Source organism: Lactuca saligna, chromosome 7 (assembly GCF_052625555.1).
Source record: "Lactuca saligna cultivar CGN05327 chromosome 7, ASM5262555v1, whole genome shotgun sequence".
Taxonomy (NCBI): Eukaryota; Viridiplantae; Streptophyta; class Magnoliopsida; order Asterales; family Asteraceae; genus Lactuca; species Lactuca saligna.
In genome coordinates, this window is record NC_136423.1 from 182,239,325 (window position 1) to 182,311,413 (window position 72,089).

Consider the following 72,089-nt stretch of genomic DNA (forward strand, 5'->3'; position numbering starts at 1 on the left):
AGCTTACTATACTCCCACTGGCTTTGACATATACACAAGATTCGTCTTTGCTTCGTACAAATCCAAACTCTTTGACTTTCTCATCGAAGCAAAGATTCCATATGCAAGACGCTTGCTTAAGTCCATAAATGGACTTCTCAAGCTTACACACTCTATTTGGATGCTTCGGATTCACAAACCCCTCTGGCTGAGCCATGTAAACATCCTCAGCCAACTTTCCATTAAGGAAGGCGGTCTTGACATCCATTTGCCAAATCTCATAATCATGAAATGCGGCAATTGCTAGCATCACTCTAATAGATTTAATCTTCACAACTTGTGAGAAGGTCTCATCATAGTCAACTCCTGGAGTTTGAGTAAAGCCCTTCGCAACCAATCGCACTTTATACGTGTGTACGTTCCCATCCATGTCGGTCTTCTTCTTGAAGATCCACTTGCACCCAACGGTCTTACGTCCGGGCACATAGTCAACCAAATTCCAAACTTGGTTATCGCACATGGATTGGATCTCGCTATCCATTGCCTCTTTCCATTTTGCAGACTTCGGGCCTGCCATGGCTTCCTTATAGCTATTAGGTTCATCAAGATTTACTAGTGTACCATCACTAATATACGTGTCCCCTTTTGTAGTAATATGAAAATCATAAAACTGGGGATGAACTCTAACTCTATCGGAACGTCTAAGAGGTAAGGATTCGTCAATCGGTTCAACCGGAGTTTCCTCCTCGGGTTGAATGCCAGCGGTAGAGGTTCCTTCATCTATCGACTCTCGAATCTCTTCAAGTTCGATTTGCCTCCCACTGTCTCCTTGGCTTATGAGTTCTCGCTCTCGGAAAACTCCTCTCCTCGCAACAAAGACAACATTGTCTTTCGGTCTATAGAAGAGATATCCAAAGGATGTCTGCGGGTAGCCGATGAAAATACATCGCTCACTTCGAGGTTCAAGCTTGTCGTGAGTATCTCGTCTTACGAAAGCCTCGCAACCCCAAACCTTGATATGTGCCAACGAGGGAGCTTTCCCCGTCCACATCTCGTGAGGTGTTTTGGCAACCTTCTTAGTAGGGACTCGGTTAAGGATATGGGCGGCAGTCTCTAAGGCATACCCCCAAAAGAAGATAGGTAGTGAAGCACGACTCATCATAGAGCGAACCATATCCAATAAGGTTCGATTATGCCTTTCTGCCACACCATTCAACTGCGGTGTCCTAGGAGGCGTCAATTGCGAAACTATTCCACACTCCTTGAGATAATCGTGGAATTCAACACTTAGGTACTCTCCTCCTCGATCGGATCGAAGCATCTTGATTTTCCTGCCCAATTGATTCTCCACTTCATTCTTGAACTCTTTGAACTTTTCAAAGGTTTCTGACTTTTGCTTGATTAAATAGATATACCCATGTCTACTATAATCATCGGTAAAAGTCACATAGAAGCGGTTCCCATCCTTCGTGGTTGATCTAAAGGGTCCACATACATCGGTATGTATTAGGTCCAATAGCCCCTCACCCCTTTCACAAGTATTCGTGAAGGGTGGCTTAGTCATCTTTCCAAGTAAACAAGACTCGCATGTGTCATCTTCCCTAAGGTCGAATGACTCCAACACTCCATCCTTTTGGAGTTGAGCTATGCGTTTCTTGTTGACATGGAGTTGAGCTATGCGTTTCTTGTTGACATGTCCAAGATGGCAATGCCACAAGGATGCTTTATCCAAACTAGTGGAAGAATCAATATTCAAAACATCATTTCCTAAGTTATCAACAATCATAACAGTTTCATATATTCCATTACATGGTATAGCTTCAAAGTAAAAGACACTATTTAGATAAGCCATAATAGAACCATTCTCATTATTAAAAGAAAATCTAAATCCTTGTCTATATAAACCATGAAACGAAATGATGTTTCTAGCCATTTCTGGCATATAGCAACAATTGTTCAAATCTAAACCCAAATTATTCCTAAGCACTAAAGAATACACTCCAATCTTGGTAACAGGCGACGATCTTCTGTTCCCCATGATTAGATTGATCCTTCCTTGCTCCACATCCCTACTTCTTCTTAGTCCCTGCACATTTGAACAAATGTGATAACCACAACCGGTGTCAAGAACCCAAGAAATAGCATGATTAGAATCGTTAGATTTAATTGTGTATATACCTGCGAAAGATGGCTTGATCTTTCCTTCTTTGATTGCTTGCAGGTATTCTGGGCAGCTTCTCTTCCAATGTCCTATCTTGTGGCAGTGGTGGCACTCTGCCTCCTTCGGGTTAGGATAGGGCTTAGAGGGATCAACTTTGGTTCCACTAGAAGAGGCACCATCTCGGGCTTTAACCTTGCGATAGTTCTTTGATGAAGCCTTCCTCTTCTTTCCCTTTCCTTGACCAATTGCCAAGACAGGAGCAGCAGACGGATTGGGAGTAGGTGCAACAGACTTGTCTTTGAAGTTGCTCTCAGCGACTCTCAAAAGACCTTGGAGTTTGCTTAGGGTGACCTCATCTTTGTTCATGTGGTAGGTCATCCTAAATTGGTTGTACATCTGAGGCAAAGAGTGAAGCACCATGTCGATCGCTAAGTCTTCCCCAAAGTCAACATTTAACTTGCTACCAGTTGAGTTTTCATACAATAATAATTCTCACACTAGTATAAAGGTTGTTCCATTCGACGCCTTGTATGGGCGCAAATGCCATTCTTTAATATGTTGGGCAGAAGTTGGAGATACTCGATTAGCTATAAGGCACGCTAGAGATATTCTACACACTGGCCCTGAGATCATTCATGAAAAATGGAGAAGTGTGTCTCTAATGAGAATGTTGTCTTTCCTCTTGATGTGATCCATGTCAAAACTAAACCTCACATCGTGAAGGAACCAATGGAGATCATGGATCGGGAACTCAAACGCCTCAAACAAAGTCGCATACCTATAGTAAAATTCAGATGGAACTCTCATAGAGGACCAGAGTTTACTTGTGAACGTGAGGACCAGATGAAAGAAAAGTATCCATAATTTTTCATTGATGTTCCCCCAACTACTGGAACGGAATAAGAGTAGATTAAAGTATCCTAGAACTTAATAATTTCGGGATAAATTTCCCTTAATGAGGAGGTAATGTAACATCCCGAAATTTAGGTCAAAGACTATGAACGACCAAGTTCACAGTAAATCTCTTGGTAATTTGACTCATTGAGTTTTAGTGCATCTTATGTGAAATAAATGAATTCATTTCAAGTATTATAAGGTACCAGATGGTATTTTACTTCCAAATATGTAATTTGGCAAACAACTCAAACTACAACCTTAGGAATGTGTCTGAAAAACTGAAATTCCGTATTAAGTAGTTGTGAGTAATAAAAAGATTCTAGTCTCATAGTACATGTTTTCTTGTTTTCAAAATATAAAGAACATCCAAAACAGAGTTTGTATGCAAAATATACGACCGTTTTAATAATCCAAATCAGTATAATACTAATTTCTTAAAACTACTAAAATTGTTTCTATCCGTTGAGGAACTTGCACGCCTCAGATGGAAATTCCAAGAAAGCTTTTGGACTCAAGTCATAGTTTAATATTTAATTTCATACTTGAAATATTTTTAGTAAGAATATTTATAGAAATTGAAAAAATTAGACGTTTTGAATAAGTAAATCGTGAAACCTTAAACTATTGATGTTGATATGATTTCAATTATTGGCAATATTTTCTAGAAATAATATATTATTATCCAATCTAATTATTGTGAATCTTAATGAAGAGATAGCTCAAATTTTCTAAAATCATGTACATCTATTTACATATATATGTGTGGGGAATGTATTTTTCAAAAATCTATTATGTATTTGCTATATTTTTTATAAACCCATATTTATATGACAAATAGTCAATCATGCAATCACAATGCATATATGTTATATAATAAAAATTATATAACAACATTAAATATATAAATATTTATACATGTCATGTAATATTTCCATATCCTAATTAATAGTATATACAACAAATTGGACATTGATTATGTGAAGCCTTTATATATCTCACAAACATACATAATAAACTCTTAATATGAGCATTTTGTACGTGTTATTGTCATAAAACATCTCAAACAAATACACACAATATTATTAAATCTATAAGTGTATATAAAATATCCAAATTCAACCAAATCAATCTTACAAATCAATACATAAAATATACACATAATAAGCCTTTGCTTCAATTTTACCCAAAAAAAAAAAAAAAGAACACATAATACATAAAAATCAATCAAAAATCAAATCAATTGTGAGATAAAAACTAACAGCTAAGTTAGAGATTTCTTCCGCCTTGTGCTTCTTCTGTTTGTCCTTCGATTGCAACCATTCCATTTACTGATCATTCACTCAAAATGGATCTCAATGGTGCAACCAAATTATAGAGAAATCTGAGAAAATTTTACCCTAAGACTATCTTCAATCAATCACGGCTTCACCTCATCTCTCTTCTTTCTTCTTCTTCTTCTTCTTAATTTCCAGCCTAGAACACACCACTGAAGTGGGTGTTTTTGTGTCCAGTGCAAACACAAGAGCAACATCACCATCATTCATTCTTCATTCCATTCCATGTCAAAAATCAAACCCAAACATACACCAAAACTCCATTGATTTCTGTCAGAGAGAGAGAGAGAGAGAGAGAGAGAGAGAGAGAGAGAAAAGAAAAACCGGAAGCAACAGGACCCTCCATCTCCAACTCAATTTCGCACCACACAGCCAGACAGAAGCACAACCGATAGACAATCTCGGACTCCCCAGCGGACCTCCAGGAGTCCCATCGCACCTCGCTACCACATCCGAATCAAGCGGCCAAGAGACTGCTTGAGGAGCCCGTCGCTGCACCCACCGAGACCACAATCAACCTCGCGTCATCTTCTCTCGTTCATTCGGCCTAGTCGAGCCCGAAGACGCCACCCACTTCGCGAATCGACCGACGAAACATCGCCTCCTGCGAGCTTCTTCTCCCTCCGGTCCTAACCGTGACCTGCGACGAGCAAGAGTCTGGATGTGGCGCCGCCGCTTCGTGCTTTTCTTCTCACCTTCTTCGTTCATCCGCCTTCAATCACTTGCCGCCTTTGTTCTATCTGCATTCGTTCATTCCGATTTTTCCTTTACTCGATCAGCAAGTGACGAAGATGGGGGCTTAAAAGCCCTAATTTCATTTAGCTTGTGAAATGACCAAACTAACCTCCTTATTAAATCATTAAATCATGTATTCTCCAAACGTTGAATCCATTTATTCAAAGTAGCCCTTCCCATAGAGATCCTTAACAAAATTAATCCAATTCCCAAGCTTAAATTTCATTTAAACCATCTTAGTCCCTCCCTTGAATTATTATAACCAAAGATGTCCTACTTTGGTTAATTAAATTTCATATATATATATATATATATATATATATATATATATATATATATATATATATATATATATATATATATATATATATATATATATATATATATATATATATATATATATCATGTTGTCTTAACTTAAGTCTTGAAAAATATCATATTTCTTCATGACTCGTAAAAGATTAAAGCTTGACTTAGCCACCAATATGAGCAACATATAAATGCCCGAAAAAAAAATTCTCTGAATTTTTGCATAAGGCACGTCTAAGCGCCTCAAACCATCGGCATCCCTCCTCCTAGCATAGAGTTTAAGATAGGTTTGATTACACCAATACAAAATAAATTAGTATCGCCCCCTTTCCAAACAAGAAGCTATTATTCTATAGATGTTTGGCTTTCATCATTATTCAATGTTTTTTATCCTTTTCTAAATGTCCGAATGTGTTGCTATATTTTAGTTTACAAGGTTTGTATTAGGCTTTATTTGACGCGTTAGCTGAAAAACTGACTTTTTTTATGAGCTAGATTATCAATAAGTTATCTCAAGCAAGCTTATCCATAAGCTATTTTTGTAGTCTCACCAAATAAGCTTAAAAAATAAACTAACTTATACGGGCCTTAGTGTTATTTATATTTTTGTAACTGGTTTGGTGTTTGATTAAAACATTTAAGAGCAAGCCAACTAGTTTGGGTGACCAATATCACCTCACATAGCTTAACAAAAATCATGTTGCCTTTTCGGGTCGACTTAGAAAGAAAAATCAAAGAAAAACAAAACCCTTTCACAAGAATGCTTAGGCAAATTTTGAAGTTCGGTATTTCACATATAATGTGTTAGAGGCTAGTTAATTCATCATCTGAGCATTCTTAACGAGCGAAAAGCAAAAGTTTATGATTGTCTGTTAAGTAATGTTTTCCTAGTAATTTATTTTGTGATATTCATTTGTAGAACTTGAATATAGGATCTTTAGGTAATCTTGACTAAAACTAATATATGATTAAAACGAGTTTAATTGAAACAAAAATGTTGGATGAAACCTAGACCTGACAAACGTGTCGTGTCGTGTCAGATTTGTGCCGTGTCAAGACATTAAACGGGTGGAGAGTGCTTGACCCTAACTCGACCCGTTTAATTTTTATGCCGTGTCGTGTCAACCCGTTTATTTTCGTGTCGATTTCAGGTTAAAGTTTAAACCTTATAAATATGTTGTGTCATGTCGGGTTGAAACATTTTAAAGGTTGAAAAGTAAAAATCATGGAGGAAAAACAATCAAAAAGTTAAATGCTAGAATTGGGAGGTGGAACGGAAAAAAAATTATAGTAATAGTAAATTTATAATGCAAAATGGAAAGAGTTAGAGTTAGGAAGAAAATAAGATAGGTAGTGAGGAGAAGTAAAATTAAGTCACACTGAAATTTTGAATTTTACTTTTAGTTTTTGAATTTGGGCCACTACAAATATATAATATTGAAAATATTTATAAAAATATGAATGAGTCATCTTCGACTTGAAAGTCTTAACCCTAACCCTACCCATTTAATTATTGTGTCATGTCGTGTCAACCCGTATACATAAACAGGTTGAAATCTCTAACCCTAACCCGCTAACTTCGTGTTGGGTTCGTGTCGGATTGTCATGTTGTGTCAAATTTTCACGGTCTAATGAAACCGAAAAGTTAAATATGAAGAGAAAGTTGAAAATGTTTTGTCTTTTCCATCCTAGGTGGAAAATTTTTGATTTTAAGGTTTCTTGAAATCTATTGAGGTTGAAATATTGTTGGGTTCATAATCTTGTTCAAAAACAAAGAAAGAGAAAATGGAAGTCTTATTCGGTTCTAATTATTTATATTCACTGGAGAAGTAGTAAAGTTTGTTCACGATTTGTTCAGTCGTTTGTCCATGTAATCTAGTTCTAAATATTTTTTATGCTATTTATATTGCAAATTATGATTTTTTTTTAATTCATGCATGGCATAAGATGTGCATTGATTTTTATATTATAACATAAACATATTATGTATTGAGATTGTCGATTTTGTTTAGGCGGGGTATATGTTGCTTATATTTATCTGTATGTTTGATATTATTATTATTATTATTATTATTATTATTATTATGTGGTTTGTTTTAAAGTATATTTAATAACATTTATAATACATTGAACTCCATAAATGTCAATGATTTGACACATCATTATTCTATACTAGATGTAACCTCGCACGTTGCGCAAGAATACATTTAAGTGGTTAAAATAATTATGAGAAAAAAATAGAAATATGTTGAAATTTACGTTTTTAGTCACGTTTTGGGCATTTACCGAATTTTCAAATAATATAAAAGTCCATCGACTTATATTTTGATACTATCTAATATAGTTCATACTCTATAAACTTTACTTTTACTTTTATAATATCCAATATATATTATAAGTTTTTATATAACATTAATATAATATATTTTTCTTATCTCCGATAATATTTGTAGGATAAAATAAGAAATAAGTTGTTTTGAATAAGCTATTAATAAACAATATTGAACTAATAAACTTTGTATTACACTATTTATATTACACCAAAACATCCAAGGTTTCATATATTAACTTTCAAATATTAAACATTGAAATTAAGAATGAAGTCATACAAAATATATCATTATACATAAACTTCATCAAGAGTTTTAAAATAAGCCAATTAGTAAATATGATATTTAATTTTAATTACATATTTTGCAACGCGTACGTTTGACTTTATGTTGGTGCGCCGAGAATCATTTTCCTTAATTTGTACCTAAAAAATTAAGGTGAATAGGAATATAGAATACATATTACTAAATATTAATATAAAAAATTAAAAAGGATATATATATCTCCTACCACCGGCTAAAGACAACATACCTCTCTAGTGGTATCGATTCCTATATGAAATTGAAGTAGTCATTCTATGTACACATTGTTTTCTAATTACATAAACAAATATGAGTAACCAAGCATAAAAATGTTATCTTTATGTAGAAAAAATATTTTAGTTAACTAACAAATTAAATAATATAAGCTTAAGAGTTATGATTTTCAAAACATTATTTTTTTTACTAATCAATCAATTAAGTAACACATGTTGAAATTTTTACAATCATTATTAAAAAGCATTTGAAATCTTTTGCCAGTGTGTACGGATCATGCCGGCGCCTTCCCGCGATCATCGCTCGTACCTGAAACTCATAACACATAACATTGTAAGCATAAATGCTTAGTGAGTGTCACAACCCGAAACCGATGGCGGAAACGTTCCGGGGCGGAGGACGTCATGTGTAGTATCACAACCAATGTACATAGTAAGCATAGTAAAAACAAAACATTACATTACATATGATTAATTACATTTTGTTTGAAAGTAAAGTAATACATGTTTATCTATACAATAGTGTGAACAAAAGTAAAGACATATTTTCTAAAATGCTCCGTCTTCTCCAAAAGATCGCGGGTACCTGTCTAATGTGGACTTGAGAATACAAGCAGTTTAAAAATCAGCATAAAGCTGGTGAGTTCATAAGTTGTTTGTTTATGTAAAAAAAGATCATGTTTCCTTTGTTTTTCTGAAAAGTTGTTATCCAAGAAAATCATATTTTCTTATAAAGGCGGTTTAGTTAAACTTCTGAATTTCCATTCGGTACAACAGTAGATAGTTTAATACGTAAAACTATAGATTGAAAACCCCTGGGAATACCATCCAGGACAACAGTAGGTAGTTTTAATATATAAAACTATAGATTTAAGGAAGATATAGAATCCGTGAATAAACTTATATATTTTAATACGTATTGTGAGTCGGATAATCATGCTAATATGACACGAGACCTCCTTGACGTTCTTCAGGCGTCGGACGATATCCAGAATTTGTCACCCCAGGTGTGTCCGCCTAATTGTAGCTAGTAGTTAAGGTGTGGGATTGTCAGTCCCGAATAGAGCTATTCACAAATTTCACGCTCTCCCTCCAGTAGACTCTGGTTATACTTCCGGGGAGGATTTACTGATAACCCGAAGGGTTTAATGAAGACAAATCTCACAAGCTAGTATTAAATTATTCACAGTATACTCGGTCGTTATCACACATCATAATCGTTTTGAAACATAATACAGTAAAAACGATTAAATACAAAGAAATTATTTGGCATAATACTCTAAATTAAACAGAGATAAACTGAATCAGACATAGTTTATCTATTAACTTTGCATGAAATCTGTGACCTTAAAACAAGAACCGAAGATCCCAAATTATTCCCATAATAATTTGATTGTTTTGATTGTTTCTTACATTGTAATTGAAATCCATGTGGTTATATTCGATAAAACATCCCTTATGCTCCGCATACTACATAAGGGGTAAAGATATATAAAAGTTTTCCAGATATTTATAGAATTTCATCAGTTTTAAGTTTTGAAAACATTTATAATTTTCTTGTATTCCCCCCTGAAAACATTGAAAAACACGGAAAAGGCGTAGGGGTATGAACTCACCAGTCGAGAAACGTGTCGGTTTGGATGCTAAACGTCAGTTCGAGGCTTGATTATACACAAGGTTTCTATGTAATATGAAAAGATACATAAATTGTATCTAATTAACCCTTGATTTACTAATTAGCATGAATTAACACTTCGAGGAGCGAAAACACTTCAATTCAAGTGTTTGGAGTGACCCGGGTAGCATCTAAGGGTGTGTACGACTTGGATATGGAGTTTGATCTTCAAGAATAAAATCCTAAAGGATATTACAGCCAAAATGACCAACTCCCCATGAGTTTACGGCCGTAAACTCATGGTGGGGTGTTCTTGGTTGCTAAATAGCCTTATAACACTTGTGAGGTAATGCTAGGCTTGGTTTTAAGGCATTGGAATGAAATTTGAACATCATAGGGACCATTTGAGGAGTTTACGGCAGTAAACTAGCAGTTTATGACCGTAAACTCTTATGTACCAAGTCTTAATGTGTTTTCGTGGTTCTAGATTAATCACATGTGATTCCAACTCATTTTACAAGTCATAGGATGAAGTTAAGGCACCATTTGACCCATTTATAGGAGTTTACGGCCCAAGAACCTTTCCTTGGGGGGTTTATGGCCGTGAAATCCTAAGGGAGTGGTTTTTATCAAATTTAAGGTCCCTAACACATTTGTGGTTGCTTCTAGACATTATTTCAAGGCTTAGGATGTGTTTAAGGGGCATCTTAACACCTTGAAGGGTGTTTACGGCCTATGAATTGGTGTTTACGGTCCAAGCATGTGCTTAGGCTGTAAACTCATGTGTACCCCTTAAATGATGAGCTTTTAGTGTTCCAAGTCCAGTAATGTAAGCCCCTAAGTCATATGTAAGCTTCAATTGTGGTTTGGAAGGGTTTTAAGGCTCAAAAACCCCATCTATGTGAGTTTGCGGCCCAAGGGTGTTCCAGCACCGTAAACTCATGTTTATGGTCCTATTTCATAATTTAAACACAAATTTGAAGGCTAAAGAAGTTAATCTATGAGTTAGGATGGATATCTTGTCGGAATAGTGTCTAAGGCTGCAACTATATTAGGCAAGTACTTGACCCGGTTGTGCATGGTCCTTTTGGGTTGCCTTCACCAAAGCAACTTGACTAGAGAAATAAATAGAGAAAGAGGTTATTATGATTTATTAATATGTTATAAGAATAATATATTAAAGGAGAAATCGTATTTTTTTAATTAATATTGGTCAATAATTAATTATGAATTAATTTTGTGATCAAGTGTAATTAATTAGACTAGAGGGGCTGAATTGTAATTATGTGATAGTTGCAAAATAGGGCAATGGGTATCCTTGTTAAAGGATGGAAGAATTCAAGGATAACGATATCCTTAAAATCGTCCAAGGTCCAAGAGATAAGGATTTTCAAGGCTTATCTTGTGGTTGCTTGGTGGGCAAGTAACTGGATAAGGATAAGGAGTGAAACCCTAATCCCAACCCTATATAAAGACCCCTAAGGCCTTAGGATTTCGTCTACTTGATCCCTAGAGCATCTAAGGAGGATTTCTACCTCCTCCCTTCTCTCTCTATAGCCTCTCCAATTGCTTGTGGTGTTTGTGAGCCATTAGAGGCACTACATTTGTGGTGCTTGCTTTCAAGACTAAGGGTTTGAAGATTTAAGTTGTTATTGCAATATAACAACAAGAGGTATGTGATCTAACCTTATATATGAATTTTGAAAATAGCAGGCTACATTAGGGTTTTATCCATGTGATCATAATGTTGTGTATCTAATAGTGAAACATAGATCCAAATTAGGGTTGCATGCACACATAGGATTGTTTGTAGAAATTTCATCAGTGGTATCAGAGCCTTTGGTTAACTTGTTTTCAATTAGTATTATTCAATTGTATGAACTTGACAAATTAGGGTTTATAACCAATAAACCCTAGGAGGCCATAGATTTCGAGATTTGGGTTTCCTAACCCTAATTTGCGAAAATCTTGAAAGGGTTTTTGAATCCTTTCCTTTTAATCCAAGATTTCGAAATCTAGGGTTTGCAAACCCTTAGATTTCGAGATTTGCCTCCTTCCCCAAGATAAGATCCTAAATTTTAGGGATTTTGATAATCCGATATCTTGTAATTATCTTTTAATGGTTAAATATGGTAATTAAAGATTTTGAATTATCCCATCCCATTATTTTCGAAATTTAGAGGGATAAAAGGGATTAGGATAAGTTAATTGTTTAAATGGTAATTATCCTCATGATTTAGATAATCCCTTATGATTTAATAATTTAAATTAATAGTTTAATTTGTGATAATTATTAAATCAAGAGTTTTAATATTTAAAATTTTAATTTAAATGGTATTAAATTTAGAAAATTTTAAATTGGAGATTAAAAACCTAGTATTTTTGAAATGTTTAAAATACACCCTATACTATTATATTATTACAAGTTTTATATATATATATATATATATATATATATATATATATATATATATAATTATATATATATATATATATATATATATATATATATAATATGCTAGTCTTACCGTTAGTAGGCCTCATTCACGAAGCCGGTCTATAAGGTGGGTATAAGGTTGCTGCCTATAAAATGGCTCTTAATGGGTGTACACTCACACCCACCGCTTGCTTGATCGGTGGAGGGTCGTTAGCCGAACACGTAGGATAGGGCAACCTCATCCTCTCATTAAAAGTATAATATGAAATACAAATTAACTACATGTTTTTCAAAATTTTCCCAATCCTAGTTACTTTAGGAAAAGTGAATTGATGCAATCCCATGAAACTACACTTTGCATCTTGCTAAGAAGTTAGTGGAGCGTGTGTGGTTTACCGGCACACTAATTGGTTATAAGCAAAGGTGGCAAAGGGTGATTCATTGTTTATCATAGTTTGATGGAGCGTGTGTGGTTTACCGGCACATCGAATAGGTGATTGTTATAATTAATGCACCATGTGAATTTGCATGGTAATTCACACCCACTTTGTGATCCTCGGTATCCCAGTCACAAACGAGATGGGCATATCGAGATTTAAACATGCCATTGAAAGGTTTCAATGAATCTCATCCAAACCTGGGAATTCTCAATGCATTTAGAACTTAAAGTTATGTTTTCATGATGGAGAATTAGTGAATCGTCATTCACTTACCTTTAAATTGTTTTCATGTTGGATTACGGCATCCTTTTTCTAATGTGTAAATATTGTTGTTGGATCCTAGCCTAAATTTTTCTTATTGGGTGATAATTAGGGATTCATATTCTAATCTATCTTTGTCCTTTCTAATTGTAGATGTCGAACGCGAACAACGCTGCTGCTAGTTCATTCACATTGATGAGCCTTTGTCAAAAAGTGACTTTCGATGGGATGAACTTTAGCGAATGGATAAGATACATTCGCACAATTGCTCGCTACGAGGACAAGGAGTATGTCCTCGATGAGAAGCTCGAAAAAATCAACCCTGAAATCGCAACTCCGGCTGAAATGACTGCTTTTGAAACTCACGAGCGTGATGCAACGAAGGTACATTGCATCATGATAGCCACTATGAACTCCGAATTCCAAAATTCCTATGAGGACATGTACCCGTACGAGATGCACCAAGACTTGTTGGAGAGATACCACCAAAACACGAGACAAGAGCGTTATGAGATTTTCACTAACATGATTTCCGCTAAGATAGGTCATGGAGAGTCTCTTACCGTGCACATGCAAAAGATGCGAAGGCATGTCGACCGTCTTCGCAAGTTGAATGTTGACTTTGGGGAAGACTTGGCGATCGACATGGTGCTTCACTCTTTGCCTCCAAGTTACAATCAATTTAGGATGACCTACCACATGAACAAAGAAGAGGTCACCCTAAGCAAGCTCCAAGGTCTGTTGAGGGTCGCTGAAAGAAACTTCAAGGACAAGTCTGTTGCACCAACTCCCAATCGATCCGCTGCTCATGTATTGGCTATTGGACAAGGAAGGGGAAAGAATAAGAAGGCTTCGTCTAAGAACCATCACAAGGTTAAGCCCCGACATGGTGCCTCTTCTAGTGGGACCAAAGTTAACATCATTCCAATAAGTAGATCAATCAGTATAACGAATTTGAATCACTGATAAATCTTATTTCTAGGTTCATAATAATGATATTAGATTTAAATATAAGTTATATTTAAAGTATGGTAGGCTTATTTCACTTACAGCGGGTTTTATTACAAACCGGGCTCTGCTGGAGCAGAGCTTCTGAGCCGAAAATCTCTTTTTCTCGGAGCCTTCGTGCGCTCTGGGGATTTTTTTTAGCGCTAGGTAAGTTTCCTAGGCTTTAGGGTGGTTTAGGGAGTCTAGAGAGAAGTTAGAGAGAGAATGAAAGGCTTATGGTGTGAAGAAAATATGAAGAGTTCATTTTTTGTTTATAAGGGTTTTATTGTCACACCCCCAAACCAAGGATGGCGGAAACGTCCGGGGGTGGAGGACTTCATGTAGAGTATCACAACAATGAGTATAATAGTGCTCAAAGTAATACAACCAACACAAATATAATTGAAAACGTTACATCAAAGCACATGTTTACATGATTCACATCAATTACATTATAATACAAAATGAACTGTTTGACGATTTATCGTCCCATCCTCAAAACGTTGTTGATTTCCTGTTTTCACTGAATTCCTGAGAATACAAGTAGTTTTGAAAAGTGTCAACACAAAGGTTGGTGAGTTCATAAGAGATTTCGTTAGAAAAGTAAATCGTTTTCCTTGTAAAAGCGTTAGAATATGTATCCAGAAAATCCGATATTTTCTTTAAAATTTGTGTAATGTAGTCTTATGACTGAAGACCAAAATGTATAATTAACCTTTCTTATTAATAGAAAATGTTATGTGCTTAAATGGACATGGACGCGTTTGAATTAAATGAAATTTCTGTATGTTCTCATGTTCGTTAATACTTTATATATATGTAGTCCTAAATTAGAGGACCGATTAATTAACAAGTATTGACCATACTTAAAAGTATAAATGTGGTTTCAAATGATGTGTAGTCGTAACTACCAAAACCAAAAGTGTACAGTAATATCTGTACTCATAGAGATAAAAAGTGATTTTAAATCGACATAAAACTCATTTAGGTTTTAAAAATAAAATCCCGTAAACTTATGGATTGTTATATCCCTATGTGAGTCGCTATAATCATACTATGACTATGTGAACCTGCCACGACGTTCTCAGGCATCGCGAAAAATAAAATGACATTTGTCACCCGTAGACCTGCAGGTCCAACTGTAGCTAGCAGCAAGGTGTGGGGTGTCAAACCCAATATAGATCTATATACAAGTATCACGTTCTCCCTCAAGGAGATTCTGATTATAACTACCAGGAATTATATCCCGCACTCGGACGTACGGGGAGAGAGAGAGAGTCTCACAATATAGGTTAACAAGTTTACGTGAAATGTGTGTGAATATAAATATTTCTTGTATGAATGTACCCTTCTTGTACAAGTGTGTTGAGTTATGTATCATAAACTATACCTATTATAGTTTATCTAAAATGTATGTAATATGTATGAACTCTTTTATGGAAATGTATTAGTGTTATGAATTTATCAAACTATAGGTAAACAAATTTACGTGAAATGTGTGTGAATATAAATCTTTCTTGTATGAATGTACCTTTTTTGTACGAGTGTGTTGAGTGATTTATCATAAACTATACCTATTATAATTTATCTAAAATGTATGTAATATGTATGAACTCTTTTATGGAAATGTATTAGTGTTATGAATTTATCAAACTATACTTTTTATAGTTTAATATACGTGTTCTAAAATGAATGAACAATATTTATTATGAATGACTTAGTTTCAGTTCATGATGATAAACTAACAAAGAAACACATTCAATAATTAGAACTTATGATTATACACTTTGCTCAACATATTACAAAGTGTTATGATATTTACATGCTGTTGGCTAAATTTAGCCATTCTGCCCTGTTTTGGAAAAATCATAGAAAACTCATACGAAGTCGAAAACTAGATCCGTAAATTCTGAGAGTTCACAAAATGTGTCTAGTTTACTCATAATTTTTATCACGATTTTTAATGACCTCCAACTTGGGTGAATAAGTCCAAAATCACAGACTGGTCCGGATTGTTGTTTGAAATGATAGGCAGTTTTGTAAAAATCACCATAAATTGTAGAAAAATCGTATGGAGATGTGCAAGTAGTCATTTTAAAGCTAAAAACTTGAACTATTTGCACCTTGTACAATTTTGAAAACAAAAATGTTTAAGATGCCCAAAACAGTCCGTGAATGGAGTTGAACTTTTCTGATGAAGGCTGTTAGAAAAATTTAGTTATGTTCTTAGTGTTTTAACTTGTATTCCCCCCCCCCCCCCCCCCCCCTGAAAACTTGAGAAAACATGAAAATGTAGGGGTATGAACTCACCTTGAGTGATTTCAGTAGATAAGTGTTGAAGAAGAGAAGTGTTCAACCCAAGAACACTTGAAGAATCACTTGAAGATTCGAAGCTCTAACGCTAATATGATGGAGTTTGTGTAAGATATTCATGATTTGAGTAGAATGAAGTGAAATAATCATAAAGAGGATGAATTATACTTACTAAGAGTGGAAGAACACTTGAAAATCAGCCTTGAATCTCGAAATTGGAGTGGGAAAAGTTTGAGAGAAAAGTGGTGTTTGATACTTAGTGAAATGAGGGCAAATGAGAGAAATGAGGAGAGAGGATGTTTGTTCCAGCTCTAAAAACATGGGAATGAGTGTAAATTGAGTGTAAGGGCCATTGAAGTGACCTAGGTAAGGTGGGAAGGTGTGGTTAGTCAAAGAGTGGGTGTGGGGTGGTTGCTTGTGACATTGGATAAGGCAAAGTCAACACTCCACCTTTAATAATTCACCCATTTGATTTTTATTATTTAAATAATGATTTTGATCAAAATATGTTTAAATTATGAATATTTAGGGTTTATTATGTTAAAATATAATTTCTGGAGAAAATCCCGCTTTAAAACCACGAAAAACGGGCTTAAAATGTTAAAAATATCAAAAATGGGCTAAAAGTGACAAATTTCCGAATTCTGGCCGAGGTTCGGCCTTCTGATGCTGAAACCGAGAGGAGGGAGGGTAGAAACCGAGAGGGGAGAAGGGAGAGAGAGGGAACCGAGAGAGGAGAAGAGAGACCGAGAGAAGAGAAGAGACAGAGAGGAGAGAAGGAGCAGAGACCGAGAGGAAGGAAGAGAGAGCAGAGACCGAGAGGCGGGAAGAGAGAGCAGAGACCGAGAGGCGGGTAGAGACAGAGAGTGAAGAAACGACAGAGAGGAGAGGGAGCGACAGAGAGGCGGAAGGCGAACGGAGGGTGCGAGAAGCGAACAGAGGCAGAGGCTCGGTCCTTGCGTGCCACAGCCAACAGAGGCTCGGTCCTCGCGTGCCACAGCCAACAGAGGCTCGGTCCTCGGTCCTGGGACCTTTTTGGTTCCTAGTCTCGGCCTTAAGGAGCTTCGGCTCCTTAAGAAGGGTTTCGGTTCCTAAGGTCCCGTTTTCTCGTTTTTACCCCGTTTTAAGCCGTTTTTGACCCGGTTAAGGGTCGGAATGACCCGAATGATTCCAAAAAGTTACGGGAAACTTTTGAGAGAGATTTGGGAGAGATTTCTCACACTTGGAGAGATTTGGGAGAGATTTGACATTCTTGGAGAGATTTCTCATATACAGAGATATTTGCGAGAGTTTTCACATACTTGGAGAGATTTGGGAGAGATTTGACATTCTTGGAGAGATTTATCATACAGAGAGATATTTGAGAGAGATTTCACATACTTGGAGAGATTTGGGAGAGATTTCTCATACAGAGAGATATTTGAGAGAGATTTCACATACTTAGAGGGATTTGGGAGAGATTCGACATTCTTGGAGGGATTTCTAATACAGAGAGATATTTGAGAGAGATTTCACATACTTGGAGAGATTTGGGAGAGATTTGACATAGAGAGAGATAGAGTGAAAACGATTGAGAGAGGATCCATGTGTGACAATTGTGAGTGGCCGGCATCGCAATGCATGGTTCGTAAACCCTGTTAAGCCTTGTTTAAGGATCTTACACACTCCCGATGAGTATGCATCATTGTTTTATCGGTTTGGCTTGCCACGTACTACAGTTTTAGGTTAAGGAGATCTAGATGTTCGCACTTTTTGCTTTATGATTTCTCATTAGAATAGAAGTTATGTAGAAGTTTCATAGTGTAAATTTTAGTACTCACGGGCAAATTGAGTCAAACGGTTTGACTTGCTGACTTTAGTTGACTTTGATTTGACCGAAATTTGATGGTTGTCACATCATCCCCCCGTTAGAAAACTGTATTTGAATTCGCCGCACTTGAAGAGTAGAGACTAAGTTTCATCCGTATCTTTAACATACGAGCTCTATTATCGACGTTATTTATATCCACACATTGGTATTTACGAGTACTACAACTTTTATTTAGACCCCGTCGGCTAATTCTCATTCTATTTTAGATTTACAAAACTGTGTCGCATTCGTCGCGCTTAAAGAGTAGAGACTAAGCTCCATCCATATCTTTCGCATACGAGCTCTATTTTTTATTGTCTTTTATCATTGATCTCCTATTAATGGGATCTTAAATTCTCGTTTAGACTATTTTGGCTAAAAAGCGATCGATCTAAAATTCAAATTTCAGGTTATGCACTGCTATGCTAAATCTTAGAAAAATCATCACTTCTGCATACGAAGTCAGATTTAGACGTTCTTTATATGCACACTCTCAGCTTAACATATACTACCACTTTTTTTTAGATCACTAAGGTTATAAAGTATTTTATCGTAAATTCACTTTTTACGATTTCCGGTGTCGTGTCGGTTTTTCCATAAAACTTCATGGGTCATAACTTTTTCGTTATAACTCGGATTTCGGCGTTCTTTATATGTACAGAACCCTTGTGACATATACGATAACTTGGTTAAGATTATTGATTCTAAATAATCTTCTATTAAAAGGTCATTTTTTATGCTTGTTGTCTCTAAATTGACTAGCCCGAATCTGTGGGTGTTACACAATGCTACAACCGGGTCAACTACATACCAAATATAATTATGGGCTTAGAAACCTAATCCAACATTATATGATTATATGGTATGTGGTATGATGGGGGAGCTCACTAATCTTTGTGCTTACAGTTTTCAGTTTTGGTTTCAAGTACTTCTTCTTCGAAGGGAAAGGAGCCGACATGACTACAGTGCATCACACCACTATTTTCTGCACTATGATGTTATTGGGATTTGTACTATGACATTATTATGATTTGTTTTGAGACATATGAATTGTGGGTTTTTATGATATGGGATAACTCGATGATGTTTTTAATAATCTGTTTTATAAATTATTAAATTAAAAATGAAATATTTGGTCTTGGATTTTGGGATGTTGCATGGTGCTTATACATCTCTAAAGATGAAAACTTTATGAGTCTAGAACCTCATAAAGAAAAAGAGGAGCAAATCAAAGCTTCTATAGTGATCACAAACTAACATACCTCACTAAGGGACCAATAAGGGACTAAAATCCATTAAGGCTTAGATCTAAGCTCCTAATGAACAAGGTTGGAGCTTTATACCTCAAATGAACTGAAAATGGAGCAGAGAACCAAGATTTATAAGCTCCCACTTGAACCACCACCTTGCACAAAGCTTATCTTCCTTGAATGGGCTTCAAACACACACACCAAAACACAAACAATGAGCTCACAACACTCTTGGAGGCTTTATGGTTTCGAGATTAGGGTTTAGTGACTATGGAGGGTTGAAATGAGGCCAACACTTGGGACTTATGGTGTTTAAATATGTCAAAAACCCTAAAAATTAGGGTTTTAGCTTCACGCATGAACGCCCTGCGCTCCCCAAGGGAACTCCTTGCATTCGAGCTCCGCCTCCAAAAGTCCAAACTTGACGAAAATGGTCCATCCTCCCCCTCAAACGTGCAAAACAAGGCCAAAAAGCAACAACCTAATATATAATGGACCAAAAATGAATAATCCCTTGATCGAGCGTTACACTGTGATCCATGAACTTAGTCATATAGCCCGGTATGTTCCACCACCTCGTCCGGGGGTGTGACAGATACCGATGAACCACTTGCTAGCTTGATAAAGCGAAGTGAGCTACATCTTCTTCAAAGAATAAAGAAAATGAAATACCATTAAAGGACTTTGGTATTTATATGAACAATTTGACGAACATCTTGCCCTACAAAAAAAAGAAGGTAGTTTTGAGGCACGAAGAACAAAAATTACTTCGGGGGCAACATGTGGTAAATGGTATGCAAGTTTTGAAAATGTCGATAGATTGCCTCGAAGGTGAAAACCTCGAGACAATACTTGTGATGAAAAGGTTAATTTAGGATGTATCAAAACCAAGATTACTGCCCCATACGGTGGAGACCTGAATGTATCAAAACCATGATTATTGCCCCATTCTAAAGTAAAGGCGCACATGTTATTATTATACCCATACTTGGGATATAGCCCTGTTTCACTACTGATCACATCATTTTTCAATTCCATATATTGCCACATAACATCCGCTAATGTATTCCCCATATGCATCTCTGACACCCTCTTCCACCAATAAGGGGGTATCTTTATTAAACTTTGCAAGAGCATTCTCGAACAATCTGTTCTTAAGATGATTCCAAGTTGTCGCTTTAGCCACCTCCCACACCCAATGTGTCTGGCTATCGCAAATCCAGCTTCGATAATACTTTTCCGACCATCGAGGCCAGGGATGGAGATGCTAAGAGGGTTCCACCTCCATCGATCGGTTGTTGAGGCACAACAAAATACGACGAACTTTATTTTTAAGGCATTTATTTTATATTTAACAGAAATGGACCCTAAGGTTATCAAATATAGATTAGGGAATTTTAGTCTTTTTATATTGATAATAACGGACCCTAACATATGGTCAAACAATGAAATAAGGACCATGACAAAATGCCAACACTAAGACCAAAAGTGATTTTTTATGCAAACCTCAAGGACCTAAGTTGTATTTTACTCGATGTTTTATAATGGTTCCGATCCTGACCCATATTTTAACCGGGTTTTAAAGGAAATAACACTTTTATCTTTTATCGCCCTCTTTCGTCACTGTGCCCTCCATGTGGCTCGTCTGTACTGTAGTACCTGTACATCTCCAAAACACTTACTTTTTCATAAGTCTCATCGCTATAAAGTTTCATATCCTTCACTAATCTAGGGTTTCCTTTTTCTTCAATCCGATCAACCATCACCGTATTTTCTCTAATCGAAGCTCTCTTCTATCATCTATGGCGTCTAAGGTACGTTGTTAATACGTTTTTTTCTATATCGATTGATCCACTTCCACCACACCAATTACGAATTGAACGTCTTTGAGGTAACAATCTAAGGTAGATAGTATTGAACTGAATCCAGTCAATATCCAATTGGAAATCCTGAATTCAATTTATATAGATCCTTTTTCGAGATTTGGTTTCCTTAATTTGATCTGGATTTGAGTTCGGGAGTCTGGTGTTAGCTCTTTTGTTACCTTCGTTTGAAATTCATACACGAGCAGTATATTTTAGTTATGGATTTCGGGAGCGAGCGTTCAGTGGAGGATAATGAATTGGTAGAGACCGAAGGGTTGGAAAAAAACGGTGAAATTGATACCGAACTGAAAGATAATGGGAATTATGATGCTGAAATCGTGGATGTCATTAAAGCCGAAGGTACTGTAGCGAACACAACAGAGATATTGCCGGGAGGCTCGATAGGTTCGTCGCCGTCGCCGGCCACGAAAGGGCGAGGATTACGGAAATGGCGGAGGATTCCTAGAGAAGCTGGCAAGGAAACGAATAGTAGTTTAGATAGCAATCGGAAGAGAGGTATGATTGGTTTACCTAACGCCATGAAACAAAGGAGTGAAGGATCTAGTTCATCAACAAACGCTATGTCACATGCTCTCGATAATCCTTTAGATCATAATCTGCTTTACGGAGATTTAGGACGTGGATCTGATTTTGCTTCTAGGGCAGATTCCGACAACAGCGAGGATCAAAACAGCAGATCTTCCACAGCCGCTAGTGCTCCAAAACCTAACCACAGGTTTCCTGTAGCGGGTATGAAGAGCTCGAATGGGAAGAATTCAGGTGGTATATCATTACAACCTGGTGATCAACCGGAGAAAAGTCAAAATCAAACCAAGAAGCCAAGAGGATTCAAACTCAAGAAGGAAAACTCCATTTCCAGTATGGAATCCGACTCCAGAAGCTCAAACTTTGTATTCACACAGGGTTCTAACTCTGTAACAAGCAATGGTAGAAAGAATGTCAAGTTGGGTAACTATGAGGAAGATTACAGTGATGATGCTGAAAATGGTGACAGACAAACTCAAACTGCATTCAACAAAAACGAAGCTGATTCTGAAGATGTTTCACATGAAGATTTAGCAGCTGATAACTCTTGGGAAGTCAAGGAAGAAAAGATTAATGGTGATCATGACACTCTCGTAGATTCTATCATTCCACTCCATTTGGCTCAAGAAGCACTTGAAAGAGGTAATGTAACTTTTCCTCTAATCATCTTTCACAATTAAACTTCGTCTTCATCTATTCATCATCATCATTGTTATTGCTTACAGAAGTCCAGAAATTGAGGGATGTTGGTAAAGAAGAAACATTCTCCTCTGATGACTCCTTCCAATCCAGTAGCAATAAGATCGAGGAGGCTCGGGTTATGATCGAGCTCAAGAATGCAAAGATCTTTGAGCTTGAATCGATCTTGAATCTTGGAGACATAAAGAAAGATTATGAAGAACTATTGATGCAAGGAATCGCAGCTGAGCTGGAATATCTAGTCATCTTAAAAACAATCCAAAACTTGAAAGAGGGTCACATGGATCAAATCAATAATCTTATGGTACAGCAAAAGAAGCTAGAAGTAGAAGAAAAGGTACAAGTTGAAGAAGCATGGAAATTGAAAAATAGGGTATGGAGATATGGTTTGTGTTTTATGATTCAGTTGTTTTTGCTTCTTGTTGTTGTGTATGTGTTTGTTTTGCAGTTTTCATCCCAAAATAAGGTTATACCTACATAATTTGTTAAAATTAAATTTCCACTTTGTTTAGATATTGATAGACTATATATATAGATCAGGGGGTGATCTTTTGTTTGTAATATGACTTTTTTAGCTGTTATTAATGTTTCAGTTTTGTTTGGTAATTTTTGTTTCAGACTTATCATGAAGTGTTGTGTGCATAAAATCATTTTTTAAGTGAATGAACTTTTTTTTGAACATGAGTAAATAATCAATTTTATGGGTTGTTTTATTACTGGGTTTGGTAAGAGGTTGAATATCACTCGATTAGATTCAGATTGTTTGATATCATTAAGCCTTTTACTTGGTTCTCGGTTCTGACTTCTATAAAATGTCTTTTATTCTGTCGGGTTGGCTATGACTCGGTTAGATTTATATTGTTTGATATCATTAAGTTTTTGATTTGGCTTCTCTGAAATGCCTCTTATTCGGTCAGATTCAAGGCTGAGTCTACTTGGTTTGATTAAATCAGATCAAATTCAATCAACAATTATCAAACAAACAGTTGCAATCAAACAATCCTTTACCCTTTTTAACACCAACAAACAATTCAAAATGGTGTCTAAATAAAAAACCCAAAATAGTAGGCATTGTAAATGAGTGATATATGATCAACACGTAATGAAAGAAAATTGAATTGGTAGCATATAACATAAACAACTTGTAAATAGGTTCAAATAATCATTTTTTTTGTTGTTATAATTAGTTGCCTTAATCACTATCATTATCATTATTATTGTCATCTCTGATCCAAACTATTGTTTTTTGATGAAATCTGGAGAAGACTACAACAAACAACGACTATTTATTTATCGAGTTTTAATGTCAGAATTTTCAGCCAATCACAATCAGTATGACCCTTCAAATGTTGGTAAAAGTGTTTTGTGTATTGAAAAGATGTTCCGCATATATGTATATATATATCATCATCAACACATGGAAAATAGTATCGGGTTTTTTGCATCATCTGCAAAATCAAAATTTTTAGCTCATATCCATATGAAATTATGTCACTCAAAACACAAAGATAAATTATGGAAACATTCGTCGAGTGGTGTTTCTATATATAGCTAAATTAGGAGGAACAATCACCAAGGATCCTTGGCGCAATGGTAGCGCGTCTGACTCCAGATCAGAAGGTTGCGTGTTCGATTCACGTAGGGTTCAAATCCTAAATCGGGTCCTATTTTTGAAACTTTTTTTTTTTTTTTTTTTTTTTTTTTACTTCTAAAATAATATATTGATAAGAATATATCATGTTGAAATTAACTCTTGATTTTTGATATTCTTCATTAAGAATTAAGAAACGATGTACATTTATAGAACATATTTAGATGAATTTTATGATCAAACCTAAAACAAATCGACCTCTATTTAGACACACTACCTCAATTGACTCGATCAATCAATCTACTTAGAAACAACTTTTAATAACTAAAAATAGTTCTTTCAAATTTCAATGAAGGGTTTTAGAATTTAGGTCGAATTTGTACCTGAAACTCGATATATTCTCGATCAAACTCTCACAAGTTTTCCAAAGTGTTTTAGGATTTTGGTTCGATATCTCCTTACAGATTATTTATAACCATGGGTTTAACAGATAAACTTGCAATCGAGCCTCAATCACATCGCATAAGGAAACAAATCAATCGGGAATAATTCCCATTTTCTAATCCAATTCAAGCTAATTTCTGATATTTGCAAATTACAACAAAACCCCTCAGACATGCTCTATTTTGTATATATCTTTAAAATATAAGAATTTGTTATAAGAAAGATTTCTTATTGAGTTTAGTTATCTATTGCTTAACAACGGCACTCCATCATAGAAACATATACAAAGAAAAAAAAACGGATACATGTCCAACAAAAGAAAGCATATATGCATATATATGATCAGATCAATAATGCTTGGAAAGCAAAATACATGCAAGCGGGAACTAATATGTCATGAATAAATAGACTTAAGCTACTCGATTATCTTGGTATTAAGTCTCAAATCTCAAAGCTCTAATATATGATAGATATCATGCCTTTTGAAAAAAAATGAAACTCCTTATATCATAAAATGATAGCTTATTTTCAATGTATAAAGAGCAAATTCCGCAGAACATGTAAATATCTTCAATCTTCATAGTTCATTCTAGATTGCAAAAATGATTGCTTTTGGGAAAGAAAAAAAAACACCATGAAATATTGTTTTTTTCTTCAGAAATTGTATTTTCAATGTCTCCGTCACCATATGTGAAAGTGCTTGTTTTTAAGGCGTGACGAGCATGTGACCATGTTTAAAGGAGCTCCCTTATACTCTTGTCAACTTGTGTTGCCTTCGGATAAGGGGCACAGCAAACAGGACAAGTTTGGTGAACTTTAAGGCCATAGGATATACATAGCATGAGGGTCTCTCGTGGTGATGTTGGAGAAAGATGATCATGCACACCATCCCAAAAGTCCCATGGTGATGACTTGGAGCCATGATCGTGGTGGCCTACACGAAAGACCACAATCAATCAACTCTCTTCTTTTCTGCTCCTCTTTCTTCCTCTCTTCCTTTCTCTTCTTCTCATTGCAGGTACACCAAGTAATGGTGTGGAAGAAGATTGTGGTGAGGTGTAGTTGTTTGGACTGTGTCCACATTTTAAATGAGATGGTGAGGTGTAGTTTGGAGTGTCCACCATATTCCACAGCCTAAAAGACTAATATTTAATTACACTGTTAACAAGCCATTGTGGTGCCTCCTGATAAGGAGCACACCAAACAAGACAAGTTGCTCCGCTCTTCGGCTCTTGTAAGGTTCCATTTTCGCATCAAGTTTTTTTTTTTTTGAATTTTATTTTCCATGTGTAGAAAATGATTTTTTTCCAAGATTAAAACAAACATTCCTCAGAAAGGCAAACACTTAAAACCAATTTTGTTTGACCTATTTCAAATAAATAATTATGTCAATAATTTTCGTCACTTTTGGAGATGCAGGAGCAGGACTTATGTTGACTACTCCTTTCAAAGGTTTTTCCTGAAATGTCTAAAATAGTCTTTTTCCAAAGTTTGTATACCACAAGTATCTTTAGATATTTAGAAACAGTTTCGACTGCCTACCTCCCAACTCCCTTTATCTATTATTATTATTATTATTGTTTGTGTCTAAACTATTATATATAAAGCCCTCGCATTTGATTTACAAGTCATATTAACATCAAATATTACGGAATAAAATATGTAGATGATTATTTGATATTACTAAAAACAATGAAACCATGACGTATATATGTATAAGCCAATGCCAATGTGTCTACCTACCTAGTATCCCTGTGTACATATCTATGTTTTTGGTTATCCTACCATCTTTCCATGCAGCAGTCAAAATCAAATTAAGCAATCAAGATAAGTGTAGTTCCGCTTTCTTCCGTATTCTAGAAGACTCCCGTAAGTCCGGTCCCACACGCCAATAAAAAGCGATTCGGTGTCGGGACTAAAACACGCGCCCGATATTTCACCAAAAAAATCGATTTCTTGTTGTTTTTGGTATCCATTTTTGACATCGAACACATGGACAAAATCAGCTGGTTCGGCCATAGCCATGAATTGGCCATCTGATGAGTAGCGAATTGACCGAATTGCCCCCAAGTTGGCCTTGAGAGTGGTTATTGATTCGGACAGGTGTCGGACATCCCACACCCGACATGTTTTGTCTTGGTTGCCTGTGGCAAATGTGTTGCCGTCTGGATGCCATGCCGATGCAAATGAGAAATCCAGGTGTCCTTTCAAAGCAGCAACCCTCTGCAAAAAAAAAAAAAAAAAAAAAAAAAAAGGTCACATTTTACATTTTTGGTCCCTCTAGTATAACTGGTTTTTTCAAAGTTTTGGTTCCAACAAGTCTTCTCTTGCAATTTTGGTCCCTATTCCAAAAATCAGATATACTTAAAGGACCAAAGTGTAATTCACTCTAATGGAAAAAATAAATAAATAAATAAATAAATAAAAGTAAATAATTAAGATGTAAGAATATGTTGAAAGTAAAAAACTTGCCTTTCCGGAGGTGGAATCGAACAAAATTCCTTCAGGATTGTCTCCCACGATTACAAAAAGCTTGCCATCAGGGCTGACTGATGTATGCTGCATGCATAAATGAAGTTTCAAGTTTATTACACCGGAATCAAAAGTTTCTATCCACTATCTGGTTAGATGGAATGGAATGTATAATTATGGTCAATGATATTGTTTGGTAGGTAGGTGTGTAGGAATCGAAAGAACTTTTTATACCAACAAAACCGAAGGAATCAAATTCCAGTGGAATGAACGATTCCGATTCCGATTCCATTCCTAATAGTAGTAGATAGAATAAGGTACGAAAAAAAAAAGGGAGGAAAAGAGAGGGTATACATTCACTGGCCAAGGAAACCGGAAGTGCTTAGACATCTCAAACTTTTCCATATCAAAATCCCGGACCCCACAATCATTATTCGAGGCTGCAAAATGAATTGCACCACTGCAAAAACAATCAAAAGATAGATAAATCCACATGATTTTTTTTATTTATATTTGTTAAATGAACAAAATTGATATCAACCCAACCTAGGAGTCGTGTAAATGTCTACAGCATTAGTGATGGCATTATCATCATAACTTGTCCTTAAACAGTAGCAAACTCCAGGTCGATCCAAATACTGCACCCGTAAATCAAAAACTATATATATATATATATATATATATATATATATATATATATATATATATATATATATATATATATATATATATTCACAGAGCAAAATGTTACACAAAAATAAATAAAATTGTATAATCTTGACTTGACTTGCCTTGCATATAAGCTCTCCCTGGAATCCACCAGCAATTAATAAATTATCTTTTACTGCAAGTGTGCTAACTTGAGTTTCAGTAAATCCCTCCAGAAGACTTCCAGGGTGTTTCTGTAATATTATAATTACTTAATTACCCTAACATAAAGAAATTAACTAATTCAAAGGGAACAAAAAGCGCGCACCTCACGTGGTGCCACGTGTCCTGCTAAATTAAGGACTGATGATTTCTTGCAAGTTAAGGAAGACCAATGAAGGACAGAGAAATGGGACATATAGTACACATCATGCTTTGATGTAGCCCAAACCAGGTTCCTCAACTAAATCCCAAAAAAAGAAAACATATCATATTGTAATTAATTAAACCCAAAAAATAATATACTTAGGAGTTAGGCAGATAATTCAAGATCAAAATGGACTTGTCAGCATGCCTGAAAATGAAGAATTGTTGACTTCACGGATCTTGAATTGGATCTAAATTCATAAAAGGAGCCTCCTCTGTTTGTAACTTTGCACTGCTGTTTCACAAAAAAAAAAAAAAAAAAAAAATCGCCAAACATTCAGTATGATGATGAATGTACATAGAAGAATAATTAAATATTAATTAGTACCTTCTGTGAACTCTGTCCAGATAGAGGGACATTTTCGTAATTCTTGTATTGTTCTAGCCTAGTTTGTCTATACTGTTCCCTAGTAATACTGAGCCTCTCCCATGGAATACCTTGAATGTCCTTCCCTTTTCTTACCTGAGCAGCATATGTATCTCCCAACTTGTAATTCTGCAGCCAACTTCACATTATTAATCACTTGATTCACATTTTTAAAAAAGTTATTCACATATTGCATGTTTCAATTGAAGGTCATAACACGAACCATATGATCATGTTCATCCATTTCCGAGTCTGAACCACCTAGATCTCTACCATGTAACTCATCACAAATATTATTTTCTACATCTTCTGCTTCATGTTCATCAGCCATGTATTCAGCATCATGATCCAGATCATTTGACATGATCTATCAAGAAAACAACCATGGCCATAAAAGTTAGTAAAACAAAAAAGTTTCACACTTCAAGAAAGGTATAACCTAAAACTACAAGCTACAACAGCCATCTACAGATTAGACACATCACATGTCAATAATAAATCATGATTTGGCATTTTGAAGAATCCATTCCCTGATTTTGATTCCAGAGTTGATGAATCTCTCTGCAGAATATGTAGTTCCTATGGAAAGCTAGTGCTAAACTAGTATTGGGAAAAGGAAAACAATAAACCAAATATGTCATGATTTTAAATCAAAAGAATCAACGAAAAACCAATTGCATATTGAAAACCTCCTTCTCAGTCTACACTACAAAGTAAAAGAAATATTAAACTTATAAACATTAGCGAACTCATACAAAAGCAAGCGGATTATCAGAACAAGCGCCTGATCAGAAAAACCCTAATTCAAACATTAACATTCATAATTACTAAAACAAAATGCGGATATATATGCATATCGTCTTAAGAACATGCGTTTAACGAAAAAAAAATAGTACGATCAATTTCAACAGCAGGAAAGGTAACCATTAATCACGCCAAATAACAATGGAAATCAACAAACCTTCGTCAATTCAGATAATCAAATCAAAACGAAACCTAAATTCAGTAGGCATGCAATTAAAGCAATACTCGGGCAGAAAAAATGGCGAGAGATTTCTCTCGAAAGCGAAGAGACGAGAGAGGTGCCTACCTTTCGGCTATCGCTATCTAGTGCTTGCCAAAACAACGTCGTATCATAAAAGTAGATGCTGTCGAATTCGATGTCATCGTTTCATGTCGGTTATTAAGTATGGAAAATATATCTCGAGGGTAACTCTTGTTTTTGAAAACCGGTTATTAAGTATGGAAAATATATCTCGAAAAACATGGTCTATGACATGTTTAATATGGTTAGCTTTCAACATTTCTCTGCAAAATGATATGATTGTGTATGAGTGGTATATTTATCAGTATAAACGTTTACCTCAATGTATATCATGGTGATTTGTCTGCAAAAACTACATGATATAGTACATATTGATGTTGTATCTTATCCCATGAATTCGATCTTAAAGTTAAGTAAACTCAAAAATCACAACACTTGTGATTCCATTCATTTGTAGACTTGTCTAGAATCCATGATACGATAAATCATTTGATTGAAAATGTAAATGTAGTCATGAAATGTACATGCTTAGTCAAGATTCCCCTAATAAATATTCAAGTACATTACAAAGTTGTACATGTATGAATAATGTTCTTTCGTGGGTTATGTTTTGAAGAGAAGAAAATGAATCTCATAAAGTCATTAATATGAGCAAGAGATGATGTGGGATTTGTTGTAAATGAGTAAAGGGAAATGACTATTGAGGGTAACTAACTGTTGCGTTTGTTCTCATTTGGTCTCTTTCATTTTTTGTACTCAATATATCATCGAAGTTGTTGTTTGTGCTCACCATAACCCTTTGGTCGACCATCACATGTCAAAAGTCGGTCAAAAGGTTTATGGTGAACACAAACAACAAGTTCGATGGTATATTAAGTACAAAAAAAGGAAATGAACCAAATGAGAACAAACGCAACAGTTAGTTACCCTCAAAAGTCATTTTCCCTTTAATTATTGGAAAAAAGACACATTACCTTCGCAATGCATTTCGATTTTGTTCATTTGATCCTCTAATCTATTTTCATGTTTTACGAGAGAATAAACTTATTTTTATTGGGTCTAATCGATCTTTTTCGAAGAAATAAAAAGGTAAGCTGATGACTTATTTGTTACCTCATTTAAGTAGTCGACATGTAATTGTTGACTGTGTCTTGTTAGGGTTTTTAATGAAACTATATTGACAACATTTTATTCGTCATTTCTCGTTCGCCTCGATTGTATCCAATTCCTTCCTCCATTTTCTTTCCTCAACTATGGTTGTCTACCTCGTTGTGGATGTGTAATGCTAAGGTATCTTTGCTAAGTACCCCATACGATCCACCGATGGTATTAATTAGAGGTTGGTGAACATTGATTTCGCAAGCATGGACAAGGATGAGTGTTACGCGTTCATGGAAAGATTCACATGAGAAAAATATGAGGAACTCTATTACTGTCTTCCGGATGTTGAATAAATAGTCTTCGGTGGAGGCTTCTTCCATCGATATATATATATATATATATATATATATATATATATATATATATATATATATATGTTTATGAAGTTAGAGAGAAAGATAGATAAATGTAGTAAGAGAAAGTGTGTGTACCCTCTTGCTTCTATTTGGAGCATTGTTGTGTTTTTTGGAAGATTCAATTGACTTTTTGGAAGACCTTTTTAGGCTACATATATGTGCATGGTACTTGTTTGTATCATGCATGAGTTTTCCACTCCCCTCAAGCCTCGATTCGTATACCATCAATCCTGACTTCGTAAAATTGTTTTGAAAGTGACTGTTGATTATCTCAGTCGTGGTGATTCTAGAAATGCAAATGATATTCAATTTTGATATATGGAAGTCCGGGAAATGGCGTTTAGCGCGATTAATTCGTTATGATCCGATAGATTTTATGATTTTGATTTTGCTCGAAATTAAAAATGTCATAAAAATGAAATCAAATAATAGATTATAGTCTAAGCTCAAAAACAAATTACAAAGTTCATATCTATTCCAAACGAAGCAATGCAAAGTTCGTTTCAGGAAAATCAGATAAATACTGAGGGAGTCCAGATAACTTTATGCATCTAAAGTCCAAAGGGAGTCCAGATCTGAAGTTACAACTTCAGATCTTGGCTTAAACTCAAAAGCCCTTTCTTAGAATTCATGCAAAAGAGGGTTTTAGGTGGAAGTGAGCCAAGGAATGGCCTAATACCTTCATGGAGTGCTTCACAAGGGTGGATCTTGAATCCCCACGAGTTCTTTGCTGCCTCTAGCTTGCTTCCTCAAGTGTTCCCTTCACCAAGTCCTTCCTTCAAGCTTAAACCCACTAAGGATCACATACACACGAATCAGGGTTCTTTTGGAAGATGAGGAGTTGTAAAGGGAAAGTTGGGGGAGGCTAATGGCCCCTTTAAATAGGGCGCATGGCCACACACTTAGGGTTTCATCTGCCAGGAGCTACTCGTCGAGTGCCTTCCTGGACTCAGCGAGTAGATCATTAAACTTCGCAGACTAACTCGCTACTACTCGATGAGTAGGGAAGCCAACTTGTCGAGTAGATCCTCCAAAACTTGAACAAAGCAATACTAATATTAGTACCTGAGGATCAGGGTGTTACATATGGCCCAATTTTCCAAATTGGGCCCAGGCCTATACATGGTCTTATTCTAAGGCCCAACATCATATAATTATTAAGGCCCAACTATGACCCATCTATGGCCTAATTTTCCAAATTGGGCCCAACCCCTTACATGGGCCTTACCCATAGGCCCATAAATTATTTTAGTCCATATGATTATTCTTGGATGACCCATTAATAATCCAATCATCAAGGCCTAATAGAAAGGCCCAACAATAAACCCAAGTGAAGTTAGGGTTTCACATAAAATGCCGATTAGGGTCAAGTTTCCTACTTAACCCATTCAGGACTTAATCTACTAAGGACTTAATCCATTGAGTCTAAGATTGCTTAGATTAATTTCTACCAATTATTATTATTTAGTATTTCAAGTTATTAAATAATTCTCGAGTGTGTCCCAAACAATTTCCACAATTAAGGTTTTATTCCCTTAGGGTTTTCCAACCCAATACTAGTCCATTAGTGCCTTGGTTGGCCTTTTAGGTCACTTTGGGCCTTATTGGGCCCATTAGGGTCTCTTTGGGTCAATTAGGGTCCACTAGACCCATTAGGGTTTCCTTAAGCCCATTAATCACATGTTTAGGCTTTTATGTCCATTAAGCCTCATTAGGCCCATTAGGGTTTTAGTCCCTTGTCCAAACATCCCCAAACTAGCAATCCCAACACAACTAAGCACACCACCACCTGACATGGCGACCGGTGGCGGCAACCACCACCCTACGGTGGTGGTTTATACTTTTCTTTCATTGATCCGATACAATTACAATTACAACAAAATAACCAAACCACACACATACACATAAAACTAACACACACACACACACACTAATTACACACACAGCCGCACCGTGGCGACAGGTGGTGGTAGAGGGTGGCAGTCACCACGGCTGGCGGCCATGGTGGGTTTCTCTTTGTTTTTCGACCATTAAACAACACCCACAACACACTAGTTTATGCACAGGATTCTAGCCACCCACCTAGCGACGACGACTATCAGTGACATAGCTCCGGTCTCGACTTCAAACCTCCTGACAGGCGCGACTTCAACCTTGGTTGTCACAACTAGAAATTTTGTGTCTTGTAATCACAACATTCAAGTAAAATGTTGAATCAAAAACTTAAGAGCATGTAAGATGCTTACTTCATGGCAACAAATTTTCAATCAAACACTTCATAAAAGCACTACAAATAGTCAACAAGCAATTGGAAACCCTAGAAGTTCTTGTTTAGGTCCATTTTGGACTAGGACTTCCTTATTGGACCCAATGGACCAATAAGCTTCCAATTTGACTATCATGGGCTTAGAACCTTTAAATGGGCTCTAATTGGACCCATTTTCATTTATTTCAACGTTTTGGGGCCATATTGAGCCTAGAATGAAATAAATTAAATATTATGAACTATTATGGACCATAATTAACCTAATCTAGCCTAATAAAGCATAAAAATCACACTTATATTTTATAGGGCTAAAAATCATCCCAACCTAACTCTAATATGGGCTTAGGGGCATTAAAGCCCAATACTCTCCTTTTTCTTTCAAAATCTCGGCCCAAAGCCCAAATCCAAGGGTGAAGAGTTGACTTGAGAAGTTCCACCTCACTTATACCTCACATGCCTCCATGCATGGACCAACATGCATGTAGAAGTGTCACCTGAACTCCCTCTCTCTTCTTCTCCTTGTTCTCGGCCGAGAGTTCACCCACACACACACTTCAATCACTTTTGTTTATCAAACTCTCTCAAGGAACACCCTCACCTCTCTTCACCAAATTTTCGAGACTTAAGAGCATTCCAACGAGATTTTCCACAAGAATCATCATCTAAGGTAAGTTTATAAGTAAATCTATGATCTAAGTTCCTTGATTTATCAAACATCTCTCCTTAACTCATAAGAAATCATGATCTTGCACCTTAGAAGCTCCCAAACTCGTGATCTTCCAAGGAAAGGTTGCTTAGGCCGAAAATCATCTCATTTTCTTCCATCTCTTCTCCAAAACCGAAACCACACCCAAAGGTGAGCTTCATACTCCCTATTTTTCAGTTTTACAAGTTTTATGGGGGGGGGGATGGAATACAAGCAAATGTGTAGATCTATGTGTATATGTATGCTTTGTGTGATTTCTATGTTTATATTTGTGTTTTTATGTGATTGTGATGTTGGATCTAGTCAAAAAGCCCTTAAAACCGAGATTTGCATCAAGTTATATGATATTAGTATAAATTATATTAATACATATAAGTCATTTCTAGAAAAATTTCCAAGATGGTTAATATGAATTTCTTTGGGCCAAAAACCCATTTTGGACTCAAAATGTCAAAAATATAAAACATAAGGGCCCAAAATGACAAACTAGCAATTCTGATGGTTGATATATGCCAAAACAGTTTCAATAAGGTATTTTCTGGAAATATATTCTTTTGAGGGGTTAAAATGCAAAATATTAAGCATAATGGGCCAAAAATGGATTTTTGGCCCAATAAGGTCCAATATGCGAGATTTTCAAATTTGAAGGGCTGAAAATGTATTTTTCTGTAAAACAGGGGACTACTAGTGCTCCAAGTCCATTTCAAGGGTTAAAAACACTTTTCATATTTAAAAAGGACCAAAGATGCAAAAAATTTCTATTTTGGGCCAAAAGTGTAAAAGTTGCGAAAAAAAGAGGATTTAACCGAGAAAACTTCATTTTAAGGGACTAAAACTGTTTTCAAATAAATATGAGCTGAAAAATACCCTTTTTAACAAGTTTTGATATTAAAATGATAAGAAAAATGGTCTAAGGACTAAATTGGAAATTCTTTTATTCAAAGGGTTAAAAGTGTAAATTCATAAAAGAAAGGGGTTGCAAACAGAAAAACTCCAAAGTTAAACAATAAATCCGTTGAGATAAAACACTGATACTGCGACTACCGACAAAACCTAATACACCATCAACACCAAAAATCGTTACTAAACAAATTGATTCGGTCTCGAATCAATAACGAATCCGAAACTACTAACACGACGATATTCAATACATACGCGGAAATTTCGGGAAGTAAATACATGCGTGGGAATACACAGACGTCGATACACCATCTTTGGGCCCCAAAGTGTCAAATCTTGCTTGTTGGGCCTAGCTAGCCCAATGACCCGATCTTTAGGCCCGAAGACAACTTACTTACATGATTGTAGGGCCTTACATGACCTAACTCTGTGTAAAAGGACTTTCAATGGCTTTTAGGCTATTGAGCCCCAAGGGTCCTTTGGTACGGCTAGTAAAGTCGAGAATTCACAAAAATGCGGGATGGGCCAAGGGCCCTTCACATTCACTATAGCCTTGAACGACTTATGGAATTATTAAGGTCTTCGTGCCCTCTTTTTTCCTCGGTTGTGGGGCTACAAGAAGTCAGGGTGGTTGGATTAAGTGAATAGTACGGACGACGCCTAAGGGATCGTTAGTATGGTTGTAAACTAGTCATTTCTATTAACGTGTGTTTATAACAATTCACAATGTACATTTAATTCAATGTCACCTGGAATCATTGACTTCACATGTCGCAACGATACAACACCACTCAAAAAGCGTAATTCAAAGAATTAGGAAAACATCGGGTTTTCCTAGGGTTTTTCAATATATACAACTACGAGATGCATACCAAGTACAACCATTTTTTTTATATATAGAAACAAACAAGCATACTTACGGATCTTCACACTTTTTATACGATACTCTTTTCAGAAAATATCGGATTTTCTGTTGGTTTTCAAAACAATACAAAACGTTTTATTTCAAACATTACTTATGAACTCACCAACATTTCATATGTTGACGTTCTTCAAAACGTTTGTATTCTCAGGTAACAGGTAAACCAAGGGAAAAATGTACTCAGTGACGTCTTGTTGTTTGTTTAACTATTATCGAACAATTTACTTTTGGGGATGTAATGTTTGAAACAATGTACTAAGTGTAAACTCTATCAGTTGTACTATCTCAATGCATGGTAATGATTGATGTTATGTTTCATGTATATTCAATGTAATGGTATTCAATTGAGTCACAACAACCCTCGGACGTTTCCGCCGTCTGGTTCGGGGGTGTGACATTGGTGCTCACTTCACCGACCGAGTAAAGTGCGGTGGTTCACGGCTTCACGACTTCAGCAGCGGCGACGACTGAAATGAGCTCTTCATGAGCGACTGCAACAGCAACCTACGCTCACGGTGGGTCTTCGTTCTTCACCGGCGGAAGATATGCGTGAGGTTGGCTTCGTCCGTGGGTGATACAGCAGCGAACGACAACAAGGGTTCCCCAAGGTTGGACTCACCCGATCGTCAACTGCCACGACTCCCAAAGGTAGTCTTCGTCTTAGGGGCGGTGGCGTACCGATGGCGATTTGGTGTGTGTGAAGTGACGATGAGGATGTTGGAGGTGGCGGCTGCAAACAGCAGATGAAGAGCGAGGGTGATGGTTGTATCAATCCTTTAGGGTTAGGGTTACAAAGGTGGAAGACTATATACCCGCTACATCCAAACTTTGGTCCATAATGACAATCTTAGTCCCTCATTCCTTATTTTCTTTCAATATAAATCCCAAGTTTACCAATTGATCCCTCTATGACAAATTATTTTCAGCGTAGGTACATAATTTACTCTTTTAGCCCCAGCCATTCAAAAACCTTTCATATTAAGCCCCATATTTACAAAACAACCACTATCATCAGAAATCCTTACAAAATAAATCGTGAACTTACACTTTAACCCCTAAAGACTAAATTCTTGTCATTTGGCTTCCCGAAACCAACACTTTATTAAATATTATTCGATTTTAGGCTCAAATAATATAAAATAATAATAATAATAATTACATCTTGGGTTTCCAGATTTATTATCTAATTAATTTCTTTAAAATGGGATGTTACAGAGGTGCAGTTTCTTGGGCACCTTGTCAACCATAACGGGATTTTGGTTGACCCAACTAAGGTGGAGGTCGTGATGAGATGGGAGGTTCCGAAGTCTCCATCTAAGATTCGGAGTTTCTTGGGATTGGTAGGCTATTACCGTAGATTCATTCAAGATTTCTCCAAGATAGCCATGCCCTTGACCCAGCTGACGAAGAAATCTGTTGTATTTTGTTGGGGCTGAGCAGCAGGCTGCGTTTGAGATGCTGGGACAGAGATTGTGCGAGGCACCAATCTTAGCCCTGCCAGAGGGCGTAGATGATTTTGTGGTATATTGCGATGCGTCCATCTCAAGTTTGGGCGTAGTGTTGATGCAGAAGGGGCATGTTATCACCTACGCTTCGAGGTAGCTGAAGCCTCATGAGACGAACTATCCAACGCATGACTTGGAGTTGGGGGCAATTGTTTTTGCCCTCAAGATTTGGCGTCATTACCTCTATGTGGTCTGTTGTACCATTTACACGGACCATAAGAATTTGAGGTACCTTATGGATCAGCCGAATCTGAACATGAGACAACATCGATGGCTGGATGTGGTGAAGGATTACGATTGTGAAATCCTCTACCACCCGGGGAAGGCCAATGTCGTGGCCGATGCGCTTAGCCGCAAGGCATCACCGATCAAAGATATTTGCATGAGGATGATCGTGGTGACTCCGCTATTGGAGAAGATTCGAGAGGCCTGGCAGGAGACCACGAAGGAGGAACATCATAAGAGCGAGTGTATTGTGGGTTAGATTTCCTCCTTCGATATCACAACCGTAGATTGCTAACTCTACACCGTAGGGTGTGGGTCATATATCATGGAGGTGTTTGTCAGGTATTAATGGAGGAGGCCCATAAATCTAAGTTTTCTATCACAAATCCAGGTATTGGGGAACTCACTAAGCTTCGTGCTTACCATGTTATGTGTTATGTGTTTCAGGTACTTCTCAGGATCACGGGAAGACGCCGACTTGATTGTACACACACCAAAGTTAGAGTTATGTTTTGGGAGGATCTTGGATTTGTGATATATACAGTTTTTGGACATGTGTTTTGATTATTTCATATTTGTGACACCTTTGTGATTTTTGAAATGAGATAATCGTGTTTTAAATTGTAAATTTTGGTTTAAAAATTTACAATGTTACATATATTCATTATTAGAAAGACACAACAATTTATCACTTTTAACCATTTACAAAATATTTTTTTGGTTTGTTTAAGTTAAACTAAAATTTATATTTAAGTTGACCTTGTAATGTTATATTTAAATTAATAATTTAAGTACTTTATACAAACTGTTCTAAAATTGTATCTCCAAAATGATAATGGTTTACATCCAACAATATATTAAAACCAATAAACTAATTATAATATGTTGAAAGTTAAATATATATATATATATATATATATATATATATATATATAATTTTATAAGTAGAAATAAATATATTATTTTATTATTGAAATTTGGTTTATATATGATTACACTTTAGGTTTGATATTTATTTAACCTTATTAACCAACTTATAATTATTATTAAAAAGAAATTGAAAAGTCATGGAAATTTCAAATGAATATAATAAAAGGAAAAATGCATGAGAGTTTCAAATGAATATAGTGAAAGAAAAAATGTTTCATTTATAATATAATATATTTATAATATAATATAATAAAAAATAACAAAATAGAAAAATAAAATTAAAATTAAAGAGGGTATAACTATCTACTATCTTTTTATATTGAAGAGGGACCAAACGCATAATAAATACAAAGTATCTTTTTATATTGAATAGAGTATAACTATCTACTATCTTTTTATATTGAACAGGAACCAAATATATAATAAATTTTTATATTGAACAGAGTATAACTATCTACTATCTTTTTATATTGAACATGGACCAAACACATAATAAATACAAACTATAGGGATGAACTGAGTTAAAAAAAAAAATTTAAGAACCAAAAAAACAGATCACCCTAAACCACATGGATCATCCGTCTAATTTAGAGGCACATTCGAAGACAAATAGATTGAATTCGAACATATGTTCGTTTCCATAATATGAGATTTTGATTTGAAAGACGAAAGCGGTTGTTGGTGGGTTTGGAAAAAAAAAAAAAAAAGTCAAAGGTGGGTGGTTGTTGATGCCTTGATGATAGGCATTGGATTAATAAAATATTTTATTTTCATATTGAAATTTATTTTAAAAAATTAATGTCAAAAACATGTCAAATAACACATTAATGGACCATATCCTATTTAGCATTCATATGGGTTGGTATCAACATATTTGGTCATCCAAATTCCAGACTTAATGCACAATGTTCCTTTAAATAAGATAAGACAAATTTTCTTCTTTTTGCAAGAACATGAATTCATATTGGTACTATAGTATGTATCAACATATTTACTCATTCATAAAATTGCCCTAAAAAATAAAATACAAATCTTAATTTCTTATGAAATGTTAAATCTTAATTAGTTATCACGACACATCCACGGAGGGTTACAATTTCCAAATATGTGAATGCACATTAAATCCTTTATCATTTTTATCGGGTTAGAAGGTAGCTAGGATTACATGGTATCCTACATGACATATTTAAGTCACATTAATACCACATGACATTGTTATGGATTTTTATTTTTAATTTTAAATATTTTAAAATATGTTATATTAAGACTTATATATATTCATCTTCTTTGTATCTTTGGTTCAAGAACAAAAAAATTATGGATTATAGATGTGTATTCATTGACCAAAGGGTTCATGAAAAAAAAAAAAATTCCTAGGCTCAAACTAAAAATTTCAACTAAGTATCCATGTATTTATCGATAAAATATTATTATACAACAAAAAAAAAATTGGGTTCAAAACAATTTTTTATAGGTTCAAGACCCAAAATTATTTATCGTCTTCAACCATATTCAGCGAAGTTGCATTCTTCGGCGAATGGTGTTTGCGTATGAATTTTTTTTCATCAAATTTGCGATTGCAATAGGGTTTTTCGGTTTTCAACAAAATTAGATCCCGAACGAAGAAGACAACTTGAGAAGATGATGAAGATAATCAAATATTTACCAATCATTTTCGGGTTTTTGTATTTTAGATCTTGCAATATACTGGTGAACCGTTATTCCTTTAACCCTAAATATATTGTATTGAATATATTATATTTAAGATATTAAAATACACAAGGTTACTGGTTCACCTTTCTATTTTGTATAATTATACCCTATAAAATGACCAATTTGTCCATACATACACACGGATTTGGTATGTGTGTAAGGGTTTAATTTGTGAATAGATAAAATCGCAGGGTTAGTTATTGAATAAATGAAATTAGAGGGTGAAATTCAAACCAACACCATAGATAGTTACAAACAATGAGTAGTTACGAGTCAAGCCATGGAATGAGTTGTTGAGTACGGCTCCAAAACAGAGGCGTCAGCGCCCGCCACGATTTCCACTCGGACACAATATCTCCGCCAGTACCACATCAGATTCGTAATGGCGTATTTCTTGAAGAAGATTCTGGAATCTGCAAATCGTTTGAATTCGAGTAATTCCAGTTCGAGCTCATCACTGAATTTGAACTTCTCGATTTCAAGTCATGCATCTGTATCAGATCAGATTATCGTGTGTTCGTCGTCAACTGGGGAATTTGACCGAATACCTATTGATATATTTATGCAAATTCTCAAATTACTTGGACCTAAAGAGGCGGCGAAGCTCATAGTTGTTTGCAAATCATGGAAATTGATCGTCTCTTGTAATAATTTGTGGATATATTATCTTCAAAACAAGAAAGATCCCTGGGACGCGATGTTCTTCGCTGAAAGCAACTTACGATCCGGTTATCCTCTTAGGTACATTTTTTTCGCTATTTATGATTTTTTGAACTATATGATTTCATCACAGAACTATATGATCCATTCAAATTTCTCTTAAATGTAACTGTATTGAGAAAATATGGCTGCTGAAATTGCGATATAGGTATTCGTATTACAATCAAATTTCAAATTTCATGTTTGCTGCAGAAGTTATCCTTCTCAGATGCAATCATTTATGCAAATTTATGGGCAACGAGCTCAGGTTCCTGGAGCTATTATCATTGATGGTGTGTATGCTTCAACTTAAACTACTACTAGTATTAATTATGATTATTTTAGTTGAATTTTGATGTTGATTCTAAAGTATTCAGTTTCTTATTCTTATATATCCTGATTAATTACAGGTGGTTCTGGCTATTCCAAATTTGGTTGGAGCAAATATGGTTCTCCATCCGGGAGGGCATCAACATTTATGGTAAGCAACTGCAACTGATTTGGTGACTTTGGGTTTACCAATCTATTTTCTTGCTTCTTAATTACATGCTAAAAAAATCTACTTCCACTATTTGATGGATTGTATCTGTGTCTGTATGTGTAGGAATTTGGAAACATTGAGTCTCCAGTGTACTCTAGGCTTCGCCATTTTTTTGCAACAATGTATAGCAGGTACCCAATCTCATTACTTACTTTCCACATTACATATAATATTTTCTTTTCTCTTAGTCGAATCTGTAAATTTTCTTCAGAATGCAGGTGAAACCATCTTCACAGCCAACTGTTGTCTCAATTCCAATCTCCCAATATGGCGGTATACTCTCTGATAAATAATATGAGTTTTTATTTTTTACATTTATGATGTGATTTTGTGAATGTGTTTCAGATAGAGAAGCTGCTAAAACTGCTAGACGACAACTAAAGGAAGCTGTCTACTCAGCACTGTTTGACTTGAATGTTCCTTCTGTCTGTGCAATCAACCAGGTTTGACCATGTTTGTTGACTTCATAACACAATATATATATATATATTTGGATCCCTAAAAAGTTGCTGTTGTATAATCAACGTGTGCAGGCAACTTTAGCTTTGTTTGCAGCAAAAAAAACCTCAGGAATTCTTGTGAATATTGGTTTTCATCAAACATGTGTTGTACCAAGTATGGTATCTCTTCCCTTCTTCATCTTTCTACCATTTGTATGTAATTTTGAAGTCTCATCAAAACGTTTTAATCTTATGGTTTTCAGTTTTAAATGGTAAGATTATGCACAAAGTGGGTGTGGAAAGTATGGGAGTTGGAGCTTTAAAGCTTACAGGATACCTTAGGGAGCAAATGCAGCAGAGAAATCTTAATTTTTCCTCATTATACACAGTGCGCACGTTGAAAGAGGTATTTACATATACATATATGTATGTTCTCTGAGTGTTTTAAAAGGGCATTTAGGGTATTTTGGCTTAATGTTGTTGGAATAAATTGCAGAAGCTTTGTTATGTTGCTATTGACTATGAAGGTGAATTACGAAAGGACACAGAGGCATCATATGAAGTTCCTGTTGAGGGTTTGTTTACTCTTAAGCAAGAAAGATTTCGTACAGGAGAGATTTTATTCCAGCCACGCATTGCAGGACTGTATGTACACAAACCATCCTTAAACATACATCATATCAATCAAAGTTTATCGCTTATATGACTGAAGGGGTATTTTGGTCTTTTTTGTTATGTAAATATTGATACAGGAGGACTGCAAGCGGTTTGCATCAAGCAGTGGCAATTTGCCTTGAGCATTGCCATGCTGCAGGATTAACCCCTGATGAAACTTGGTTCAAGACCATTGTCTTGGCTGGAGGCACTGCATGTTTACCTGGAGTAGTAGGTACATTAACATATCACTGCTATATTGCTATTAGCCTATTTTATTTGTACACACACACACAGAGACAGATGATGGTGTTATATGATGATGATGATGATGTGTGTAATAAAGTGATGGATTATTAAGTATTTTGGTAATGCAGAAAGATTAGAGAAGGAATTGTATGTTCTTCTTCCTCCATCCATATCCAATGGAATTCGAGTTATTCCACCTCCACATGGTGCAGATTCTGCATGGCATGGGGCAAAGCTTCTCAGCAATGTAACTTCTTCTTCTTTTTGATATGATATGATGTGATGCATGTTTTGAGTTAAATAGATCGTGGTCCTTTGTTGAATCAACTTAATATAGAAAGTGTTAGGTTTGCTGGATTTAACCAGAATTGGATTTTAATTCCATTCCAAATTTCCACTCCTCTGTTTGGAATTTTCAATTCCTTTTGACAGATTCCAGTTTTGTCCAAAACATTTTCTTGAACCAAACGACACTCATAGAAAATTAGAAAACAGTTAAAAGTTTTTTGTGGTTACTTGCATCAACTTTTTATAAACCGTTATTTTTCAAATTATATCGTATTGATAAAACTCCTCCAGTGCAAGGACTTCTCTAAACCTTTTTTTTTTTTTTTTTTAACAATTTAGATAATTCAACCAGTTTATACAACAAAATTACATATTTCTTACTAAATCGTACACCAAAATGCCAAAGTATAACAAAGGGGTATATTCTAATGGAATCATATTCGTTAAATTTCATGCACTTTCTCGTTTCATTTCCATGTAGCTAAGCACCTTTCCGGATTCCTGGTGTATCACAAAGAAAGATTTCCGACCGAAGTCCAGAAGAAACTTCATATGGTGAACTTTTGCTTTTGCTTTTCTTTTTGATATATATATTATAATCATAAGCCGCCAATAGGCATTTAGGATCGTGTTGTTATGCTAGTTGTGTATGTAATTATATATGCCGATGTGGCTAATCAGATATCATCTTGTGGCATGTTTCTTTTTCCCCCCATTAGGTTATGCATTGGTAAATCATGTATGTATGGATTAAATAATGTATACAAAAGTATGTTGTATTGATAAAACGATGTATACAAAATGTTTGTTGTGTGTAAAAATTATGTATACAAAAAGTTAGTTTCTTTCTTTGATTGAATAAATTATTATACACCCAAATGTATAGGCACAACATCATTAAATAATAATACAACTAAAAAAAAATTCTAGAAAAATATTTTGAAACTACCTCTATGCGACGTTCTAATTAATTCTCATATTTATTTAAATTCAACAATACTATTTCAATTCATAAGGGTGCACCTGAAACATGATTGACCCAACTAGAAAATCAAACCATTTCTTGAAACACACCTAATGTGTTCTTGTACATACCATTTTTAATTTGCACTCCAAGTTGTAGAATCTCTGGTAGACATTTTATCGAACACTTGGTGTGTGAGATTAGCTTGGCCATACTTCATGTTGCTAGTAATCATGGAGTTCTTTGAATGTATGCTCTCTTATGAGAAATCAACAATAACGTGTGCAGACAACCCCATGTTGTCTGAATTTGCGTACATGTTTATCACCAAGTTGTGTGTATATGTGTGACAGGTTTTATTCCAACTTCGATGATTCGCACCTGGAGTTGCTATCTCCCAAAAGGGATTTTAAATGAGACCAAACTTTTAGAACATACGTGTATGTGTGGTTGTCAGGTGTTAGGGTTTCATCTAAGATTTTGTTCTAAAACAAGCGTGAATCATGTTGGTGATCAACCAAAGTTAAGCCTCTATGAATAGTGTTGTAGGCATATACATCGGGAGAGGGAGAACAAACTGTGTCACAAACACAAACAAAGCTTCATTGATTAATTTTGTCATGTTAATCTACGTTTGATCAATCCTAACACCACAAATTGGGTGGGTAATTTCGTGGTTTCCTTCACGCTGTTGAATATTTGCAACAAACATGACATGCACGACAGGTGATAGACAAAATGCCATTTATTCTATCCTAAAATGCTCTAATGATCAAGAGTGATCAAAAGTGTGGGAGTGGAACTTGACGTGATGTAGTTGGTTTTCTAATTGAGGCATTCCTAATGACCTCTTTAACGATGGACAAAATGCCAAGATGGATCAATGTAGAATTGAGAATACACAAATACAAAACTTATGAGTAATCAATTTTACTTTTGTAGCGCTTGAGATACGCTTAGTTGGAGTTACAATGATTTTTCCAGTGAAGGTACAAAGGCGTAATTGTACGTTAACAAGTGTAAAATATCCACTAATCATACAATTTGCAATACATTTTTGATGGAAAAAGTTAAGTAAAAGACAAAGAAGTTGTGAAACTAAGAGATTGAGTTGGTTTTAAAGCACAATACAATATCAAGTTTTACTTAGGAGACGCCCCTTGGCACTTGTGAAGAATTAAAGATATTCCTTGACTTCCATCCTCTTGTGTCTTTTTTATTATTTCCCTAATATTCTTTTTAATGGTTATAGATGTTAATTCTTTAATGAGAAACAAACAAATAAGGGGTGTGTCTTCTTCACAGAAGGATGAGAGAGCATAACTTTGGAGAGAAAGAGGGGGAACAATGGATGACTTTCCAACCTCTAATCCTACTATAATCCATCAATTATACACCTTGTAAGATCCCTGACACTCCATATCTGAATTCAAGTCCTCCTCCCCAAATGTTGCTAAAGCCAAGATCCTTTGGAGGCTTCTTATGAAGAATGGAGATATCACCACTCAGCACTAGTCTTGACTTTGTGCCCAATGTTTGTTTCTTATATTTGTCTTTGTGTTTGATTATGCTTTGCATTGGGGTTTACATTATGCTTTTTCCCCTTTTAAGTTTGTTTTTTAGTTAGTTAGGTTGTTTTGGGGTCAAGTATGTCCCAAGGGTTTTTTTTAGGTGGGAGTCCTCAACTTGCAATTGTATTTTTTTATTAAAAAAAATAATGGAAGTGTTGTCCTCCTTTACCTGAAAAAAAAAAATAGAAACCCTTATAAAAAAGCAAGGCATAAACCGAGAAGGAGAAAAGAGAGGAAAATGTGATATCGGTTGTAAGTTCTTGACATCTTTTTTCTTCCTATCTTTTCTTTATTCTTTATAATCATATCAACATTATTGAAGCTTGATATCATATAAGGGAGATAAAATAGTGAAGAAAAGACACATTTTCGGTTTATGCTTTGTTTTTTATAAGGGTTTCTATCTTGAACCCTCAACCCTTAAGGAAAAGACATATTTTCAACACATTGACCAAAATGTCCTTTGATAGTTATGTTTTGTCATTTTTAATTAAGTCTAGTTTTTGTTATTTTTATGTAATTTTTTAATTTTAAGTTTAACTAAAAAATTATGTATTATTTGTATTAATTTTTATTTTAGTTTAAATGTTTAAAAATAATAAGTATTATTTATATTAAAAATAATAATGTTTTTGTAAAGTTCAAAATTTATTAGGTAAAAATTTCATTTTTAATTCAACCAAATCACCAATTATCTTTTTATTCAAAAGTGTATCGTAATAAAAATAGTCATCGGAGTAAAATTCCAAAATCATTGTAATGCGGAAACATGGGTGAATGTGCTACAATGTACAATCAAGCCATGTCATTCCCTTTTGAACCGCAAGTACCTGCAAACATAACTATAAAAATCATAAGCACAAATAGGGGTGTAAACGAGCCGAGCCAAACTCGAGCTCGGCTCATGAACAATTTAGTGGGCCCGCGAGCCTAATCGAGGCTAAACGAGCCTCTCTCTCTCTCTCTCTCTCTCTCTCTATATATATATATATATATATATATATATATATATATATATATATATAGGCTCGCGACCCATTAGTTGAAGCTCGGCTCAGGCTCGGTTAATTCGATCTCGAGTCGATCCCGAGCAGCTCATGAGTAGCTCGGCTCACTTACACCCCTAAGCACAAATCTTAGTGATTTCCCCAAAATACCACATACCATACATATCATTGGGCCTAGCTCGCATATTGGGTCCAACCCACCATAATGGGCCTATCCCTGCCAAACTAATGGACCTAACCCAACATACAAATACAAGAGTTACAGAGACAACTAGCGCCCTACGTAACATACAATGGGCCTAGCCCTTCCTGATCCATGAGCCTAGCCTAACATACAAAATGGGTCTAGCCCGTCATATAATGGGTCTAGCCCAACGTACCATGCAAGAGTCACAAAGACAACGAGCATATCATATCCTAGTGGGTCGGGATTGGTGCCTTCGACTGTCACACCCACAAACCGAGAACGGCGAAAACGTTCTGGGGCAGAGGACGTCATGTAATGTATCATAACAATGAAAAGTAGTAAACAAGCAACAAGAACATCCATTGCATTAATAGTATAATTTTAGTTACAAGAGTGTTCTTTCATAGTATAAGACAACATAATGAAAAATCAAAATAATATAGGAGTCTTGATTTCTCCGTCTTCACAAAAACTGGTCTTCGTACCTGTCTATTGGTGACCTGAGAATACAAGTATTTTGAAAGCGAGTATCAGCAATAAAGCTGGTGAATTCATAAGTATTAGTGTGTCTTTGATTTGTAAAAACTGTAAAGTAACGACTTGTAAACCTTTGGAAAAAGATTGTATAAGTATGAACTGTTTGAAAGTAGTTGAAAGCGTTTGAATACTCTAGCAAATCCCTATGATTTCTATTAGTATAAAGAGTAGCCTTCTACCAAGACCCGAATGTTTTGAAAGTAGTCTTCTACCAAGACCTGAATGTTTTGCTGTAACAAACATAGTTTTTCCCCTTTTTGACTACTACTAACAATACATAGTCTACCTCATCGTTTATGTGAATGTATCACAAAATAAAAGTAATAGGAAAAATATAGCCATGTAAGTGTTATCCTTTTGTATTAGGATCAACTCGACATCGCGACTGCCGAAAAAGTATTAACCTTTAATATCCGTAGATGTTCATTTTCCTCTGTAGCTAACAGCAGGTTGAAGGAATGGTTAGTCCCGTAAAGGTACCCTTAATATAAGTATTAACCGTAGGCATCCGTAGATGTTCATTACCTCTGTTGCTAACAATTGGGTGCCAAAATGGTTAGTCCCGTCCAATATCCTTTTGTATTAGGATAAACAGAACAAATTTACACGTATAATATGTACTAGTATCTCATCATATAGTATCTAGGTACAAGTATCCATGTAAATGTATCTATGTAAACGTATTCATGTAAGCGTATCTATGTAGACGTATTCATGTAACATGTAATGTATAGTATAGACTCATGGATGAACTGACTCTTGTGTGATTCTTTGTACTTGGAATGGTAAATAGTATCTCCTAACTACACCTATTATAGTTACTAGTAATGTACATGTATAACCTGAAGTATGCCTTTGCTAACCAAAGGTACTGAACTGGCCGAGGAAACTTTTATGTCTATAATATAAAAGCATAAAATAAGTTTTGTAAAACCTTTGAAAAGTTTAATACTAAGAAATGATGACTTGATGTCAGTTTGTAAAACGATTTGAACGTATTTTGTTTGATAAGACAGTTTAAGTATAAGGAAAACCTTTGTTTGAAAACACATTTGTAACTGAGTTTAAAAGGAAACTTACAGTATGTAAGATAGTTCGATAAAGAGTTTTAAACATGTAAAAACATTTAAGAAAGTCATTTGAAGAAATCTGTTTGGTAAAACAATTAACGTATAGTAAATCCATTTGCATGCTAGTTATTAATCACATGTGATTGATATAATAACTAAACATGATTTAACTTGTATCCCCCCATAAAGCATTTATAAACATTTAAAAACTTTTAAAAGGTTAATTAAGGGGTATAAACTCACGTGTAGAGAGTGGTATGGATGAACTAATGAAACCGGGTTGCTAGGTGTCAAGTGAAGACTTAAAACACACTCTATGATCCTAGTTAACATATAATACCACGTATATGTATCCAATTAGTCTTTAAACAACTAATAGACAAGGTTAAGACACCCTAGGACATGCTAAACACCTTTACAAGTGCTATAAGTCACAAGGATTGCATCTAAGTGTTGTAAGGAAAGGCTAGTGTGCTTGGGGTTCAAGGAAAACTCCATTTGCGAGTTTACAGTTTTGTGGTCACAACCAAAAGAGTTTACAGTCGTAAACCCTTGGGTTTACGGCCGTAAGCTCACACACTTTTGACCATTTGTTGTTTGAAGCCTTAAAAGTCCCTAGAAGCTTTTCTACTTGAAGTATGTGTCTAAGGAAGGAACTAGGGCACCATTTCACTCCTATTTGGAGTTTACGGTCCCTAAACCATTTTCCTTTGAATTTACTACCGTAAACTCATAATTTTTATGGTATTTTTTGGGGTTTCCTTAGCTCATCAAAGAATGGAACCATGTTAGTTACTAAGGCATAGGAAGGAATTTGGGTCATTTAGTCATACTTTGGGGTGTTTACAGTTTTGGGAGCTTCCCAAACTGTAAACACATATAAATGAGAGATTTTTGTGCTTTTCATATGATAAACACATCAAGGAAGGATTTAGACATATCCCTAAGGCTTGTGAATGGACTAAGGCACCCTTTGGCACCTTTACTTGGTGTTTACGGTTTTGGGAGCTTCCCAAACCGTGAACACCTTTTTCTTGGTGTTATTGGGACATTTACTTGATGTAAATATGTATAACAAGCTTTATAAGACTCTAGGATCGAAGTACTTACTATATGGAAGCTTGAAATGAGCTAAAAGTCCAAGAACACTAGTGTGTGTTCTTGGTGTTTTGGAAATCTATACAAAACACGAAATTTGATGGATGAAAAGATGTATAATCACTAGTTGTTATGATATAACAACAAATCAAGCCAAGAAGTACTTATGTTTTCGGGAAATCGGGTGAAAGACGGGATGGTAGTTGAGAGTGTTTGGAGTTTGCTCTTGAGATTGCAAGTAAGAGGTAAGGTATTTTGGGGAGTAAAATCATTCTTAAGGCATGAGTTTGTGGTTTTGGAAGGATTTTCGGCCCAAACATAAACGTTTGGCCGTGAATTTCTTAACTACGTGGTACTTGCGGTTTTAGAATTTCAAGACTCGAGACGGCACTTCCTTTCACCCGTTCGTTTAAAGAATAAATTACTAAAATAATCAAACGAACTTTAAATTTGCTAAAAACAAATAAAAATGAACTTGACTTATAATTTGAAGTGATTGACTTTAGGGTTTGACCGAACGAAAATTTCGGGTTGTTACATCGATCCACGGGTACAGTGAGGAGACTCACCTCAATCTAAGATAACCAAATACACGGGATGTTGCTACCAGAATCCTCACAATGAATATAACTAAATTATCCCTAATCAATAATTAAGATAAATTCCCAAAATCCAAGACCCAAACAATATCTATCTTCCTAATAGGTAAAAGACCATTTTACCCTTCCCAAAACTGGTTCAACATCTCATAGTCCAAACCCCCAAAAGGATCAAGGCCTAAAATGTGCATCCTGGGAGAATGCCCTGCATACTGAACTTGTACGCCCCCACGTATTGCTCTCCGATGCCCAACATACAAGCCACGAAGCCTAATCCATGCATTACATTGAGTGTACTCCTACGTACGCCCAACGTACTCGTCAGAGGGCCAAAGACTTCTCATTAAGCACTTAATGCTTAAGACCAACGTCTAAACTCATATCTAACCGCTAGATAAGGTCTTAAACCATAAAGTTGTCAACTCTACTCCTATGCATGCATTAATGGGACCCAAAACCCGTTTTTAACCTTCAAAACCCATAATATGAACACCAACTTAATCATCTGTAATGCCCGTTCCAGCTATCATTTAATTCTCTAAGTTTTTAGGGTTTTGTGCTAGGACTCAACGAGTTGGGGATCTCCAACTTGTCGAGTAGAGATCATTTATGAGGACGTGGGATTTAGAACCTACTCGATGAGTCGGAAGGCCCCGACTCGGCGAGTAGGCATTGTAAAGGAAAACCCTAATTTTCAGGGGTTTGTACCCTATTTAAAGAACTTATGGTTGATTTGTAGCCTCTTTCACCATTCTTAGAGTCTAGAGAGAAACCCTAGCCACGTTTTGGTGCTTTCTTGAGTGTATGAGAGCTTTGGTGAGTGTTTTTGGTGTGGTTGTGATGGATTTTGAAGCTTGAAGAAGGTGGAATAGGGATAGGAGCACTAGATCCAACATCTACTATGTATTGGTGACCATCTTGAGGTAAAAAGTTGCTACCTTGATCTCTTTTTGCTTAGATCTCATCTTATGGAAGAATATGCTTACTTTTGGTGCAAAAATGGTGTCATACTCGGATTTGGACTTGTCATGAGGATATGGTTCCAGATCTGGACATCTCTAGGTCTTTCATGACATAAAGTTGCTTCCTTTACCTAGTTTAAGCCCTATTCCATGTCCTAAGTGTTGTATGAACCGTAGTTTTAGTGTTTTAGCCTTGGGAGGCCTTACATGCATGTAAATTTTGCAACTTTACGAGGTAACTACGCCATAAGGGGTTGGATCTATAATTTGGAGCCTTGGATTCCACTGGAAAGGACTGAACACAAAAAGGACTGAAGGGACTCGACGAGTTGCTTAGCCAACTTGACGAGTCGGACAAGGGTTACCTTTTTCGGGATCCTGGGTGATCTCGGTGAGCTGGTTAGGGGTTTCGGTCAAGAGATGACAGTTTAAAGTTTTCGGCCCTTGGACACTGAAGACCTCGACGAGTTACTTAGGTAACTCGGTGAGTTAAATCGGGATTTCAATTGTCTAGACTCTAAAGGAACTCAACGAGTTGCTAGATGCACTCAACGAGTTGGGGTCAACATGGACTGTTGACTTGGACTTTCACCAGGTTTGACCAAGTTTGACTTTAAGGGTATTTATGGTATTGCGGAATTTTGACAAGTTAATCACATGATGGTTATAGGAAGTTGGGTTGGAGTTGCGCGTTGGGACTTATCTGATTATATTTTATCAGTTCATCATTCTTGAGAGGTGAGTATTTTCGTCATACCAATTGGTCTAAGGCACCAAGACCGACCTATTTTATGATATATATATATATATATATATATATATATATATATATATATATATATATATATATATATATAGTTTATTTGATGATATGTCGCTATGACACTTGTATGGAAGTCCCCGGGGGGGGGGGGGGTTCCCGTGGCAATATGTTAAGACCATAAGGAGGTTCATATGGCATTTGGTATAAGTCCTTGGAGGGTTTCCACGGCTTACTAGTATGTTTACATGTTTAGTTCGTATGATATTTCTATGATTAGGGAAGACCATGTGGAGGTTCCCATGGCAGTGAACCAAAACCACGTGGGGGTTCTAGTGGCGGCTAGTAGAGACCACATGGGGGTTTCCCGTGGCACTTGGTGTAAGACCTTGGATGGTTTCCACGACATCCCTATATTTTTATATGCATGACTTATGTTGTTTATGTAGCTTTTATAGCTAATATGATTATGTGATCATGTGGATTTTGTGGGGTATGCTCTAGGAAACTCACTAAGCATTAGCTTATAGTTTGTTGATTGTTTTAGGTACTTCTGAGCCTAAGGTCAAGGGCAAGGCTTGATGGCACGACATACACTCTCTCTCAGACGTTTTTATGGGACACTCTGATGTTTGGAATAATATTGTTGATGTTATGAATTTGAAACAAATGTCTTGAGATTTTATGGTTTATTGGAAATGTTTTTGGTTATTTAAAAATGAAAATTTTCTTTTGAAAAATTGGGTCGTTACACCATGACTCAACCAAACCCATAAAGACGACATTTTTATGCACCCACAAGCTCATAAATGCTAAGATCCAACATTCTATGCTCCTGGAGTATCCTATACTCACAAGGATGGCTCTAAGGACCAATGAACCCAAAACATACCCTAGACTAGATCTAACGCATACAATCATCAAGTTAGAAACTTTATACCTCCTAGAAGTTGATGAAGATGATTATAGTTTGGATCCACAAGCTCCAAGCCAAGCAATGCTTCCAACAAGATCTCATTCTTCTCCAAAGCACACCAAGATCACACCAAAAACCTCAAGAATGCTCAAATGAAGGGTAGGGTTTCGCATCTAGGGTTTAATAGGATGGAGGCTGAAGATAAGAGGGTTTGGAGGTGAGTTAAGGTCATTAAATAGGGTCCAAGAACCTAAATTAGGGTTTGAAACTGGATGGAATACGCCCAACATACTCCAATGGGCACCCAGGATCAACCTGCGTAGTACGCCCATCGTACTATGCTTATCCTTACAACCACCAAACTTCCGAAAGCCATAACTTCTTTGTTTTAAGTATGATTCTGACTGAAACTTCCCACTAGATAATACCATAAAAAATTTCGTTCTTAAACAAATAAATTGTTAATACATATCATTTCCATGAAACCAAAGTAATCCAGATTTATCAATACATCATCAAATTAGAGTAAATCACAGAATGCGGAAACATGTGGTGTGTGCTCTGCAATCATTCCGAGCTCTTCCATATGAAAACCGAAGTACCTGAAACATAAACCAAAATTATAAGCATAAAGCATAGTGAGTTCCCCAAGATACCACATACCATACACAACTTATCACATAGCAGGTCCCACCCACTGAGATATGGGCCCCGCCCACACTCGAATAACGGGCCCCACCCACACTCGCATAATAGCTCCCACCCACTGAGATATGGACCCTGCCCACACTCACATAACGGGCCCACCCACTAAAAATATAACCATATAATCATAGAACAGTTAAACACATGTGAAAATCACAAAGATAGTAGCATACTACACAATCATCGGGCCCCACCCAAATACAAATCATACATGCATAACCTGATACTAGCTTACAAAAAAACCATCAGTCCCTGCCCAATAAGCATACAAACACCTACACATACCAGAGTCACGCAAACATTTAACACTCTACACAGAAAACCATGGGATGACATTGGTGCCTTCGACCCGCTAAACATAGTGAGGAAACTCAGTTCCCACTGCTGAATCCCGTGGATAAATCTCTGACTGTTAGATGACCAATCCTGGAACTATCAAAAATCAAAACAATACCTAATCAACATTTGTGTCCTAATCCATATTCATAAATCCATTGCTAGGGTAAATGACCAATTTATCCCTCACCTAGTTTGGACCAAGACTTAGGCCTAAACCATATAATCCACAAGGCCCAAATACTAAAAACCACCCAAAGCCCAATCTATGGTCCAAATTTCCAAATTGGACCCAAACACATTGTATGCCTTCACAAAATAATTATCAGGCCAAAACCTGATGGCCCAATAGGGCCTAAGACATGTAAGCCCAAAAGATGGCCCAAACCGAAGCCCAACACGCAAAACCCCTCCTGACTGAGTACGCCTGGCGTACTCAGTTGTACGCTAAGCGTACTTGCTATTTGGCTTGTACGTTGCGCGTATAGACTTGTACACCCAATGTACTAATCTATTAATCCAAAACCCTTCTTAAGCTCTTAATGCTCAAGACCAGGAGTCCAAACCATAGATCTACTTCTTAATGAACATCTAGAACCATAAAGTCATTGACTTGATGACTTTGCATGCCCCAAAAGAACCAAACTTCATGATAAAGCATTATACTTACACCAAATGGATACAATCTCATACATGGGGGATTCCAAACCCTAAAGGAGATAACTTTATGAATCTAGAACCTTAGAAACACCAAGTGTCGCAACTCATATCTCCTGAAGTGGTATCAAACCACTTGATCTCATTCTTTGGACCAAAATAAACCAAAACTAATACATAATAGATCTAAGCCATCAATGAACAAGTTCATACCTTTTTACCTTAAACAAGTTGGAAATGAAGCACATAATCAAGACCCATTAACTCTTCCTTGATCCACAACCTTGCACCAAACTACATCTTCTTGAATATGACCCAAAAAATACCAAGATGTACATAATGAGCTCAAAAACATCACCATAGAGGCTAAGGGATGATTCTAGGGTTTTGAGGACTTGGAGGCTGGTAAAGAGGCCAACCCTAAAGACTTAATGTGCTTATATAGGGTACAACATCAAAATTTAGGGTTTTCATTTACCCCTCATACGCCCCTCGTACTCCTCGTATGTTGGGCGTACGAGATCTCGCACCCTCGATCCAACCCACGCAGTACACTAAGCGTACACCACATTACGCCCAACGTAATGCCCTTCGCATCACTAAGCTACACACCAAGGTCAAATCTTTTACTATGAGATTATTTAACCCAAACTACAAGTGACCTAACATATTCTCCAAATGACAAGCGACTCCACACACAAGTTCCAAGTCAATAATACCACCTTGACTTATATTTAAGTCCTTCACAGATAGAACCAATCCAAGACACAATCACAATGGCTTGATCTATCATCAAAACTGAATCCATTCCTTACCCTTGAATCCTTCGATTGATGCGCTCGAGATATAGATACCCCAATTCTCATCCCACTAAAAAGAAAAATCCTACACATAAACACTCGCGATAGCCAACTCAAGTTCTTACCCAAAAACCAACCCGATACTCAAATCATAACCCAAGATCCACGGATCTACACTTGCATTTCACCCAAAACGTTCTAATTCATGAAAACCCCTTACTAGATCGAGATATAAAGGTTTCCAACCATCGATGAGACTACCAGTCTCACACCCGTTCCAACCACCAGGTTCCCAAAAGTCCAAATAACAAGGCTACCCAGCCTAAAAACCCCTTTGCGTCACACACTGACCACCCACTTAATCCTGCAACTCAAGATCCAATACATGGACCCAACGGTCACTACCAGGTCCCACTTCTATTGCTATAATCGTACGAGCCTCGACCACGGGTCCCGCCCAACTATACCACAGAGCGGCCTTACCCACAGGTCCCACCCATCTAGAGCTACATAGGACCGACTCCACCTCGAACCCCAATGGTCCTCAACCCATAACAGGAAATACTACTTGACAATCCTGACTGTCGTGCCCATGGCACGAACTGATTCCCAATTGGCACTCATGACCACTTTCCAACGATGGTCTACCTCTAACTGGTGAATGCTACAATCCCATCGTAGTCTTACAACACTCCTAACCAACCATGGTTACCATCCATGTCCTTACCACACTCTAACCATCATAACCACACGCCTCCTGAGCCGAAACCTGCATCCAATCAGTTGTTCGGGTCACGCTTCGGATCCCAAATCCCTTAACCCAAACACAACCACAAGCCTACTATGCTTAACAAAGAAGATGCCGACCAATGGTTGGAAGTTTCCTGAACTCCCACTTACACAATCTCAATCTAAACGACCACTTGGGTCATCTCTCTTCCTGGCCAAATATGAAAGTTGCCCTAGTTCCACACCCTTCCAAACTTCAGGAAATTCTGATTGATTCTCCCTCACTTGGATTCGGTGAAGCTCTCTTATCTCTTGAATCCTGGTGGATTCCCAACCCGTCAACCTTATATAGCATGAATCACTAATGCGCTAACCAATATCAGCATTCCAATACTAGCCAACTCAATGATTGCCCAACTTATGAAATCTAGAAGAATACTCCTGAAATCTTAACCAACCTGATAATCCAAATCACTTCCCATGATACCATACCAATTCCTTGAGTTCTTATGTTGACGACTAAAAACCATAACCGTTGCCCTGAACTGATGAATCTTCACCCCAACTTCCATTCTCTAAGAACCATTGAACTCTAACAGTCTACAACCCATGCAAATATACCGCTCCCCTGACCTATCCAAAGACCAAACAACTCATGTAACTGACACCACTATCTTCTAGCTACCGCTCCTCTCCTAGAAATGATAGTGTTTGAACCCCTAAAAGTTCTTTCATAGACGACTGTCGATACCACCAGATCAAAAGATAAAACAACTAAACCCTGAATTCACTAGAGACCTAACCCACTTATCCTGACCAAAGGTCCTCCAAGCAATACCCCTAAATTGATCCCGACATAGACCCTGATCAACAACTGAACACACTGAAACCTACTCAACAAGCTATGACCCTCTTATGATTCATTGAAGACTCTCGATGTGCAGAATGGCATATAACAATCCTTGGTAACCAAGACAATACCAGGGAATCGACCCGAGTTATAACTTACTCAAACCCAATCAAAATTCTAAAGCGATACAGATTCCCGATAACAACCCTAAAGAAAGCAGGAGATAACATACCCACAAAAAAATCGGAAGGAATTCAGACCTCCTCCTTCTGAGTGTTCAACACCATACCAAAAACAATCATGAAAAAGATCTGAATATACCCAAGAATCCTCATCCTATAGACTTCCTAGATTCTTCAAGACTCTCCCTGATTCGAGTATGGATGTTGTGCTTTCAGTAGTTCGGGCCTAATACTACCTTATGCACCTATCCATACTTTCCTTAAGAATCCTACCAAATTCTTTAAGTGACCTTCCTAAATCCATACGCCAACACTCGATACCCAGCATAACAAAACCCACTGAAGCAATCTGTAACGACCCAAAATTCTAGACCAAAAATTTATTTTAATAAAACATTACTTAAAGCAAAATCATCAATCCAAAACATAAACAAAGTATTAATTTCCAAAACACATGTTCGTTATTAGAGTAAAACATTCCCAGGCTGTCTAATCAATGGTGTGTGCCATGCGATCATCCCGAGCTCTTCCCTCCGCTATCGGAAGTACTTGAAACCAAAACTGAAAACCGTAAGCACGAAGCTTAGTGAGTTCCCCAACCTACCACATACCATGCATAACCACATACTGCACATACTAGGCCACGCCCGCTATACTGGGCCTCGCCCCTGCCTCGGGCCTCGCCCGCTATAACGGCCCCGCCGCTCCAGGCCCCGCCTGGCTTCGAGCCCCGCTCGGATACAGATCTGTTTCACTTAGGCCTCGCCTATCACAGGGCCTCTCCCACCAACAAATAATAACACATAAACATATCACACCACATAAGCTAAACTCATACGACTGATCCTATCCTAAGGCCTCGCCTATCCTGGGCCTCGCCCTTGTCCTGCTACTAGTCCATGCTCCTACTGGTAGTGAGATACGGGCCTAGCCCACTCTCACTCCTTCCTTAACTTGGCCCTCGCCCCTATTCTGCTACTAATGAGATGTGGAACACCATCCACACTCTGCTATTGGTGAGATATGGGACCTCGCCCACACTCACCTCCCTACTAGGCACATACATGTATCACACAGACAACATGTATAAACTATCATATAAACAAATCCTTGGGCACCCGCCCGCTATTAATGGAACTCGTCCTGAATATCATACTAGCATACTGTGCCTAGAGGCTAACCCCTGGGCCTTCTACTCATAACTATATGGGTCGGCATTGTGGCCTTAAACCCATTCACACAAAGGGAAACTCACCTGCACTGGCTGAACTTGCTGATGATCTCACTAGCTGCTGCCCGACAACTCTCTGAACTCCTACTCCCCTTGCTCCCCAAACTACCAATATCAATGCAACACTGAGTCTAACTGACCCCCGAGAGACAACCAAGTCAACTCTGGTCAAAGTCAAAGTCCTGGTCAAAGTCAACCTTCCAGGTCAACCCTACTCGCTGAGTCACCCTACTAACTCGCCGAGTTCATAGTTTCATAGTCCTTCCTTTCGCGTCTCGACTCGCCGAGTCTACCAATTTTCGAGTCCTGACCTGTCCAACTCACCGAGTCTCCACTCGACTCACTGATTCGAGTCTCAATTCGAAGGGTTTGGGTTTTCGCGACCTGACTCGCCGAGTCCAAGAGCAGACTCGCCGAGTACAAGGCAATCTTCATCTGACTCGATGAGTTGTTCATCTCACTCATCGAGTTGCTCCTAATCTTCATGCTACTCGCCGAGTCCACTCAAAGGACTCACCGAGTCCATTCAGATCTCCTTACATGCAGAGGACTTTTGAGTCATGCATGGACTCCAAACTGTAGATCTACCCTTCCTAAGCCTATTCCTCACGTAAAGTTGCAAACTTTACGTGTAGAGAAGGAGATCTAGTCAAAATACACCATAAACTAGGGTTTAAGGCAAATAGGATCCATAATCAACTCAAGGGCAGATACTTTATGCTTCTCAAGACCATAATATGCTTAGATCCGAAGTAGCAACTTCAGATCTAGCTTCTAACTCAAATGGATACCAATATGGCTAAAAAGCCCCAACACCCACACATAGATCTAGGTGCAAAAGAGTCCAAGAACTAGTTTATTACCTCTAAATGTTCGGAAATATCTTCCCAATTCTAGATCTATAGCCCCTTCTTGCACCTCCAAGATCCTTCTTCCTTCTCCAAGATTTAATGCACTCTTCAAGGCAACAATTGGCTCAAACAATGGATATGGCGGCTAGGGTTTGGTGTTCTGGGTTAGAGAGGCAGTAAAGGAACCCTAGGGAAGAGAATGAGGTGCTTAAATAGGCTCCAAGTCCCGAATTTAGGGTTTTCCTCACACAGACCAGACTCGCCGAGTCCCCTTGGCTGACTCGCCGAGTCGGTCACTTACTCCTCGACCCGGATCCCGCTCGGACTCGCCGAGTTCCTCCATGGACTCGCCGAGTCGCCCCTTAAAATTAGGGTTTTTTTGTAACACCCAAAGTTTGGAAAGCCAAGAAAAGAAAGAAAACCCCAATTTTAAGGGGAGACTCGGCGAGTCCAAGGAGGGACTCGGCGAGTCCGAGCGGGATCCGGGTCGAGGTGCAAGCGACCGACTCGGTGAGTCGGCCAAGGTGACTCGGCGAGTCTGGTCTGAGCGAGGAAAACCCTAAATCCGGGACTTGGAGCTTATTTAAACGTCTCATTCTCTCCCCTAGGGTTCCTTTACTGCCTCTCTAACACATAACACTAAACCCTAGCTGCCATAATCGTTTTGGAGCAAGATCTACCCTTGGTGAAGCTTTTTGGAGCTTGAGAGAGAAGATAGTCTTAGTGGAGCAAAAAGGGGGCCTTGGATCCAGAGTTGGTGGAACATTTTCCTGAGCATTTAAAGGTAATAAATCGTTACCTTCCCTCTTTTGTTTAATAGATCAACCTTGGCTATGAGATTTGGGGCTTTTATGCCATGCTTAAGAACTATTTCGAGTTAGAAGCCCAGATCTAAAGTTGCTACTTCAGATCTGAGTGTATCGTGGCCTAGAAAGTCATAAATCATATGTTCTTGGGTTGATAGTGAAGCCTTTTTGTCTTAAACCCTAGTTTGGATTGTCATAAGCCTAGATCTCTTGATCTACACGTAAAGTTTGCCACTTTACGTGAGGGATAGGCCTTAGAAGTATGGATCTATGAGTTGGAAGCCCTGTTTGGCTCGAAAAGCCACTGCATGGATTAAGGACTGAATAGACTCGGCGAGTCCTTTGAGTGGACTCGGCGAGTAGTATGAAGATGGAGGCGAACTCGACGAGTTGGATGAACAACTCGGCGAGTCTGTTCTTGGACTCGGCGAGTCAAGTCGCGAAACCCCAAACCCTTCGAGTCAAGGCTCGGACTAGTGATTTGAGTAGGGACTCAGTGAGTTGGACAGGACAGAACTCGGAAATCAGTGAACTCGGCGAGTCAGTAGACTGACTCGGCGAGTAGGGTCAACATGGAAGGTTGACTTTGGCCAGGACTTTGACTTTGATCGGATTTGAGTTAGGTGACTTTTAGAGGACTGTCAGGCTAAGTGTCGCTTTGTTATTGGTAGCTCGGAGAGTTAGAGGAGCAGTGTTTCAGATGGTGGTTGGTTAGCAGTCCGAGGGTTACCAGCAGAATTCAGCAGTTCAGGTGAGTTTCCTTCCAGTAGGAACGGGTCTAAGGCCACAATGCCTGCCCGTTCAGTTAGCAGTAGTTTCCGGACTCGGTCCGATGCAGTAGTTAGTATGTTTGATGCCTTCGTGGCTCAGACAGGATTTATGTGTTATGTGTTCCGGGCTACGGCCCGATGCAGTATGCAGTATATGTGTTCATGCTAGTTGATATGTTATAATATGCTATGTTCAGTTAGTTTCCGGACTTCGGTCCGATGCAGGGGGCAAGGCCCCAGTTAGTCCGGACTTCGGTCCGATGCAGGGGACAAGGTCCCAATCAGTTTCCGGACTTCGGTCCGATGCAGGGGGCAAGACCCCAGTTAGTTCGGACTTCGGTCCGATGCAGGGGACAAGGTCCCAGTCAGTTTCCGGACTTCGGTCTGATGCAGGGGGCAAGACCCCAGTTAGTCCGGACTTCGGTCCGATGCAGGGGATGAGGTCCTAGTCAATTTCCGGACTTCGGTCCGATGCAGGGGGCAAGGCCCCAGTTAGTTCGGACCTCGGTCCGATGCAGTAGGCAAGGCCCAGTATGTGCTTTATATGTTATCGTATGGTATGTGGTAGTTTGGGGGAGCTCACTAAGCTTCTTGCTTACAGTTTCTGTTTTTGGTTTCAGGTACTCAGTTTTCAAAAGGGGAGCTCGGAAAGATTGCAGTGCACACACTATAGACAGCTAGCCTGGGATGTTTTACTCTGATAATAAGTTTGTATTTCGAATTAATGCTATGAAATTATGTTATGACTTATGATACGGTTTTTATAAATATGGTTTTAGTAATGTTTTAAAAGGAAAACTTTAGTCGTGATATTTGGGTCGTTACATTTTTTTTTCCTTTCTTGGCCTTCCAGACTTTGGGTGTTACAGAATCCCTAGGCTTTCCTAGGTTCCCGACTTAACCCTTCCATTAGTTGCTGAAGAACTCCCCATAATGCCAGTCATTCACCTCATGAATACAATCACATACAACAAAGCATAGATAATCCTTCGAGTAACATACTCGCCCCTACAATAGTTGGACTCAGACAAGAGCTGCACAATAGGGTTAAATCCATCACTCTGAGATTATTCAACCTTTGTCACATGCGACTTGACATATTCACTTAGTAACTAACTCCCATCACCTAGGATTTCCACAAAGCACCAAGCAAACAACATTCGTGTAGTAACACTCCAATCCATAGAATAATCACGAGCATCCAATCCCACACACTACCACTCATACTAGGATCTCCCACTCCTGCTGTTGATTGACTTATGCATACAAATTATACCCAATCTAGCATCCCATTCTTTACAAGGCATCACAAATTAGGCCAACTTATCATTGGCTAATAAGAACTAGCATGCAAGTCTACAAGCTCATATAATAGGCATACAAGGCATCTCTCCTAGCATTCTACCATGCACAAATGAGCAGATCCTTAGCCCTAACTAGCAAGCGATTCATGGATTCATAAATCAAATCATATTAGATTACATGTATGGGTAATTTGGGAGAAACTTACTTGAGTTCGGTTGATTGCACGCACCACACCGTTTCTTATCTTAGAAAACTATTTTCTTAAAAATCCTTCTCTTTTTGAAAACTTTACCAAATCCTCAGTTTAGGTCCAGATACACCCGAGAGTATGTCTGAATCCCTCAAACCAAGACTCTGATACCAACTTGAAACGTCCCACTATATAATACCATAAACCTTTTGTTTTTAAATAAATAAATCGTCAATACATATCATTTCCATGAAACCAAAGTAATCCAGATTTATCAATACATCATCAAATAAGAGTAAATCACAGAATGCAGAAACATATGGTGTGTGCTATGTAATCATCCAGAACTCTTCCATATGAAAACTGAAGTACCTGAAACATAAATTGAAATCGTAAGCACAAAGCTCAGTGAGTTCCTTAAGATACCACATACCATACATAACTTATCACATAATGGGCCCTGTCCATTGAGATACGGACCCCGCCCACACTCGCATAATGACTCCCACCCACTGAGATACAGACCCCGCCCACATTTGTATAACGGGCCTGCGCACTAAACATATAACCATATAATCATACAACATTTAAACACATGTGAAAATCACAAAGATAGTAGCATACTGCACAATCATCGGGCCCCGCCCACATACAAATCATACATACATAACCTGATACTAGCATACAAAATAACCATCGGTCCCCAGTCATTAAGCATACAAATATATACACATGCCAAAGTCACGCATGCATTTAACACTCTACATAGCAAACCAAGGGACGACATTGGTGTCTTCAACCCGCTAAACATAGTAAGGAAACACACTCGCACTGTTGAATCCCGCGGATGAATCTTTGGCTGCTGGATGACCGATCCCCAAACTATCAAAAATCAAAACAACACCCAATCAACATTTGGGTCCCAATCCATATTCATAAATCCATTACAATGGTAAATGACCAATTTACCCTCACCTAGTTTGGACCAAGACTTAGGCCCAAACCATATAATCCATAAGGCCCAAATACTAAAAACCACCCAAAGCCCAATCTATGACCCAATTTTCCAAATTGGGCCCAAACCCATTGAAGCATTCTCAAAATAATTACCATCCCAAAACTTGATGGACCAATAGGACCTAAGACAACTAAGCCCAAAAGATGGCCCAAACCGAAGCCCAACATGCAAAATCCCTCGTGACTGAGTACGTGGGGCGTACTCAGTTGTTCGCTAAGCGTACTCGCTATTTGGCTTGTATGTTGCGCATACAGACTTGTACACCCAACGTACTCATCCATTAAGCCAAAACCCTTCTTAAGCTCTTAATGCTCAAGACCAGGAGTCCAAACCACAGATCTACTTCTTAATGAACACTTAGAACGATCAAGTCATTGACTTGATGACTTTGCATGCCCCAAAAGAACCAAACTTCAAGATAAAGCATTATACGTTCACCAAATGGACACAATCTCATACATGGGGGATTCCAAACCCTAAAGGAGACAACTTTATGAATCAAGAACCTCAGAAACACCAAGATTCGCAACTCATAGCTCCTGGAGTGATATCAAACCACTAGATCTCATTTTGGGACCAAAATGAACCAAAACTCATACATAATAGATCTAAGCCATCAATGAACAAGTTCATAGCTTTTTACCTCAAACAACCTAGAAATGAAACATATAATTAAGATCCGCAAGCTCTTCATTGATCTACAACCTTGCACCAAACTCCATCTTCTTGAATATGACCCATAAAATACAAAAATGTACACAATGAGCTCAAAAACACCACCATAGAGGCTAAGGGACGATTTCTAGGGTTTTGGGGACTTGGAGGCTGGTAAAGAGGCCATCCCTAGAGATTTAATATGCTTATATAGGATACAACATCAAAATTTAGGGTTTTCATTTACCCCTCGTACGAGGTCTCGCACCCCCTATCCAACCCTCGTTGTACGCTAAGCGTACACCATATTACGCCAAGTGTAATGCATCAGTACGCCCTGCGTACACCCTTCGTACGCCCCGCATACTAGGGTTTCTCTTAAACCCTTTAAGCACTCCAAAGGTCATGACTTCTTCGATATAAATCCGACTCTGACGATCCATATATCCATGAAAAGGTAAGAAGAAGCTTTACGCTTTAATCAACCCATACATGCCTTACAATATAAAAGCTCGAGCTGACATATTACCAAAGTAACCTTTGGCTTCAAAGTACAAACTGAATACTCGGATCATCCAAATTACATCGTCCACCCCCAAATAAGTCTAAATCTTAATTCTTCAAGGGTCCCAAGTCTGCTAATATCCAATCATTGATCACCACCCCGAAAATGAGAAGCGATTGAAAACAAGGTGTTACACCGACGATCCTTATATCCACGAAAAAGTATTGAGAAGTTCTACACTATTATCAACTCACTCTTGCCTTAAAACTTTCCGAACTTAAATCCAAAATTCATAAAAGGTCCGAACTACCACTTTACGATTATACATTTGGTTTCCAAAATGCAAACCGAACTCTCAAACCACCTGATCTACATTATCCCCACCCAAGGGGGTCTAAACCTCTCATTCCCCAAGGCCCCAAGCCTTATGATGACTACACGGCCCGATTTATAAAACGATTCAAAGCAAAATGTCACATTGTTGTTAAAAGTAGGGATGAGCAAAAGGACCGAACCGGCCGGAACCGGGAACCGGCTTCGGCCAAAATCAAGAACCGAACCGGCCCGGCGGTTCTATCGGTCCGGTTCTACCGATTCCCGGTTCCTACCGGTTCTTGTCGTGTCTTCAAATGTTGGAACCGGTCCTTGAAAAATAGCATCATACGGTTCCGGTTTTTGCCGGTTCTACCGGTTCCGGTTATATCGGTTCCGGTTCCTACCGGTTCTCGGTTCCAAAAATCTACAAAAATAATATCCCGGTCCCGGCCCGACCCGACCGGTTCCATCCGGTTCCGGTTCCGGTTCCGGTACCGGTTCCGGCCGATTCCCCGGTCCATTTGCTCATCCCTAGTTAAAAGTTAAAAAGGTTGATATATCATATATGGGTAATTTTAATTCCTTTAAAAAATCAGTAGTGAAAATGGTTAAAAGAATTACTTGGCGCCCAAACAAATCTGGATGAATGTTAAGCCACGAAATTCGCAAAATACCCTTATAAATAGCCCCCATTTAAGATAATTTAATATCAGTTAGCAAGAACCCTAACCAAAACATAGAAATTGAATACTTAATTAATTGTTCGAATACATAGAAGAAGAAGAAAAAGACGAAGAAGAAGAAGCAGCAGCAAGGTATGTTCGAATACATGGTCGGATGCAACTATTCAAGGCAATACTTAATTATTTATTCTTCCTAGACTTAAAATTTACTATAGTTTACGTGTTTCAAATCATTGTCAATTCAGGTTAGTAAGAGGGAAGAAGAAGCAGCAGGGAGGAGGGAGGAGCAACTTTCTTCATGTCGATATTACTAGGTCTTCTTGCCAAGAACTACAACCTTAGCAAATACAAGGTTGGAAATCTTTGGTAACTTTTCGTTACAATCAATATGAACTTTCATACGAAAGTTTGACCTAATTATATGTATAATATCCCACTTGATGGTTTTCTCTGTTGGACATCATAGGAGTATATATTTTAAGCAGAAGTCTTAGTATGTGGTTTCATCGTGAACACAAGTGGCATATGTTGCTTCCAAATAATGAAGTTTATGTAACACACAAGACCGAACACACGCTCCAATGTTGGAATATCGAAGAGTTGGTTACACAAATTAAGTTGTTTAACATTGCTTGAATGTGCCGAGTTCAAGATTGAAGATTATCCTTGTTACAACAATAAAAATAAAAATAAAAAGAGATTGACTAGCCTTTTACCCTCTGATAATATATGCAACACGTTCAAGTTCATTCTCTCTTCAAAAGACAGTAAATCAAGCATTTCGGAGTTCGGATTGTAATCAAACTCGAGAAAAGTCTTTAGAAAGAACAAATGCAATGAAGGGTAAGAATCATTCCACAGTTATAAGGAAGAGCAAGAATAGTGACCGGTCCTTCAATATCCAAACACTTAAAATGGGGCATGTGTTATTTATGGACCACATGTACTTCCGAATCCGCAAGCAACATGCCACTAGCATTTTACAGAAAACCATGAACAAGATTTATGTGTATCCTACAATGAGAAATGGAAAAGGGAAAAATAAGGTTTTATAAGGGATGAGCAATATAATTACATATTTCTTTTGAATATTCGAAGGTAAGAATGACCAAAAGACAGCCAATCATTTAACTTTATGTAAATAATAACATACTTGATGACCCCATCATCAGTTTCTTTCCCTAAGAATCCAGCATGTGGGAAATTGTAAATGATGTGATCAAATTTCTTTAGATGCCCTAATGTTTTTTTTTTTTATTAATTGTGTATCATTTAATTAACTTATCATTAATTGCATCATTATCATTGCCGGGAGTTTTTTCTCCTCAGTTGTGGTCGGACTGGAAACCGGGGACGAGATCGGTTCAACAACGGCCAGTTTTATACCAATTTCTATATCGGATCGGACGGTTTCTTGAAATACCAGGTTGAACTGGTGTGAGAAAGATGGAAAAAAACGTTTGAACCGGTTTATTTTATTTGGATAGTTGGATTTCACTTTACTCGTTTAAAAAATAGTCCATTTCTAAAACAAATTGAATAACTCGATCGATGAAGTGTACATATAGTGAACTAAAAATTGTCTCATAAATCGTAAATTACCTACTGCTAGTTGTTGCATCATTAAATTGCCTATAATAGTTTCTGATTCATATATTGTTTTGGCGATATGATGATACTTGTTTTTCTATTTACGTTTTTCATTGATCATTGAAGTCGATGTAGTTTTGATAACATAAAGACATTAATTAGTATATTTTTTTCATGGAGCTTGTAATATCTATTCACAATGTGTTAAATATATCATTACAAAATTTATAAACTAACTGTTATGCATACAAACAGAAAAGGAAGTAGGAGGATATGTAAAGTTAAATTTTTAGTCATTCTACATGTATAAACAAAATTTATAATGCTAAAAACTAACTTTATCAACTTATTGCTTTTTAGCTAATACTAAAAAATCGGTTCCCGGGCCAACTGGTCCGGTCCATATTTCAAAACGTCGCTTGTTTGCCTTGTGGCCTAAGGAAAAAGGATTATTAGTGAGCAAAAACCCTAAAGAAACCATAAAAGAGAAAGCAATGTGGATGTTCGAATAGATGGTTGGAACGAGAACGATGCACAACTATTTAAGGTAATACTAGTTAATTGCTCCTAAATTTAAAATTTATAGTTTACATATTGCAAATCACAGTCAATGGACGTTAGTAAGAACAAATAAAGAACAACAGGGAGAAAGGAGGGTAAGGAAGAATGAGAAACCGTTTAGCAATTACTGTTTGTTTTTACTGTTGCAATTAATCAATTATTCTCATACTGTCGAGTTTACCAGCTGTTCTAACCAAGAACTACGAGATAGCAAATATAAGGTTTGAAATCTTTTGTAACTTTTGAGATCTTTTGTTACATTGAGTGTATTCTATCAGTATGAAGTTTCATATGAAAGTTTGACCTAGCTAATTAAGTAATCATATATAATGTGAGTTGGCTTTTCAAACTTTTAATTAAATTCGGCTCTCTATTTCAAACAATCCATCATTATTGTTGTCTAAAGATGCTTCTGTAATACGTAAGACTTCACCTTCAACACAAGTAATCATTGAAGGCACAAAAACGCTTAGTATGTGGTTTCACCTTCAAAACAAGTGGCATGTTGCTTCCAAATAGTGAAGTTCATGTAATACATAAGACTTCACACCCGTTAGACTCTTGGTATATGGAAGAGTTGGAAACTCAAAATAAGTTGTTTAACATTAATGCTTGAATGTGCCCAGTAGTTGACGATTGAAGATGATCCTCGTTACAACACAATAAAAGAGGAGATGGTAGAAAATAAGTGTTCTAATTTCAAGTTCATATTGTCTTCAAAAGTCAAGAATCAAGCCCTTAACACTATTACACAACGTCAAGTAATTCCATTACAAGAGACAATAACAACAAGCGTTTCCTCTCAGACAATGCAACACGATCAAGTTCATTCTGTGTTAAGAAGCCAGAAACTCAAGCATTTGACGTTGTAGTTAAACTTGAGAAAAGTCATCAGAAAGAACAAATGCATTAATAATGGCTAAGAATCCTTCCTGGGTTATAACGAAGATCAAGAATAGAGATTGTTTCAAGATTCTTAGAAACTACTTCCATCTTGTGTTCTCAACAAGTGCGAAATCTGATGACCATGTGCAAGATGTGCTGAAAAGGGGATTTGAAAGGATCGTGATGATTTATGAATTGCATGATGGAATAACATTGACAATGTCATAACGTTCCTTTCAGATCCATTTTCAGCACATCTTCCACACTCGTCGACAACACACGATGAAAGTAGTCTCTAAGAATCCTGAAAAAAATCTCTATTCTTGCTCTTCATTGTAATCCAGGAAGGATTCTTAGCCATCGTTAATGCATTTATTCTTTCTGTTGACTTTTTTCAAGTTTGAATATAATGTGAAATGCTTAAGTTCTTGGCTTTTAAACACATAATGAACCTGAATGTGTTGGAGTTTCTCAAGGAAACAGCTGGTCAGAATTTCTACCATCCCATCCCTTGTTATAAGAGGGATAGTCTTCAATCTTGAAGTCAACACATTCAAGCAACTTTAGGCAGCTTTTAGTAGCCGATCCTTCAATATCCCAACACTCAAATGGAGCATGTGGTCTTGTGGCTGACATGTATTTTGTAATCCGCAAGCAACATACCACTAGCATTTTTTTTAAAAAAAAAACATGAACAAGACTTATGTGTCCTACAATGAGAAATGGAAAAGGGAAAAACTGTTTTATAAGGGATGAGTAATATAATTACATATTTCTTTTGAATATTAGACGGTAAAAATGATCAACATACAACCAAATTATTTAACTTTATGTAAATAGAAGGAATACTCGATGACCCTATATATCATCACTTTCTTTACCTACGAATCCCACATGTGGGAAATTATAAATGATCCGGTCAAACTTTTGCAACTGGAGATCAATGTGAAACCGGATCCCTAAACAATGTAACCTGTGCCTATTTGAATAATATCATACATTGTTATAAGAAACTTTCTGTTTCATTAGATGACACCATTGATCTTCAGATGTAAAAATTTGATCGGATCATTTACAATTTCCCACATGTTGGATTCATGGGGATATAAAGTGATGATAGGGTCATCAAGTATCCTCAGATTTACATAAAATTAAATAATTTGGTTGTCTTCTGGTCAACCAATGTAACTTTTGCGTGTTTGGATAGCATATCATACATTGTTATGAGCAACTTTCTGTTTAGATGTGTCACCATCTTACAATATTTACCCTGTTTTGGGTCTTTGTTGTTTGAATTTAGGCCATTGCTTTTTTAGATGCCCTTTTGATGATAAAACATGATGAATAATCACATCTCTATCTAATTGTGTTATTCAATTCTAGATGATCAATACAACGTTTGGTAAAATAGTATAATATACATTGGAATAGTTACTAGAATTATGAAGTTGCTGTGGACCTACTTTGAGAGGGAGAAAGATGTAGAATCATCACCCACCCAAAAAGGGTTGAAAATAGTTGTTTTTTGTGTCTTATTTTCCTAAAAAACACATTGGAATAGTTACTTAAGTTATAAAGTTGTTGCTTTTATTTTCCTAAAAAACACCAACCCCTAATGTTTTCTGTTATTAATTGTGTATCATTAATTGCCTAATTTTTTGTTTGGTTTTTTAGTTTTTTTTAACGAACGGCAGAAATATATCAAATATAAAAAATAGCTAGCTGAAAGCTCTACAAAATACAAAAAGTTCTTATTACAGGACCTTATAATAGCTTCTAATTAACGTATTGTTTTGGTGGATTTGATGATACTTGTTTCTTTTTGAGAATGCTAGCGAGCCTATGTACATGAGGCTTACAGGTAGGGGATAACATGAGGCTTGCTAAAAATTGGAGTCCAGCGGTGGAAAAATTAAGATCCAAACTTTCAAAGTGGAAGGTGAAGTCCTTTTAGTTTGGGGGAAGATTAACGCTTGTTAACTTGGTGCTTAATAGTATTCCTCTTTACTTCTTTTCCTTATTTCGGGCCCCCAAAAAGGTTATTAATCTTCTCGAGAGTATTCAGAGAATATTTTTATGGGGTGGTGATGTTGATAAAAAGAAAAATTAATTGGGTTTCTTGGGAGATGGTTACCAAACTGAGGAAGTTTGGTGGTCTTGCGTTGGTAGGTTGGAGTCGGCAAATTTGGCTCTTCTAGCTAAGTGATGGTGGCGACTTAAAAATGATGGTAACTCACTTTGGTTATCATGTATTAAATCTATTCACAATCTTAGTCTTATTGACGGGAAATCTCTCGCCAAAAGTTCTTTGAAAGGTGTCTGGTATAGTATTGTTAGCATTGAAGGTGATTTATTGGAGAATGGCATTTGCCTTAATTATATGTTTGTGCCTGTGGTTGGCAATGGTGATAGTACTTACTTTTGGAAGGATAAGTGGTGTAGTGATGATCCGTTAAAAGATCTATACCCAAATTTATATGCGGTTGAGATGAAAAAGGATTGTTTAGTTATTGACAGGGTTGTTTTTGAAAATGGAGTGTTAATACGATGGAATTGGGATTCGATAAGGCAGCTACGATGGGGTAGAAAGGTTGCGTAGTTTTCGCTAATGTCTAATATGTTGGAGGATTTCTCTTTTGTTCAGTGGAGAGATAGATAGCGCTAGAGTGAAGATTCCAATGGCATTTTCTCGGTTAAAAACTTCAAAGCTTGATTGATGCAAGTGATGATGATATTGTGAGTAAGTTTGTCCGAGTAAAATGGATCCCTTTAAAAATTAATTGCTTTGTTTGGAGGTTATTACAAGATAGAATTCCGACTTATATTAATTTGGCGAAGCATGGGATTAATATCTCTTCCACTAGTTGTATGCCATAATGTGGATGAGAGCTCGAAGCATCTAGTTCTTCTTATGAGATTATGCTAAAGACATTTGAAGATGGTTTATTGGATGGTCTAATATTTGGAGTGATATTCCTTCCTCTTGCTCTAATCTTGTGGCTAGGCTCAACTCTTCAAGTATGAGAAAATGTTTGAAGAAAATGTTCCTGCCGCTTGTTTATTTGTTGTTATGGATGATTTGGAAGACGCAGAATGAGTTAGTTTTCAGAAATAAAAAACAAGCTATATTGAACGTGGCAAACGATATGTGTTAACACTTTTAAATGGATTAAAAGAATGTTTGAGATTTCTTTTGCTTTTCCAGCCTCAAAAGTTCAAAAAGATACAAAAAATTGATATTAAAAGTCATTTTCCACTTTACAAGCAACTTTTGGACTTTTCTAGCTTTTTGGAAAAGTTAAAAGTCAAAAAAACTGATTTAAAAGGAAAAACAAACACCCCCTAAATGTAGATCCAAATTTTCTAATCTTATTTTGTTTTACTAGTGTATGTTTCCATTGTTAAAATTTTCTTGTATCGAGACTTGAGCTTCTCGCTTAAGCTTTTTGTTGTAAGTGCTAATTTTTGATTTCCGTTCAAAAACAAAAACCTTGTTTCTTTTTATTTATGTATAGTATTTTTACAAAAAGTTCTTAATACATGACATTCTTATAATAGCTTTTAATTCATCGTATTGTTTTGGCGGATTAGATGATATTTGTTTCATTTTATTTAAGTAAAGTATTTTTCTTTGATTATTGAAGTCAATATAGTTTTGATAACATAAAGACATTCCTTAGTATAAATGTTTCATGGAGCTTGCA

At 36.9% G+C, this 72,089-nt stretch overlaps 3 protein-coding genes and 1 non-coding gene across 7 annotated transcripts; 3 read left to right on the plus strand and 1 right to left on the minus strand.

The window, feature by feature from the left end:
* The first annotated feature begins 21,038 nt into the window (after positions 1-21,038).
* LOC145005267 (WPP domain-interacting protein 2-like) lies at positions 21,039-23,149 on the plus strand. The gene is made up of 3 exons (XM_078964336.1): positions 21,039-21,247; positions 21,515-22,486; positions 22,570-23,149. The coding sequence occupies exons 2-3, from the start codon at positions 21,517-21,519 to the stop codon at positions 23,022-23,024; spliced, it is 1,425 nt and encodes a 474-aa protein (XP_078820462.1). The 5' UTR covers positions 21,039-21,247; positions 21,515-21,516; the 3' UTR covers positions 23,025-23,149.
* A 970-nt stretch (positions 23,150-24,119) lies between these two features.
* Positions 24,120-24,191, plus strand: TRNAW-CCA (transfer RNA tryptophan (anticodon CCA)). Its single transcript has one exon. It is a non-coding gene; the product is annotated as a tRNA-Trp (tRNA).
* A 2,031-nt stretch (positions 24,192-26,222) lies between these two features.
* LOC145006270 (putative WD repeat-containing protein C2A9.03) lies at positions 26,223-29,717 on the minus strand. Of its 3 annotated transcripts, none has more exons than XM_078965364.1 (10): positions 29,582-29,717; positions 28,715-28,858; positions 28,453-28,620; positions 28,273-28,356; positions 28,027-28,161; positions 27,842-27,952; positions 27,597-27,688; positions 27,405-27,510; positions 27,051-27,137; positions 26,223-26,801 (listed from the first exon to the last, which is right to left on the minus strand). In XM_078965364.1, the coding sequence occupies exons 2-10, from the start codon at positions 28,853-28,855 to the stop codon at positions 26,388-26,390; spliced, it is 1,338 nt and encodes a 445-aa protein (XP_078821490.1). In that variant the 5' UTR covers positions 28,856-28,858; positions 29,582-29,717; the 3' UTR covers positions 26,223-26,387. The 3 variants fall into 3 exon arrangements, with proteins under 3 accessions (XP_078821490.1, XP_078821488.1, XP_078821489.1); XM_078965362.1 differs by having other exon boundaries at positions 28,273-28,359; XM_078965363.1 differs by lacking the exon at positions 29,582-29,717 and adding an exon at positions 29,453-29,570 and having other exon boundaries at positions 28,273-28,359.
* A 10,781-nt stretch (positions 29,718-40,498) lies between these two features.
* Positions 40,499-43,912, plus strand: LOC145005856 (actin-related protein 8-like). 2 transcript variants are annotated; one of them, XM_078964973.1, is made up of 12 exons: positions 40,499-40,961; positions 41,133-41,212; positions 41,330-41,400; positions 41,524-41,591; positions 41,672-41,733; positions 41,806-41,903; positions 41,994-42,075; positions 42,164-42,306; positions 42,397-42,545; positions 42,653-42,789; positions 42,932-43,050; positions 43,573-43,912. In XM_078964973.1, exons 1-12 carry the CDS (start codon positions 40,603-40,605, stop codon positions 43,648-43,650), a joined length of 1,446 nt encoding a protein of 481 aa, XP_078821099.1. In that variant the 5' UTR covers positions 40,499-40,602; the 3' UTR covers positions 43,651-43,912. The 2 variants fall into 2 exon arrangements, with proteins under 2 accessions (XP_078821099.1, XP_078821100.1); XM_078964974.1 differs by having other exon boundaries at positions 41,136-41,212.
* The last annotated feature ends 28,177 nt before the right edge of the window (positions 43,913-72,089 follow it).

Excerpts from the sequence above, each read along its gene's own strand:
- LOC145005856 (XM_078964973.1), top strand. The coding sequence starts at position 40,603 with ATGGCGTATTTCTTGAAGAAGATTCTGGAATCTGCAAATCGTTTGAAT. Across the intron at positions 42,076-42,163 it reads TCAAACATGTGTTGTACCAA|TTTTAAATGGTAAGATTATG; the intron begins GTATGGTATCTC and ends TATGGTTTTCAG. Across the intron at positions 42,790-42,931 it reads ATGTTTACCTGGAGTAGTAG|AAAGATTAGAGAAGGAATTG; the intron begins GTACATTAACAT and ends TTGGTAATGCAG.
- LOC145005267 (XM_078964336.1), top strand. The coding sequence starts at position 21,517 with ATGGATTTCGGGAGCGAGCGTTCAGTGGAGGATAATGAATTGGTAGAG. Across the intron at positions 22,487-22,569 it reads TCAAGAAGCACTTGAAAGAG|AAGTCCAGAAATTGAGGGAT; the intron begins GTAATGTAACTT and ends TATTGCTTACAG.
- LOC145006270 (XM_078965362.1), bottom strand. The coding sequence starts at position 28,855 with ATGTCAAATGATCTGGATCATGATGCTGAATACATGGCTGATGAACAT. Across the intron at positions 28,162-28,272 it reads CAACAATTCTTCATTTTCAG|TTGAGGAACCTGGTTTGGGC; the intron begins GCATGCTGACAA and ends TTTGGGATTTAG. Across the intron at positions 26,802-27,050 it reads TCGATTCCACCTCCGGAAAG|AGGGTTGCTGCTTTGAAAGG; the intron begins GCAAGTTTTTTA and ends TTTTTTTTGCAG.